This window comes from Oncorhynchus tshawytscha, linkage group LG21, assembly GCF_018296145.1.
Source record: "Oncorhynchus tshawytscha isolate Ot180627B linkage group LG21, Otsh_v2.0, whole genome shotgun sequence".
NCBI classification, from domain to species: domain Eukaryota; kingdom Metazoa; phylum Chordata; class Actinopteri; order Salmoniformes; family Salmonidae; genus Oncorhynchus; species Oncorhynchus tshawytscha.
In genome coordinates this window covers 33500933-33571917 of record NC_056449.1, presented here as the reverse complement: position 1 = coordinate 33571917, position 70985 = coordinate 33500933, and the positions used below count along the sequence as shown (strand labels likewise).

Sequence of the window (70985 nt, the reverse complement as noted above, 5' to 3'; positions counted from 1 at the left end):
GAGTGGTTTTTCAACCACTCCTCAAATGTCTTGTTAACAAATGATAGTTGTGGCAAGTCGGCTAGCACATCTACTTTGTGCATGACACAAGTCATTTTTCCAACAATTGTTTACAGATTATTTCACTTATAATTCACTGTATCACAATTCCAGTGGGTCAGAAGTTTACATACACTAAGTTGACTGTGCCCTTAAACACCTTGGAAAATTCAAAAAAAAAAAAATGTCACGGCTTTAGAAGCTTCTGATAGGGTAATTGACATAATTTGAGTCAATTGGACGTGTACCTGTGGATGTATTTCAAGGCCAACCTTCAAGCTCAGTGCCTCTTTGCTTGACATCATGGGAAAATCAAAAGAAATCAGCCAAGACCTCAGAAAAAAAATTGTAGACCCCCTCAAGTCTGGTTCATCCTTGGGAGTAATTTCCAGATGCCTGAAGGTACCATGTTAATGTGTACAAACAATAGTACGCAAGTATAAACACTATGGGCCTGACTTCCAACTTAAACTGTAGTAATTGGAATGCTACCAGCAGCAGACCCTTGATATGGGGATAGCCTAATAAACAAACCTGAATCCAGGCTTCATTTGTTTTCACCATCTCTTTAATAAGATCACATTCAGTCATCAAATATTTGGTGCAGTGATTCACCTTACTGAAGTCACACACAATCAGAATATAAGCACATACAGTTGAAAGTCGGAAGTTTACATAAACAAAGTTTAAATGTATTTGGCTAAGTTGTATCACAATTCCTGACATTTTATCCTCGTAGAAATTCCATCTTAAGTCAGTTAGGATCACCACTTTATTTTAAGAATGTGAAATGTCAGAATAATAGTAGAGATAATTATTTATTTCAGCTTTTATTTCTTTCATCACATTCCCAGTGGGTCAGAAGTTTACATACACTCAATTAGTATTTGATAGCATTGCCTTTAAATTGTTTAACTTGGGTCAAACATTTCATGTAGTCTTCCACAAGCTTACCAGAAAAAACGAGGTGAATTTTGGCCCATTCCTCCTGACAGAGCTGGTGTAACTGAGTCAGGTTTGTAGGCCTCCTTGCTCGCACATGCTCTTTCAGTTCTGCCCACACATTTTCTATGGGATTGAGGTCAGGGCTTTGTGATGGTGTTAGGAGAATTATGTTCTCAATGTTCATAAACTGAACTTCAATTAAACTACTCGGTCTGCTACAAAGAATTTGTAAGATTCTTGTTGAAACGAAAGACAGAGGCCAGTCTACAATAGTCAAACGTTTATTTACGAGAGCTCTACCAATCATATCATGTACATTGGTTTATATACCTCCCATTTCGTCATAAATGTCCCTCCTCCTCTCAGACAATGACAATATAGTTTACAAGTCTTCTCCTACACATACAATGCTTATCACATCCTGCAACATGTTACACAATCTACTGCAAGCCCAACGGTTTCTCCCCTCTCCGGGTGGGGAGACCTCCTTCCCGTTATCAGTTTCACAGTTGTCACAAGCTGTCTGCCACAGTTCCTTGTCTGTTCCTCTTTCTTACAGACAAACATTCTTCATCATTATACAGAGGCAGGGTAGAATTCTGTTAGATATAGTCCTATCATTACATTAAATGTATACATCATTTAGTCATTATATATAAAATTCATAACAGATGGCCACTCCAATGCCTTGACTTTGTTGTCCTTAAGCCATTTTACCACAACTTTGGAAGTATGCTTTGGGTCATTGTCCATTTGGAAGACCCATTTGCAACCAAGCTTTAACTTCCTGACTGATGTCTTAAGATGTTGCTTCAATGTATCCACATCATTTCCTTCCTCATGATGCCATCTATTTTGTGAAGCACACCCACAACATGATGCTGCCACCCCCGTGCTTTACGGTTGGGATGGTGTTCTTCGGCTAGCTTTTCTCCAAAAAGTACGATCTTGTCCCCATGTGCAGTTGCAAACCGTAGTCTGGCTTTTTTATGGCAGTTTTGGACCAGTGGCTTCCTCCTTGCTGAGCAGCCTTTCAGGTTATGTCAATATAGGACTTGTTTACTGTGGATATAGATAATTTTGTACCCGTTTCCTCCAGCATCTCCACAAGGTCCTTTGCTGTTGTTCTGGGATTGATTTGCACTTTTCGTACCAAAGTACGTTCATCTCTGAGACAGAACGCATCTCCTTCCTGAGCGGTATGACGGCTGCGTGGTCCCATGTTGTTTATATTTGCAAACTATTGTTTGTACAAATGAACGTGTACCTTCAGCCGTTTGGAAATTGCCCCCAAGGATGAACCAGACTCGTGGAGGTCTACAATTCTTTTTCTGAGGTCTTGGCTGATTTCTTTTGATTTTCCCAAGATGTCAAGCAAATAGGTACTGAGTTTGAAGGTAGGTCTTGATATACATCCACAGGTACACCTCCAATTGACTCAAATTATGTCAATTAACCTATCAGAAGCTTCTAAAGCCATGACATTTTCTGGAATTTTACAAACTTCTGACCCGGTGGAATTGTGATACAGTGAATTATAAGTGAAATAATCTGTCTGTAAAAATGACTTGTGTCATGGACAAAGTAGATGTTCTAACCAACTTGACAAAACAACAGTTTGTTAACAAGAAATGTGTGGAGTGGTTGACAAATGAGTTTTAATGACTCCAACCTAAGTGTATGTAAACCAGTTTTAATGACTTCAACCTAAGTGTATGTAAACTTACAACTTCAACTGTACATGAAACTTTAAAGTCAGACAGATACGTTTCCAGAGTTTATTATACAAATGTTATTGAAAGAAATTAAAATAGCAGAGACTTTTCTAGGAAGCTCCATCCTGCAGAGCTAAAAACCAACAGCTTCTAGACGGCAACCTCGAAGAGCAAAACCTGCCTCCTCTGCACCCACTGAAAGAACGATTCCCAATAGTCTTGTTTAGGTGAACAGGTGAGGGATGAGGTTGGAGTTATGTACCCATTCTCAAATTCCCAGACAGAGCTAGGGATGCAGATCATGAAGATCATGGAGGAGGCATTTATAAGTTAAAATCTTCAAGAATCAGTGGGCTATTTACCATTATGTCCAAAAATTAGAAGTACCAATCCTAGATTGCCCCTTTAAAAATACTTATGAATCACCCAGATGAACATCAGTGGCACTGTCAACTATAACTCATTCACACATTATGAGTCTCATCTTTCCACCGAATCAAAAAGAAAAACAAAATAAGAAAATACCTGAAGTCAGTCAGCATCCAACTGTCTCTCGCCCTCTTTTTGTAACAGAAGTATTGTAACAGCATTATTATGAACAACTGTTGGCATTAGGTGAGTTCACCCACTCACAATAAATAATCAACACTGACCTCTTTTGTACCTGATAGACATGTCCCATATGGCACCCTATTCCGCATGCAGTGCACTACTTTTGACCAGGGCCCATAGGGCACAAGTCAAAAGAAGTTCACTATGTAGGAAAAAGGTTCCATTTGGGATGCAAACACTGTTTACGGGTGAGAGAGGGACTCAAAATGAACATATCATTATTAATAATCATTCATCCTAATTATTATGTGGTTAGTTAGCAATAGCAGCAGAGCGATGCTAATATAATGGGGGTGTTTCTCCCGGTTGGGGTCAATTCAATTTAAACCTCAATTCAGAAAGTAAACCTAATTCCAAATCCAATTCCACATTTTCCTGATTGAAAAGAATTGGAATGTCAGTATTAGAGGTCGACCGATAAATCGGAGACGATTTGAAGTTTTCATAACAATCGGAAATCGGTATTTTTGGGCGGCGTTTTTTTTTTTTTACACCTTTATTTAATCTTTATTTAACTAGGCAAGTCCGTTAAGAACATATTCTTATTTTCAATGACGGCCTAGGAGGCAGAACGACAGATTTTTAACCTTGTCAGCTCGGGCGATACAATCTTGCAACCTTACAGTTAACTAGTCCAATGCTCTAACACCTGATTACACTGCAGTCCACGAAGAGCCTGCCTGTTAGCGAATGCAGTAAGCTAAGGTAAGTTGCTAGCTAGCATTAAACTTATCTTATAAAAAAAAACAATCAATCAATGATTGTCATTGCTCCAATGTGTACTTAACCATAAACATCAATGCCTTTCTTAAAATCAATACACAAGTATATATTTTTAAACCTGCATATTTAGCTAAAAGAAATCCAGGTTAGCAGGCAACATTAACCAGGTGAAATTGTGTCATTTCTCTAGCGTTCATTGCACGCAGTCAGGGTATATGCAACAGTTTGGTCCGCATGGCTCTTTGCGAACTAAATTGCCAGAATTTTACGTAATTATGACATAACATTGAAGGTTGTGCAATGTAACAGGAATATTTAGACTCATGGATGCCACCCGTTAGATAAAATACGGAATGGAATAAACGTTTTGTTTTCTAGGTGATAGTTTCCGGATTAGTCAAAGGTATATGGTTTAGAGAGAGATAGTCGACGCGTTATAATTCCTGTAATAACTTGCGGCTGAACTTGAAAGGGGTTCCTTCGTTATTTTACCGTTCATGTCTTCCATAGAGAATGTCTTGATCTACTTCAAATAAGGTCTGTGTTTCGTGCAGACTTAAACCGCCTCTGTGTTTTGATACCCCTGTAAATCACACTAGGATAAGGTAACGTTTGTCAACATATTTTCAGAAATCCACCCTACAATTTTTTTTTATCTTCGCTTAAATTTAGCCAATATTGATCAGTTACCTTGTCCTATACATATCTACACAGTTATAAAATTGGCACGGTGGTGTGAGCCTACATGAAACAGACCTTATTTAAGTGAACCTGAAAATATCCCATGGATTAAATGAAGGAACCGCTTTTCAGATGTTGCTAGGTGTCATGGGAATTATGACTCGCACTTTGGTTGTCAATTCTTACCATGTCCATTATTAAAATAGGATTTCCTGCATATAGAAATTACAGCTTCTGTTTTCAACATTCATCACAGCTAACTTAAACTCTATTTTTATTCAAACAGTTGAGAGTATTTGTCTCCTAAGCAGACTCTTCATTATCATTGTCACGTCAGAGCTGTGTGTGTGTGTATTTATGTATCAAGTTCAAATAAAAGTGTTCATTCAGTATTGTTGCAATTGTCATTATTACAAAAATGTGTGTGTATGATATATAGATACATAAAACATTTTTTTCCCCCTAATAAAATCGTCCGATTATCAGCCTTTTTTGTCCTCCAATAATCGGTATCGGCATTGAAAAATCATAATCGGTCGACCTCTAGTCAGTGTACTTCTTGAATTGACTGGAATTGAAATGGAATCGAGCCCAACACTGGTGTTTGTATAGGACATTCCCTCTCTTCCTCTTTCTGGTGTAACAGAACACTAGGGCTGGATTCTATTCAGCGATGAGAAACATTCCAGAATACTGGGCATAGAACTGAAGAGCCTACTCTGCTTTCCTTAGTCTACCTGAAAGACAATCATATCTGTTCCCCAAAGTCCCTATTCTGCATGAGATATGGCCATGTCTGTTCTGAATGTTCTGTTGTCCCCTACTGAACAGTGCCCCAGATGACTCAATGTGTGTGTGTGTGATGTTACAAGGGAACGTGGCTGAAGAGGTAGGAGACAGATTCTCCGTTGTGGGTCCTGCGGATGGCCTCAGCCAGGATCATAGAGATGTCAATCACCTAGAGGAGAAACAGATGGTGAATAACACATAATAAACTACGTTTAGGAAACATCCGTAAACATGTCAGACTATTTACCGTTGATGAACAGAAAGTGTGCTCTCTCATTTATAGAGTGAACTATTTGAATTATCTTAGCACAAACTTTTTAGGTGATATGATTATTCAAACTATTTGCCGTTGTCTTAGTTGTTAAACATCACAGTAGCAACAATTGAATTTCAGCTTAAATCACCGCAACATTATTGGACAATATGACAGTCTACTTATGTTAAGGTGAATGACCCTGATATAACCTCTGACCCCTGACCTGTATCTTAGGACAGTAATATAACATTTGACCCCTAACCTGTATCTAAGGACAGTGCTGTGACCCCTGACCTGTATCTTAGGACAGTAATATAACATTTGACCCCTAACCTGTATCTAAGGACAGTGCTGTGACCCATGACCTGTATCTTAGGACAGTAATATACCACCTGACCTGGATCTAAGGACAGTGCTGTGACCTCTGACCTGTATCTTAGGACAGGTCTTCATCTTCTCCTCCTGAGGGATAGTGTTGGTGACGACCACGGCCTCGAAGCAGGCGTTGTTGATGCGGGAGATGGCCGGGCCAGAGAAGATACCGTGGGTCAGGATGGCATACACCTTGGTAGCACCAGCTGAGATCAGCCTGAGGGTGGAGGGACAGTATCTCCTTAAGAAACTGTAGGACTATAGCGCCTTCCAACATTTACCTGTTTGAATACACTGATTTTTGCTACAAGGACTCTCATTTGGATGAAGGAGAAGTGAAATAGTGGTTGGTATTTCCACAGCTCTGTAATAAGAATGTCTTGACATCAAATCAGAGATCCATTTGAATGTACAGGATCATAATCCATGTTTGTTTTTGTGTGGTTAAGATTCAGCCCAGACACCCATTGCCTGGGCATAGATACGTGTCAAGGTTAGTAGAGGTCATAAGTTGAGACTTTACTTACTTGTCGGCCGCGTGACAGATAGTACCACAGGTGTCTGCCATGTCATCCACCAAGATGGCCACCCGGTCCGTGACGTCCCCGACCAGCACCATGCGATCCACCTCATTGGCCTTCTTTCTCTCTTTGTGGATCAGAGCAAAGTCCACATTGAGCCTGTCCGCTATGGAAGTCACTCTGTCACACAGAACACAGTGTTAAGAGGAAGCCAAGTCAGAGGCACAACAGATGGTCCACTGTAATCATATGACGATGTGTCAGTGTGAAGGAGCAGTTACACACGAACGTGTGAATCTAAAGTTAATTTCACCACAGATAAGGCAGAGTTAAAGAAAGATGTGGCTGCAAGGTAAAACCCGTAAAAGAGAGGTGATGTTCTTGAAGCAGTAGTCTAGCATGCACACAGTGGTTCCCATATTTACCAAGCACACCCCCTCTCCATCTTTCTCTGATTGGCCAAAAGAAGACATTTGATTAAAAGCCCCCAGACCAAAAGCTTTTTGACCACTCTGTCCTGCCTCACCTCTTCGCTCCCCCTGCGTCTGGAGAGACGATAGTGCAGGTCTTCCACTCTGCGATGTTCTCCTTGATCCACTTCAGTACAGCAGGCTCAGCATACAGGTTATCCACTGGGATGTCGAAGAAACCCTGGAGATACCAGACACACACAGACAGGAGTCAGAGGCTGCCATCTAGCGGTTTCACATCCCAGGAACCATCTCACCATTGTGCCCCTGAGCCAGTCACTTAACCCCTATAGAACTCCATGTGTTTGCTGATTGTGTCGTCTGTTGGATTGGAGGGAGCAAAAAAAGAATTTACATCACTATAGTCTGGCTGTTTGGTTTCTCTACTGCCAGACCCCAGTGTCCTACCTCCTCATGTCCTCTACTGCCAGACCCCAGTGTCCTCCCTCCTCATGTCCTCTACTGCCAGACCCCAGTGTCCTCCCTCCTAATGTCCTCTACTGCCAGACCCCAGTGTCCTCCCTCCTAATGTCCTCTACTGCCAGACCCCAGTGTCCTCCCTCCTCATGTCCTCTACTGCCAGACCCCAGTGTCCTCCCTCCTCATGTCCTCTACTGCCAGACCCCAGTGTCCTCCCTCCTCATGTCCTCTACTGCCAGACCCCAGTGTCCTCCCTCCTCATGTCCTCTACTGCCAGACCCCAGTGTCCTCCCTCCTCATGTCCTCTACTGCCAGACCCCAGTGTCCTCCCTCCTCATGTCCTCTACTGCCAGACCCCAGTGTCCTCCCTCCTCATGTCCTCTACTGCCAGACCCCAGTGTCCTCCCTCCTCATGTCCTCTACTGCCAGACCCCAGTGTCCTCCCTCCTCATGTCCTCTACTGCCAGACCCCAGTGTCCTCCCTCCTCATGTCCTCTACTGCCAGACCCCAGTGTCCTCCCTCCTCATGTCCTCTACTGCCAGACCCCAGTGTCCTCCCTCCTCATGTCCTCTACTGCCAGACCCCAGTGTCCTCCCTCCTCATGTCCTCTACTGCCAGACCCCAGTGTCCTCCCTCCTCATGTCCTCTACTGCCAGACCCCAGTGTCCTCCCTCCTCATGTCCTCTACTGCCAGACCCCAGTGTCCTCCCTCCTCATGTCCTCTACTGCCAGACCCCAGTGTCCTCCCTCCTCATGTCCTCTACTGCCAGACCCCAGTGTCCTCCCTCCTCATGTCCTCTACTGCCAGACCCCAGTGTCCTCCCTCCTCATGTCCTCTACTGCCAGACCCCAGTGTCCTCCCTCCTCATGTCCTCTACTGCCAGACAACAGTGTCCTCCCTCCTCATGTCCTCTACTGCCAGACCCCAGTGTCCTCCCTCCTCATGTCCTCTACTGCCAGACCCCAGTGTCCTCCCTCCTCATGTCCTCTACTGCCAGACCCCAGTGTCCTCCCTCCTCATGTCCTCTACTGCCAGACCCCAGTGTCCTCCCTCCTCATGTCCTCTACTGCCAGACCCCAGTGTCCTCCCTCCTCATGTCCTCTACTGCCAGACCCCAGTGTCCTCCCTCCTCATGTCCTCTACTGCCAGACCCCAGTGTCCTCCCTCCTCATGTCCTCTACTGCCAGACCCCAGTGTCCTCCCTCCTCATGTCCTCTACTGCCAGACCCCAGTGTCCTCCCTCCTCATGTCCTCTACTGCCAGACCCCAGTGTCCTCCCTCCTCATGTCCTCTACTGCCAGACCCCAGTGTCCTCCTCCTCATGTCCTCTACTGCCAGACCCCAGTGTCCTCCCTCCTCATGTCCTCTACTGCCAGACCCCAGTGTCCTCCCTCCTCATGTCCTCTACTGCCAGACCCCAGTGTCCTCCCTCCTTTACTGCCAGACCCCAGTGTCCTCCCTCCTCCTGACTATATGTCGACCGATTAATTAGGGCCGATTTCAAGTTTTAATAACAATCTGAAATCTGTATTTTTGGATGCCGATTTAGCCGATTGTTTTATTTTAATAACCCTTTATTTAATCTTTAACGAGGCAAGTCAATTAAGAACACATTCTTATTTTCCATGACGGCCTGGGAACAGTGGGTTAACTGCTTGGTTAGGGGCAGAACGACAGATTTTTACCTTGTCAGCTCAGGGATTCAATCTTGCAACCTTACGGTTAACTAGTCCAACGCTCTAACCACCTGCCCTACGAGGAGCCTGCCTGTTACGCGAATGCAGTAAGAAGCCAAGGTAAGTTGCTAGCTAGCATGAAACAAGCATTGAGCTGTTTATGACTTCAAGCCTATCAACTCCCGAGATTAGGCTGGTGTAACCGATGTGAAATGGCTAGCTAGTTAGCGGGGTGCGCGCTAATAGCGTTTCAAACATCACTCGCTCTGAGATTTGGAGTGGTTGCTTTTGTGGAGCGATGGGTAACGCTGCTTCGAGGGTGGCTGTTGTCGATGTGTTCCTGGTTCGAGCCCAGGGAGGAGTGAGGAGAGGGATGGAAGCTATACTGTTACACTGGCAAAACTAAAGTGCCTATAAGAACATCCAATAGTCAAAAGGTATATGAAATTGATGTATTATATTAAGTTAAAATAAGTGTTCATTCAGTATTGTTGTAATTGTCCCCCCTCATGTCCTCTACTGCCAGACCCCAGGGTCCTCCCTCCTCCCGACCTCTACTGCCAGACCCCAGTGTCCCCCCTCCTCAAGTCCTCTACTGCCAGACCCCAGTGTCCTCCCTCCTCATGTCCTCTACTGCCAGACCCCAGTGTCCTCCTCCTCATCTACTGCCAGACCCCAGTGTCCTCCCTCCTCATGTCCTCTACTGCCAGACCCCAGTGTCCTACCTCCTCCCGTCCTCTACTGCCAGACCCCAGTGTCCTACCTCCTCATGTCCTCTACTGCCAGACCCCAGTGTCCTATGTCTCTACTGCCAGACCCCAGTGTCCTCCCTCCTCATGTCCTCTACTGCCAGACCCCAGTGTCCTCCCTCCTCCCGCCAGACCCCAGTGTCCTCTCCTCACTGCCAGACCCCAGTGTCCTCCCTCCTCATGTCCTCTACTGCCAGACCCCAGTGTCCTCCCTCCTCCCGTCCTCTACTGCCAGACCCCAGTGTCCTCCCTCCTCATGTCCTCTACTGCCAGACCCCAGTGTCCTCCCTCCTCATGTCCTCTACTGCCAGACCCCAGTGTCCTCCCTCCTCATGTCCTCTACTGCCAGACCCCAGTGTCCTCCCTCCTCCCAGACCCCAGTGTCTACTCTGCCAGACCCCAGCCAGTCCTCCCTCCCTCCTCCTAACCTCTACTGCCAGACCCCAGTGTCCTCCCTCCTCCCAGACCCCAGTGTCCTCCCTCCTCTACTGCCAGACCTCCTTCCTCTACTGCCAGACCCCAGTGTCCTCCCTCCTCCCGAACTCTACTGCCAGACCCCAGTGTCCTCCCTCCTCCCGACCTCTACTGCCAGACCCCAGTGTCCTCCCTCCTCCCGACCTCTACTGCCAGACCCCAGTGTCCTCCCTCCTCCCGACCTCTACTGCCAGACCCCAGTGTCCTCCCTCCTCCCGACCTCTACTGCCAGACCCCAGGGTCCTCCTCCTCCCGACCTCTACTGCCCAGACCCCAGTGTCCTCCCTCCTCCCGACCTCTACTGCCAGACCCCAGTGTCCTCCCTCCTCTACTGCCAGACCCCAGTGTCCTCCCTCCTCCTAACCTGGATCTGTGAGGCGTGGAGGTCCATAGTGATGATGTGATCAGCCCCAGACACAGACAGCATGTTAGCCACCAGCTTGGCTGAGATGGGCGCTCGACTCTGCAAGGAAACACACACACACCTCATTTGTTCTACTCACATCACATGATATGAGTGGAGTCTTCCATCTTACAAATTGGTCCGTATTACATTTCCTTCCCAAAGCCACAAGGGGCAGCTGATAGGCTATTCTAAACCACAGTTACGTGTACAACTCAAAGTCAATATCAAACTACTCAGCTCCTTCAAGAAGCCCAAGAAAAGTGATACTGTACAAAAAGTTAATAACAGTATACTTTTGGCAGATACATAGTACATGCAATACATTATATTGGGAGGACTAGGACATGCACTGATATAAACCATGGAAGGAATGGAGGCAGGCAGGTGACGGTAACAATACAAACAGAAGACACAATGACTGTTCACTGCTCACTGCTCACTGCTCACTGTTCACTGCTCACTGTTCACTGCTCACTGCTCACTGTTCACTGCTCACTGCTCACTGTTCACTGCTCACTGTTCACTGTTCACTGCTCACTGCTCACTGTTCACTGCTCACTGCTCACTGTTCACTGCTCACTGCTCACTGTTCACTGCTCACTGCTCACTGTTCAACTTAAATCAGTGGAGAAATCAAAACAAAACCCAGGCATGCTCTCAGTCCCATCCATCTGCTGTGACTGCCTGCTGGAGTCCGTCCACACAGTCAGAGACAGCAACATGAGTGGTAAGATCACACTGGACGTTGATGGGGGTGTAATGGCAGGGTTGGGGTCAATTCAATTTCAATTCAGGAAGTACATTGAAATTCCAATGCTTTTGAATTAAAAACATTTGGAATTTGGTTTAATTTCTGAATTGACTGTAATTGAACCCAACTCTGGTGATGCGGTATAATGGTCGGCGGTGTGACAGTAGAGTAACTAGATGTCTGTCCCTCACCCCCACCTTGTCCTTCTTGTCCTGCCGTGCGTAGGGGAAGCAGGGGATGACGGCTGTGACCCGGGAGGCCGAGGCGATTTTACACGCATTGATCATAATCAGCAGCTCCATCAGATTATCATTGATCTCCCCACAGCCGCTCTGTACGATGTAGACATCCTCTCCACGGACACTCTCCCCGATCTCAACACTGTTATGGCCCAGGGGAGGATGGGGTAAACAACACTCTCTGCTAACACAGCACTAATGGTGAGGGATATTCATCATGAGACATTGAAAACACAGCCTACAGGTGTTTAGGGCTAGGGGACTTATAAGTGCAGTGACAAGATAATATTTCACAGTAGGCTAAATGCAGTGATAATTACTGTATGAGCAAAGAACAGCACAGAATGAGAAGTATACAGCTTGATGCATCCGTGTTACACAAGAAGTTACAATAAACAATTGTTTCACTTTTGCTAGCCTGTAGGGGTTGTCAGCTCTCCCAATATTCAGAAATGAGTTGAAATGTATGGGGAAGTGAAGTTCGCCCAATACGCAACAAACTGAGCGCCAAAATAAACTCCAGTTATGCGTGACTTAAACTACAAGTTCCAAGCACCTTTGCGAGGCAGCATCAAAAGCAGCACGCTAAACATAACGTTTCTTTAACATATTTCTCGAACATAAGATTTAAACAGATTAGCTTTCTATACATTAAAAGTTTACACTGACCATGTTTCTTGATTGCTGAATTTCTTGGTGACAACCTTGCCGAGTTCCATCCCAAGACGGTCAGCAATTTTGTGAGACAGTTCCCGATGCGAGCTACCGCTGAATATCTTAATGTTCGGCATTTTTGTATGTTCCAGGGCTTCGTTCTACGGAAGCTAGCTACAATGCTAGTAGCTGCAAATAAGTGATACACGATCTATTAGTTCTAGTGAACTGTTGGAAATCGATCGCTAGTCGATAGATATCATCAAGCTTGATGCGTTGCCTACCTTCCCACCATCGTTCCCTTCTTCACGCATGCGCCTTTTCCTGGTCGTCTTCTTCTTCTTCTTTGGGGTTAAACGGAGGTTGGCATCCAATATATTGCATTACCGCCCCCAACTGGGCTATAATATAGATCCATTAAACTTTGTGATACAAAATGGGAAAAGGAACAACAAACGAAACCTTCCAACTAACCCTTCACTGTTTAAAAATCCACTACCCCATTCCACTACTTTGACCCTATCTGCTCCTGTACCCAGCCAGCCAGCCCAGCCAGCCCGCCCAGCCAGCCGCACCATGCCAATGGCATGCCAACCACCAATCAAAACACCCTGTAACTCTTCTGAAGTCAAATCTCGTACACCCAAACACTTCTCTGCAGCTGCCACCACAACATCTATGTTCTGTGATTTACATTCTATTTCTGCAGTTTGGTTGTCATTCATTGTAATGAATGCTAAGAAGTCAACCTTACTGAAACATATATCACTGGTTGGCCTCTTGTCCCTGGTGGCATCAACAATACACCGCCCACTTCACATGACGATGACATCCTTCATACCTATATACATATACTGAACAAAAATATTAATGCAACATGTAAAGTTGTTGGTTGATTGCTTGTTATGCTAGCTACAAATTGCAACGTGATATGCGAATGCGACTAGTGTAGCTATCCCTTGGTCATGACCGAGTCCCATTATACACATAAGAGTCTTTGGATGAAGGTGTCCTCTGAATGGGGGAGTTTTGCCCCGACACCCGGTCTGGCCCCGACACCCGGTCTGGCCCCGACACTCGGTCTGGCCCTGACACCAGGTCTGAACATTAACACGCAACATTGGCAATACTGTTTTAGAAGCATAAGGACCTTTTCTTTCAAATCAGGGAGAAATAAAACAAATAATAAACTAAAGGTTAAATTGATACACTTTTATAGGTTTAGTTTTCCCAAACGGCCATATCTACATGTTACAGCAACAGAGGGACCACCTGCGCTAAGTAGCTATCTAGCATCCCACTGAACACCTGTGAGTTTGAAGGCCGCCAGAAATGTGTTGTCACGGAAAAATACTGTCGGCTGCAACTGTGATAAGGCCTGGTTGAAACAGTAGACAGCAGTGGTGGTAGGTGATGTTTAAGATGAGGGAGGACAGTCTTTTTTATTGAGCATGGCTTCATTTCTATTAAAGCCTTTTGGATGACTGTCATTCATATCCCATTCACCCAGCTCAATTTAACATCAATAGATTTAGACTACTACATGATACTCAAATTTCCCTATACCCATCATGAGATTGCTACAACCTAGCCTGTAAATTAAAGTTTACAACGTAAGTGCACAGGTCGAGAGAAGGTGACAGACAGTGACACATTTAATATCGCCTTGCACTCTCTTGCCTGCATCTAGCTGATCTAGGGTGTAATCATTAGTCCAAAAGTTGCAAACGAGAGCTTCTATTCGACAAATTCAAGTATGTTTATCCATTTTTTTTATTTGTTACATTTGCTTCCGTTTAAGAAAGGTTTTTCAACAGAATCAGCAGAATGAATACATCCCTGGTCACACACAAACACAGTAGACTTTCATAGCAGACACATACACACAGCATGATCATTTTTCTCATTGTAGAATTCCTTCTCGCATCCACGCACTCTCCTCCTCTCACCATTTCCCTTCGCTTGTGGACTTCAACACATCAGCTGTCTGTGACCAGGTGAAAAAACCTTTCCAAGCCAAACCTTCATATCATAAACACTAACTGCTACACCCAGCCTACATCGTTAAAAGTACTAGCTAAACGTCATAGCTAGTCAACATAGCTACTAGAACTAACACGTTAGTAAACCCTCTACAATCAAGCAATTGTGAACAGCAAGCAGTTTAGTAGTTACACCGGCAGGCCCCTGTGGCAATAAATGTATAAAACCTAAATCTTACCTCAACTTGGAAGAGTTCCAGTGTTGCATATCCGTAGCCAGCTAGGTAACATAGCATCCCTCTGTTTGAGCCTGGCGTCTGAGTAGGCTAGCCAGCTGCAATCGCTAGCAAATTGAAAGTGAAAAAAATCTCTCTCTATATATATATATATATATATAGCTAGCCCTCTCTCACGCTCTCATGCTTTAAATAAATAAATACATTTGTACAAAACTGTTCAACTATCATCTTTCTCTCTGTTTTTGAGTCAACTGCTCACCAAAGTAATGCACTGCAGTGCTAGCTAGCTGTATTTTATTATCTGATCCTTTGATTAGGTGGACAACATGTCAGTTCAGTAACATATTAGGTCCTTTGACCTTGAGGAGTAACCGCATGCTCCTTAAGAGTACTTAGCTAGTTGTAGCTAGTGCAAAGCACCAGTAGGAATGTTTCAACAACCTTTACTTGGCAATACTTTCTTTGTTCTCAATTCGGATGAAACTTGTCTTATAAACGTCTGTGTGCAGTTGCAGGTGGTACTCCAAAAATCTGAGAAGATGCAAGAAGCATTTTTCACACGATATAAAAAGTGTATTTAATATATATATATATATTTTTTTTTTGAAGTACCACCTGCAACTGCACACAGACGTTTATAAGAGACAATATATTCCCGAATCCAGAACGAAGAAAGTATCGCCAAGTAAAGTTTTGTCGAAAATATCCTGATTATTGCTGAACAGCAGCCTATGCAGAGGAGTTTAATGTTTACATGGTTAATATTATGCCATGTTCTCTGCAGTAATGTGTTGGCAACAAGAGTGAAATTTGTGTTGACATAAAATAGTCTTCAAGGTTTTGAAGTGATGTGCTTAAATGACCAATTAACATTCTCTCTGATTGCTGACTGACAATAGAGGCCGCAGTAATCTAGGCCAGAAGTTTGGAGAAGGACAACGTGGATTTGTAGAAGGATAGGCTACTTCTGCCCAATGCTCAGTAAGGAGGAGGACAGGCTACTTCTGCCCAACGCTCAGTAAGGAGAAGGATAGGCTACTTCTGCCCAATGCTCAGTAAGGAGAAGGATAGGCTACTTCTGCCCAATGCTCAGTAAGGAGAAGGATAGGCTACTTCTGCCCAACGCTCAGTAAGGAGAAGGATAGGCTACTTCTGCCCAACGCTCAGTAAGGAGAAGGATAGGCTACTTCTGCCCAACGCTCAGTAAGGAGAAGGATAGGCTACTTCTGCCCAACGCTCAGTAAGGAGAAGGATAGGCTACTTCTGCCCAACGCTCAGTAAGGAGAAGGATAGGCTACTTCTGCCCAATGCTCAGTAAGGAGAGGGATAGGCTACTTCTGCCCAATGCTCAGTAAGGAGAAGGATAGGCTACTTCTGCCCAACGCTCAGTAAGGAGAAGGATAGGCTACTTCTGCCCAATGCTCAGTAAGGAGCAGGATAGGCTACTTCTGCCCAATGCTCAGTAAGGAGAAGGATAGGCTACTTCTGCCCAACGCTCAGTAAGGAGAAGGATAGGCTACTTCTGCCCAACGCTCAGTAAGGAGAAGGATAGGCTACTTCTGCCCAATGCTCAGTAAGGAGAAGGATAGGCTAATTCTGCCCAACGCTCAATAAGGAGAAGGATAGGCTACTTCTGCCCAATGCTCAGTAAGGAGAAGGATAGGCTACTTCTGCCCAACGCTCAGTAAGGAGAAGGATAGGCTACTTCTGCCCAATGCTCAGTAAGGAGAAGGATAGGCTACTTCTGCCCAACGCTCAGTAAGGAGAAGGATAGGCTACTTCTGCCCAACGCTCAGTAAGGAGAAGGATAGGCTACTTCTGCCCAACGCTCAGTAAGGAGAAGGATAGGCTACTTCTGCCCAACGCTCAGTAAGGAGAAGGATAGGCTACTTCTGCCCAATGCTCAGTAAGGAGAAGGATAGGCTACTTCTGCCCAACGCTCAGTAAGGAGAAGGATAGGCTACTTCTGCCCAATGCTCAGTAAGGAGAAGGATAGGCTACTTCTGCCCAACGCTCAGTAAGGAGAAGGATAGGCTACTTCTGCCCAATGCTCAGTAAGGAGAAGGATAGGCTACTTCTGCCCAATGCTCAGTAAGGAGAAGGATAGGCTACTTCTGCCCAATGCTCAGTAAGGAGAAGGATAGGCTACTTCTGCCCAATGCTCAGTAAGGAGAAGGATAGGCTACTTCTGCCCAACGCTCAGTAAGGAGAAGGATAGGCTACTTCTGCCCAACGCTCAGTAAGGAGAAGGATAGGCTACTTCTGCCCAACGCTCAGTAAGGAGAAGGATAGGCTACTTCTGCCCAATGCTCAGTAAGGAGAAGGATAGGCTACTTCTGCCCAATGCTCAGTAAGGAGAAGGATAGGCTACTTCTGCCCAATGCTCAGTAAGGAGAAGGATAGGCTACTTCTGCCCAATGCTCAGTAAGGAGAAGGATAGGCTACTTCTGCCCAACGCTCAGTAAGGAGAAGGATAGGCTACTTCTGCCCAACGCTCAGTAAGGAGAAGGACATCTCAAGGAGGTCTATTTATATTCATTTTGAAGTGAATGTCAGATGAGGCCCAAATAACTTGAGTGTAACAAACAAACATTTCAATCTACACCAAATGTAAATGTGCATTTCTAAACCGAGGATTATAATTTTATTGCTCTTAAAACATGAGAAACGTTGTACAGACAGAAGAACACAGTGAAGACAAGATTATTGACAAATAAATAAAAGTAAATAAATAAGTGCCAACAAACACAATGGAATAGGCCATGGAACATAGGTCCATTATGTTATGGAACAGAGACATATTCACAGTTTGGCAACAATGCAACTCAACAATGACAACCACACAAAATATTTCTATTTTAACATTAGGTCAAAAACAAAATGTTTGAAAACATTTCCAGGTGGTCATGATGAGAGAATGCCGTTTGATACTGTAAATATTTAGTTTTTATAAAAATAAACATGTCCCATGCTTTATACTCATTATATAGTCTTAAAATATACGTTTTTGCTATTAGTTTTCTATGGAACATAACTACTATAAATTATACGGTACAGACATGTTTTCTATTTTTTTTTTACAAAACAGTGAAGAATTTGGAACCAATCTTCACATTGTCAGTTAGTGGGATAATTTAAAAGTGTTTTCCTGGCTCACAAATATTCCAACCGTTTTACAATATTTACATCTCAAGTGTAGAATAATACAACTCTGAGTAAAGAATGTCCATTGCAAAACATTACTGCAGTAAGTAGCCTCCTCATATTTTTGTGGATGTATATTCTTTCTTTCTCACTTCAATAAAACTAGTAGTAACACTGAATCTGCCACCACCATTGGTAACGGGACCGTTTCTACTTCCTGTATCTTCAAGAAGAAATGTAGAATTGGGGAAACATGCGAGACAGTAGTGCAGTGAAAGAAAACACATGGTATGAACAGTACCTTAATGTCAGAGTCTGAATAGTTTCAGTTTCGGTTGAGGTTAGCAATAGGCTGTTTGATCTCCGTGGTTTGACAACAGGATGAGACAGGAAGCCGTTTTCAGACAGAAAACACAGGTGTCAGTTTTATTAAAATACATAGAAAACTACTTTGTGTGTGTGATTTATATATATCTCCTGTATTGTGTGATTTATATATATCTCCTGTATTGTGTGATTTATATATATATCTCCTGTATTGCACAATGGACAACAGCACATAGAGAGCAAAAAGTATAAACCCATTGAATTGTTTGTGACACAAAATCCTGTAAAATGATTATAGAGAATAATATAGCAACTTGAATCTCTTATAAGTTGAAATAGTTTATAAAACTGAAGGTGTATGATGTGACGTTTGTTTTCTAGCTCAATGTTCAGTAGGCTGAATGTAAACAAAACATGAACTTAGATCATGTGTGAGCAGGAGCAAATGCTGAAGGTTGTGCAAAAGTCTAAGGCTAAGTTTGCTAAAGTGGATCTCCCATCTACCTCATCTCGTTTACAAGAGGCGAGGTGCAGATTTCATGTGGACTGTGATCATTGTGTGTGAGAGTGTGTGTACTGTGTGTGTGTGTGTGTGTGTGTCTCAAACCAAGACAGCAATGTGAGGTTTACTACAATTTATACAGTAGAGCGGGGCTGCCTTCCTTCATGAAGAACATTGATCCTACCCAGCTGATTGGTTAGCCGCTAGTGAGTTAGCGTTTCTGCTACATCTGCCCCAACCTGTGGTGTTATTCTACAGGTGAGTAAATGGGCCCCATGTCTGTTTTATAGCAACCCAATTCAAATGTGTGGATTTTACAATCTCGCAGAGGTACCATTTTCAACATTGTGAATGTGATGTATGTGATATTGTTGAGGTGCATGTCATGATACTTTCCAGATGACCAACATAACTCATTCTGTGACAACAGTTAGAAATGTAACAAACAAACACGTCAACTACTTACCCAGGCTTTGGACTACCTAATTCACAGAATTCGCTACTTTGACATTCTCTGTGGTATTTTTGTCCAGAGCACATTAAAATGTCTTAAGATTTATTACAGGTGTATTCCTCTTTATATTTGTTATACTCAAATTCATTTTAGATATTATTTTCATTATATTTATTCTCCACAAAATGGTATACTTTGCTAAAAAGATACAACTCAAATATACATCGAAAAGAATGAGAAGGATCTTTGAAATGTGAGAGTTGACATGGAGGAGTGGTTAGCCCTGTTTTTGACCCAGCGTTTCAGAGGTGTAGGTGCAGGCACCTTTTGTACAGCGGTGCCCAAGCGTTTGTCTTTTATGCTAGAACACTACAGGGCCACTCTGCAACTGCCACAGCCCCTGGAAACGCATCATGGAGCAGTTTCATTGTGATGGATGGATCATTGCATGTCCTGTAAACAATAAATAACTAATGGACGTTGAGAGTGTGGTCCCAGCCACCCACACTCCCAACTGTCATAAATAATTATTCACTAACTTCCCCCAACTTTGTCTCTACTGGGCGGGCAGGGTTTTCATTGGGCGAGAGAGGGAGCCCATGTTAGTGGTGGTTGTAGTAACTAGGGGACTCACGCTCTTGTTAGGCAGACTACTGGAGTGACCCATAGCATCCTCGGCTGCACGCAACAACAAAGTGTAATTGATAGCAACCTCTTCAACCTTCCGCAGCAGCTGCAGCCTTTGGGCCTCTGAACGCACCCCTCTAACCAGCTTGATGAAGGTCTGAGTCAGTTCGCAGAGGACCAGGAAGCTGGCCGTAACAACACTCAGCATGCGCGTGGGGCTCTTCTCAACGCTCGCCACCCGTCTGCACGCCGCCCTGAACTCCTTGAAGCGCACCGCCAGCTCCTGCTTGTACTCGGCGATCCGGGACGGCTGGAGGCGTGATTCGTTATCCACCTGGGGAACGTTAGCGCACTGTCGCAGGATGGCTAGCAGCTCATTAGCATCCAGCTGGGCGTTGAGGAAACCGTCCGGCAGGCTGAACGTTTGCCCTTGCAGGGACTGGACCCTCGCCAGGCTACCCTCCAGAGTCCCACAGGCCCGGAGGTCAATCTCCTGTGTCTGCGGTTCTTCTTCTTCTTCCTCTTCCTCTATTTCTTCCTCCTCCCCGCTGCAGCCCTCAGCGTGGAGAACCTGGAGGGTTTTGCTGATGACGGGCAAGGTCTGAGAGTCCAGCTGCATCCCAGGCAGGACCTGGAGGGGGATGGAGTAGGAAAGCTCTTCTTTCTCACTGCTCTCGTCCGCCTCCTCACATTTCCTGTAGCAGAAACAGAAGGAGCAGCACTTCTCCCTGTCGTCACTGTCCTCGCTAGGCAGCCCCAGCAGCATCTCAGTCGGTGCCCCCTCTTTGCTCTCCCGCAGCAGCTCTTCTCCCTGGACGAAGAACACTCCTTTCTTCCCCTTCGCCGCTGCAGCAGCCGTGTGAGTTTGAGTTTGATTGTGAACAGGCTCCACGGGCGTTGGAAGCCTCAGTCCTGTGGCCCTCACTCGCTCCATCTCCTTCTCCAGGCTCTTGGCTTTGGGTTTGACCTCGGCGTACAGTGGCGTGCCTTCAGCGTTGTCCACCTCCCCGATGCTATACCGCCTCTGGAGCTTCTTGTACTGCGGAGCGCCCATGCAGTCTGGTGTGCGAGAAGTGCAGGTGGGCAAGCAGGAAGCCTGCTCCCCCCTGGGTTCCCGTGACTCCAGACTGGTCGAGCGGATTCGGGTGGTTTTGATCTCTAAGGTCTGAGGTCTCCTCGGACCTCCCTGGGAGTGAGGGGTTTTGGAGGTCTCTGGAGGGGTCTTGGAGAGGGATCTCTCTCTGCCTCTATGCTGCTGTGGCTCCGCAGTTGAGCCGACCGGTGTATCAGGCAGTCGGATGCCTCTGCACATTCTCTTGCAGTCACAGCTGCGGCGTTGCTCTCGGGAGATGCCAGGGGCTTTTAGCACAGGACTTGTACGGAGCTGGCAAGCACAGGGGGTGCCTGAGGGGACTGGCGAGGACCCCTGGGGTAGGTACTCTCCCCCGGATGACTTGGGCTTCAGAAGTTCTTCCAGGAACTCTAACTCGTACTGCCGGACCTTCTGGAGCTGGGCTCTGCGCTCGTCAGTCTCCCGCCGAATCCGAGCTGGGAACGTGGCTGATAGGAGGTTCTTGATACTGAGGAAGGGGGCGCTACGCTGGGCCTTCCCTTTACCACCACCCTGCTTCTTGCTGTCGGCAGATGGAAAAGTGGAGACCTTGTCCACAGAGCAGGTAGGGTGTGTGGAGTCTCCCAGGAGAGATAATGTCTTCGAGGGGCATTTCTGTGGCTCAGCTTGAGCTTTACCCTGGGACCTCTCTGCCTTGGCCTCTGCTGCTTCCTTCCTCTCAGCTTTCACAGGTATGTGTGGGGACTGGGAGTACTTTGTTGGAACCTGGGGGCTGGGCTTGACCAAGACGGGGTCTGCTCCTGCTCCTCCTGCTGCTCTCGCTGCGATCTCTTTGCTGCTAGCCAGTTGGAGGCCTTTGGCCCGAAGACGCTCATCGTCTGTTGGGGAAGAGGAATGGAACACCACCACCTTCTGGGATTGTGGATCCTTCGGTCTTAGCTGTGGCCCGGGTTCTCTCACTGGGCACGTGCAGAATAGGTCATCAACTGGCAGGAGGTCTTTAGAGCTTGAAGGCTTGATGGTCTCGCTAGAGGCAGTCTCGGCATCTTGGCACATGTTTGTGGGGCAAATCTTGGCGGAGGCAGTTCTGTCTACAGCCAAGAGAATAGGTAAGGCTTTGTTGGTAGGGTCCGGACTCAGAGGCGCAGACTTTTTCCCCTTGATCCCTGCAGAGAGATTGGGGCTTAGTTTTCCCACAGTAGAACAGGGTGACCTTTGATCCTTGCCGACCTTGGGTGCCTGCCCTGGATCGGACACTTTCAGCTCCTCAGGTGACTGTGCAGGACGGTCTTGGGTGCACGCTTTGGTAGGCTCTGATTTTGCCTTCTTACCTTCACTCGGTTCACTCTGCGATGGGTCTTGGGTAACATTACTCCCCTGCTTCACTGAGCTGAGACCTGGACTGGCAGTCTCCTTAGCAGGGTTGAGCTTTAGGGGAACAATCTTACTGAGGGTCACTGGCTTCGAGGGGCAGCTGCCGCGGATCTGACCCATGGAGAATGCACCACCCTCTATAGTCTGGGTGGTGCAGCCTGGTATGGCCAAGGGGAAGTCCCTGCGACTGAAGATACGCTCCTTGTTGATATGGTGGGCCAGCAGGTAGGCCTGGTTCTGGTGCTGCTTCATGGCCGACACCATCTCTGAGACGTCTGTCAGCTCGGAGGAGTTGGTCTCGTGCCCTGAGTCCAACGATGACTCAGGCGTAATGGCCGCCAACACGATCAACCCTACGGAAAGAAGGAAACACAAGACACTATCAGGGTCACGAGGAAGACATGAAATATCACAGACAGGTGGAAAGCAGTCATTGATTGTGCAAAGATGGCACATCAAATATACTGTTTCTAAGTACTAACTCATCAAAATCCCTTGATGTTTCTTTTAAAGCTCTGCTAACCGTCTGTGAGTAAAACCTTGTTTTGCATCAAATTGAATTTTAATCAAGACTGAGGGAACACTTGTGTTTCTCTCACTATCAAAATATACAGCACAAGAGGCTTTGTTCAGTGTCAAGCAGTGTTCTGTAAAACAACACGTCAAAACTTAGTCTTTTGTCTCTGTTTTGGGATGCTAAAGCTTTGAACTTGAATTATGCTGTCAAGCCAGGCTCAATTCATCGGGGCGTGGACTCTACCAGGTGGTTGAAAGTGTTCCACAGGGATGTTGACTCCAATGTTTCCCACAGTTGTTCACACAGGAAACTGTTGAGTGTGAAAAACCCAGCAACATTGCAATTTTCGACAGATAATAGGTGTGCTTAGCACCTATTACCATACCCTGTTCAAAGGCACTTAAATATTTTGTCTTCCCCATTCATCCTCTGAATAACACACATACAAAGTCCATGCCTCAATTGTCTCAAGGCATAAAAATCCTTCTTTAACCTGTCTCCTCCCCTTCATCTACACTGAAGTGTACAAAACATTAGGAACACCTGTTCTTTCCATGACATAGACTGACCAGGTGAACGCTATGATCCCTTATTGATGTCACTTGTTAAATCCACTCAAATCATTGTAGATGAAGGGGAGGAGACAATTGAGATATTTTTTAAATATATTTTTCATTTAACCTTTATTTAACTAGGCAAGTCAGTTAAGAACAAATTCTTATTTACAATGACGGCCTACACACATGGATAGACATGGATAGTGTATGTGCATCATTCAGAGGGTGAACAAAAGATTCAAGTGCCTTTGATCAGGATATGGTAGTAGGTGCCAGATGCACCGGTTTGAGTGTGTCAAGAACTACAAAGTTGCTGGATTTTTCATGCTTAACAGTTTCCCGTGTGTATCAAGAATGGTCCATCACCCAAAGGACATCCAGCCAACTTGACACAACGTTGGGAAACATTGGAGTCAACATGGGCCAGCATCACTGTGGAACACTTTCTACACCTTGTAGAGTTCATTCCTCGGCGAACTGAGGCTGTTCTGAGGGGAAACGGGGGTGCAACTCAATATTAGGATTGTGTTCCTAATATTCTGTACACCAAGTGTATAAAAACATTTCAAAGTGCCCTTAGTAGTCACTGAGCCCTAAAATTAACAATTAGCACTAAAAATAGCCCTTGTAGCATGACTCGGCATGTTGACCTGTGGTCTGAGCTGGCTGTTGGGGGTGATGGGGGAAATCCTCTGATGCAGCTAGGGCCTCCAGTGCCTGCAGAGTGGACACCAGAGCATCATCCAGCTCCTGGGCATGGTCCCGTACTGTCCTGGTGGCCACATTGTCTATCAATGTCACCGGGACATCCTCTGGAGCCGGTACCACTTCCTTGGCAGAGCTGCAGCCTGCAGTTGCCCCAGTTGTAGTGCTTGGACTGGGGATGGAGTTTGGGTTTGGTTGAGACTTCCGTCCTCTCTTGGAGTCGTCTTCATCCGAGCTGTTGTCCCTGAAGCCAGGCGGAGGGTCAGCAATGGCTGGCGGAGGAGGCTGCAGCTTTCTTCCTACTTCCTCCACCTCTTCTTCCTCTTCGTTCCCCGGCGGAGGCAGGGCCATGAGGTCTACTGCACCACCATCACGGGAGGCACAGGCGCTGGAGCAGTGCTTCGACGAGTTGCTGCTGCTTCCACCGTTTAAGGCCACACCCTCTGCCCTCAACCTGGCCTTGCAGGAGTCACAGAAGAACCGTGTAGTTCGCTGGACCTGCCCCATGGTTTGGGCTCTGCTCCTGAAGACCACTGAGCTCTCCTGGACGGGGCTCTCTGGCCTCTCGCCGATCGTCTCCGTGCTCCGGGGGATTGGGTCAGACTTGGCACTGGGCCGCTCTGGTACCGCTTGGGAAATTAAGTTCTCATTGATGTCGAGCTCGGGTTCTGCCTGCATTTGGAGCTCCTGCAGCTGTTGTGGCTCCCGGAGATGGACGTGGCATAGACCCAGGTGTTGGGACTCTGCGGGCAGTGGGGCGGTCGCTGTCTTCTGAGACTGGGAACCTGGGTCCCTCGTATGGGATCTTTCCCTCTCGTCCCCTCGTCGGTCTCCACTGGGCACCGCTGTGACGCCAGAGCGTGGGTGGGCATGGTGGGAACCTCTGTAATCTGAGGACAGAATTGTCAGAGCAATTGAAAGGCTGAGAGGTGAGGAATCGCATGAGAGGATGGAGTGGGTCCTTATGGGAAAATAGAGGAGAAGGCTGGTGGATGTTTTTCAGTGATGGATGCTGGAGACTGGAGTTGGAGGTTTGAGGTAAGTCTGGTGGGATGTTATGGGACGTAGCGGCCTTCCTCTCATGCAGGCACACCACCACAGCAGATGGAAACAGAGCTGTTTGAATATTGTTTGAATATTACATGTATACTTGATTACAGAGACCTCAGGATGGAGATGGGAGGAGCGACAGCAGAGGTGATCGGTAGCTGTTGATATGGTTTAGGTCCCGGATGCACAGATGCATTATGGAGAAGCAGGTGTCAGTCCAGTTGGATTGAGCAGAGTTGGTTGCAGTATAATGGTTTACATGCAATGCCTCACACTTCCAGACACACACAAAAACCTGTAAATGAAATCCTTGAGATGCAAACTGATATGGAGTCAATGGGGGCATTGGATGCTGAGTTTGAATGCTGAGTTTGAATGCTGAGTTTGAATGCTGAGTTTGAATGCTGAGTTTGAATGCTGAGTTTGAATGCTGAGTTTGAATGCTGAGTTTGAATGCTGAGTTTGAATGCTGAGCTTGAATGCTGAGTTTGAATTTGTATGCTGAGTTTGAATGCTGAGTTTGAATGCTGAGTTTGAATGCTGAGTTTGAATGCTGAGTTTGAATGCTGAGTTTGTATGTTGAGTTTTATTGTTACAAAATGTAGGCAAAGCAAACAGTATGGAAATGATTTTAACCTTAAATGAAAAATACTTTCAGTTTTATCTAAAGCTAATAATAATGGATTCTCTGTAACACTTCCCGAAAAACTAGACCTACAGAAACACCATGTGTACAAAAGTATGTGGACACCCCCTTCAAATTAGTGGATTCAGCTATTTTAGCCACACCCGTTGCTGACAGGTGTATAACATTGAGCACACAGCCATGCAATCTCCATAGACAAATGTTGGCAGTAGAATAGTCTTACTGAAGAGCTCAGTGACATTCAATGTGGCACCGTCATAGGATGTCACCTTTACAACAAGTCCGTTCATCAAATTTCATCCCTGCTAGAGCTGCCCCGGTCAACTGTAAGTGCTGTTATTGTGAAGTGGAAACATCTAGGAGCAACCACAGTTCAGCCGCGAAGTGGTATGCCACACAAGCTCACAGAACGGGACCGCCGAAAGCTGAAGCAATGCCAAGCATCGTCTGGAGTGGTGTAAAGCTCGTCACCATTGGACTCTGGAGCAGTGGAAGCGTGTTTTCTGGCGGTCCAACCAACTCATCTGTGTTTGGCGGTGCCAGGAGAACGCTACCTGCCCCAATGCATAGTGCCAACTGTAAAGTTTGGTGGAGGAGGAATAATGGTCTGGGGCTGTTTATCATGGTTCGGGCTAGGCAATGAAGGGAAATCTTAAAGATACAGCATACAATGACATTCTAGACGATTATGTGCTTCCCACTTTGATTCAACAGTGTGGGAAAGGCCCTTTCCTGTTTCAGCATGACAATGTCCTCACTAATGCTCTTGGGGCTGAATGGATGCAAGTCCCCGCAGCAATGTTCCAACATCTAGTTGAAATCCTTCCCAGAAGAGTGGAGGCTGTTATAGCAGCAAAGGGGGGGGGACCAACTTCATATTAATGCCCTTGATTTTGGAATGAGATGTTCGACGATCAGGTGTCCACATACTTTTGGTCATGTAGTATACATTTCTTAAACATCAACAGATATTGTGAATATGCAGTTTCATTGCAAGTCCTAATAAATCAAGGAGGTGACTACTAACATACCTGCCTTGATCATATAAGACTGACCAGGTGTCCGGTAGTAGATGGCTCGTTTGGGGTCCACAAACAGCTTGTAGTACCCGGAGATGAGACAGGCGAAGTTACTGGCATCAGGCCACTCCATCAACAGGACCAGAGGCTGCAGGGGTGGATCATTAAGACTTAGATTCCTTTATTGTCAATTGTACACAAGGTCCAACAGAAATGTGTCTTCTCCTTTATCCAATAATGTAGATAGATTGGCTTTATCCCAGCCCCTCCGAAACACACACACACACACACACATTCATACACAGAGGTTGGAAAGGTTGGAGCAGGGATGGAGAGAAGCATTTGACTGTATATTTCATATAATGGCCATACCGGTACTTCAACTTGGTTTATGTTGCAGGTTTGATTTAATTTAATTTCATTTGAAAGGAATTCTTCTGTGCAGTGAAAATCTATGCTAGGTAGCATGGGCTACAAGTATGATGCAAGGATTTCTGGCAAAACAAACACATCTCATTCTATTGAGTTCCACTCTGAGCCTCATAATGTCCTTCTAGATCTATAGTTGTACATGTGTTCAATCTGTCATATACCTTGGCCTCATGTATGGCCACCTCTACGCGGGCAACGCCCTGGTTCTCCCGGTGCAGCTGTATCTTAGCAACGCGACTGAACTCTGTCAGAACCGTGGTCAGGTTGTTCTTTAGGTCGATCACATGTCCGATGCCGTGCCGTGGACCCACCAGCAGCGTAGTGGCCGACTGCTTCTCATCCTGTGGATCAATCAGTCAGTAAATCAATCAATCAAACATAAACATGAGCTGTACGTTGACAAAAGAGAAATTCATCATAAAAGAGTGGGACTCATATATGATGTGGGAATACAAAATTGGAAAGTTCATAAGGGAATGGAATGGTAGGCCGTCATTGTAAATAAGAATTTGTTCATAACTGACTTGCCTAGTTAAATAAAGGTGAAATAAATAAATAAATGTTGCCATTACTAGTCCGACGGTGTGGAACAGCAAGCCTCCAAAGGGAGGAAGATCGTTGAGCACACGCATGTACTGCAGCTTTCCCTGGAGAGGAGGGACCTGTCAGTAGACACAACACAACACTCAAGGGCCCAATCTCAATAGTCTCTAGTGGCTTCCTCTACTCGTCTCCTCGATCTGCACTAACGTTAAAGAACTGGACAGGTGAAATTAAAATCCTAGCTGGCATCCTTCATTATTGCTTTCACTTATCTTGTGATTTCAGATCAGTGGAGATGAAGGAGAGGAGACGAGGAGGAGAAGCCACTTAATATGGTTGAGATTCACCCAAGGACGACAAGACGGATGTGGTCGCCCTGTTGCTAGCTTCTACTAGTGAGATTCACCCAAGGATGACCATTGGATTTTATACTGCAATACTATACATGTCCTCTTGGGGGCACTGTTTAGCCATGTATTGGGGCACAAGCACACTTTAAATATGTATGGAACTCCACAGCCAGTCAAATCCAAAGATAAACTGCTTAACGGAGAGTGCAAGCCCTCAGATGAAAGGTAGGCTATACAATGAATCTGAATAACTTAGTGTTATAGCTATGCTATATCTAGGGAATATTTACTGAAAGGAAGGTCATTGTGTGACAGAGAGGACAGATCACCTTATTGCCGGAGGGAGGCGGATGCTGATAGGTTTTGAGCAGCTGTGACAGGGTCTTACACACATTCTTCTCCTTGATGGTGGGAAGCAGAGTGAGGGGTAGGAAGGGTTCCAGACCCCACTCCTTTCTGGGGAGGGAGAGAGAGAGAGAGAGAGGTGGGAATAGAGAGGAGGGGGGAGAGTAGAGAGCAAGGGGAGAGAGGAAGAAAGAGAGAGAGAGAGAGAGAGAGAGAGAGAGAGAGAGAAGAGAGAGACAGAGAGAGATGGTATACTCAGTCAGATGCTGACAGCTGTGGGACTATGTCTATATCTTATGGAGAGACCCCCAGGGAAGACTCGTGGGCTACGTCCCAAATGGCACCCTATTCCTTTATAGCCCTGTGGGCCCTGGTCAAAAGTAGTGCACAACATAGGGAATAGAATGCCAGTTGGAACGCAACCCAACGACTGCTCCTATTCTCTGTCACACTGCAGGATTGACAAGGCTACCCTCAGAGTCAACCTCAGACAGGAGGGAGAACACTGGCTCTTCTCTGTCTGTGTGACTGAATGACTTGACTTGCAACGACTGTTATTTCATTGTATTCACTTGCATATGATGTTTTTGTTGAACGCACTGATTGTACGTCGGTCTGGATAGTATCTGCTAAGTTAGTCTGTCAGAGTGAATTAGTTATCAGAATGATCTACACTCAACAAAAATCTAAACACATGCAACAATTTAAAAGATTTTACTAAGTTACAGTTCATATAAGGAAATCAGTCAATTTTTCATTCATTAGACCCTAATATATGGATTTCAAATGACTGGGAATACAGATATGCATCTGTTTGTCACAGATGCAAAAAAAGGTAGGGGCGTGGATCAGAAAACCAACCAGTATCTGGTGTGACTACCACCTGCCTCATGCAGCGTGACACATCTCCTTCACATAGAGTTGATCAGGCTGTTGATTGTGGCCTGTGGAATGTTGTCCCACTCCTCTTCAATGGCTGTGTGAAGTTGCTGGATATTGGCAGGAACTGTCGTATACGTCAATCCAAAGCATCCGAACATGTTCAATGGTTGTTATGTCTGGTGAGTATGCAGGTCATGGAAAAACTGGGACATTTTCAGTTTCCAGGAATTGTGCATAGATCCTTGTGACATGGGGTCGTGCATTATCATGCTGAAACATGAGGTGATGCTGGTGGATGACCGGCACAATTACCATTGATAAAATACAATTGTGTTCATTGTCCGTAGCTTATGCTTGCCCATACCATAACTCCACCACCACCATAGGACACTCACAGGGTTGACATCACCAAACCGCTCGGCCACACAACGCCATACACTCTGTCTGCCATCTGCCATCTGGCCAGTACAGTTAAAACCGGGATTCATCTGTGAAGAGCACACTTCTCCAGTATTTCAGTGGCCATCGAACGTGAGAATTTACCCACTGAAGTTGGTTACGATGCCGAACTGCAGTCAGGTCTAGAGGTGAGGATGACGAGCATCCAGATGAGCTTCCCTGAGACGGTTTCTAAAAGTTTGTGCAGAAATTCTTTGGTTGTGCAAACCCACAGTTTCATCAGCTGACCGGGTGGCTGGTCTCAGACGATCCCACAGGTGAAGAAGCTGGATGTGGAGGTCCTGGGCTGGCGTGGTTACACGTGGACTGACTGTGGTTGTGAGGCCGATTGGACGTACTGCCAAATTCTCTACAACAACTTTTGGAGGCAGCTCATGGTAGAGAAATGTGCACCTGTGAAATGATCATGCTGTTTAATCAGCTTCTTGATATGCCACACCTGTCAGGTGGATGGATTATCTTGGCAAAAGGAGAAATGCTCAGTAACATGGCTGTGAATAACTTTGTGCACAAAATTTGAGAGAAATACGTTTTTTGTACGAATGGAAAATGTCTGGGATCTTTAATTTCAGCTCATGAAACATGGGACCAACACTTTACATGTTGAATTTATATTTTTGTTCAGCGTAGTTATCTGGTAGCGTCTGTCAGAGTGATCTAGTTGTCTGGTAATGTCTGTCACTCAGAGTGATCTAGTTATCTGGTAATGTCTGTCAGAGGGATCTAGATAGTTTGTATGTCTGTCAGTCAGAGTGATCTAGTTATCTGGTAAGTTGGGGATATGACTAAATGTGTGGCCTGAGGGAATTGTCATTTCTTGGTGTCAGAGTAACTTGAGCTCGTGGTTTGAGTGGTTTCTGTTTTTAATATTAGATGTATTCATTATGGATCATTTTGATATACTTTTAGAAGCTCAGCTGGATACCACACTTCTGCACATTAGAGCTAAGACATTTTTTATGAAATATAATGGAATACAGAGACACACATTTCGGTCTTTGAGAGATGAGTCATGCAGCTGAGGGATCCATTTTGTCATAAGACACACACACGCACGCACGCACGCACGCACGCACGCACGCACGCACACACACACACACACACACACACACACACACACACACACACACACACACACACACACACACACACACACACACACACACACACACACACACACACACACACACACACACACACACACTTACTCCACATTCTTGAGGGAGATCTTCTGATTGGGTCTGGCCGATGACACTGTGATGTAGATATGAAGCGCCGCCAGCCGCAGTGTGACATCAGACTTCCAGTCCATGCCGAAGCGCTCTTTGATGACATCATTGCGACTCTGTGGTGGGGAGGGGGTAATGTCATGTTATTCTGGTTATACAGTTTTAGGCACAGCGATAACAGAGATGGATGTCCTTGTCAGGAACCTCTTCCAGCAATTTCATGCAAAGGGGTGAGACACAGAGATATTGAAGATGCACTGGTTACTACATTTATTTGTGTTGGATGTAATGTGAAACTGGTTTTGGTATGTCTATATACCATCTTGGTATGGCAGAATCTCTAGCGTGGTAGAGTTACTATAACAACATTCTAGAATGAGATGGAGAAGGACATAAATCTGGAACTACTCATTTGTGCCAGAAGTTCTAATCCTTTTGTTAGCTCAGTGGGCTGAGGGGCTCCGCTGCAGAAAGAACCCCTTGACGATACAAACAGAACCATGAGCTCTGTATCCATGGTATCCCCACCTACAAGTACCTGAAGGCTATATCACTAGCTGTAGAGGTATCTGAAGGCTATATACCCACCTGTAGAGGTATCTGAAGGCTATATCCCTAGCTGTAGAGGTACCCGCAGGCTATATCTCTAGCTGTAGAGGTACCTGAAGGCTATATCCCTAGCTGTAGAGGTACCTGCAGGCTATATTCCTTTAGGGGTACCTGAAGGATATATCCCTAGCTGTAGAGGTACCTGAAGGCTATATCCCTAGCTGTAGAGGTACCTGAAGGCTATATCCCTAGCTGTAGAGGTACCTGAAGGCTATATCCCTAGCTCTAGAGGTACCTGCAGGCTGTATCCATACCTGTATGTAGAGGTACCTGCAGGCTATATCCATACCTGTATGTAGAGGTACTCGAAGGCTGTATCCATACCTGTTTGTAGATGTACCTGCAGGCTGTATCCATACCTGTATGTAGAGGTACCTGCTGGCTATGTCCATACCTGTATGTAGAGGTACTCGAAGGCTGTATCCATACCTGTATGTAGAGGTACCTGCAGGCTGTATACATACCTGTATGTAGAGGTACCTGCAGGCTATATCCATACCTGTATGTAGAGGTACCTGCAGGCTGTATCCATACCTGTATGTAGAGGTACCTGCAGGCTGTATCCATACCTGTATGTAGAGGTACCTGCAGGCTGTATACATACCTGTATGTAGAGGTACTCGAAGGCTGTATCCATACCTGTATGTAGAGGTACCTGCAGGCTGTATCCATACCTGTATGTAGAGGTACTCGAAGGCTGTATCCATACCTGTATGTAGAGGTACCTGCAGGCTGTATACATACCTGTATGTAGAGGTACTCAAAGGCTGCAGGGTCCCTCCTCAGCAGGTCTGCCGGGTCCTTGGGGAAGAAACAGATGCGGAAGAGACACTTCATCCCCTGGAAATACGTCCTGTGCACCACCTGAGGAGAGAGAGGGAGACGGCATGAATAACACCTATATCATAACAGCTTCCCTCCCAACATAGTCGACAAACACAGCTAGTCATTGGAAGGTGAGAGCCTGACAGTGTCTCCTGACAGTGAGAGTGTAATGTAATATATATATTCTATAGGATTTTATTTTTATGAGTGTAAACATGAGTACTGGTCAAACTGCAATGGTCTGAAGGGCTTTGTCCTTGGTAGTGATTCTAATTTGAATGTGGTGATACCATTCAATCTAGCCGGGTTGAGCCGGACTCACCATTGAGCACAGAATTCGGTCTGGTTTAACCAGGCTATATTACACCCACACTGCTCTTAGAATGACTGTAACACAGTAATCAGGAGGAATACAATAACTGTTGGCTCCCTTACATGTGAGAGCGGCTGGTTCTCCTGCAGCAGGTGTAGCCTCTGGTTCTGGTCCAGCCCACCTGACTCCAGCACCAGGGCAAAGTGCTCGATGTAACGCAGGGACAGGCGGTCCTGCAGGGACGAGATCACATCCTAGAGAGAGAGAAAGAAAGAGAGATGTATTTGCAGTTCATGGATACCATTTATCTCTTGCAGGATTTATAAAATACTTAACTGTCCTCCTGTGTTATGTGAATCTGTGCTATGTTGATTATTCTGCCACCAATACACCAAATGATCCTGTTATTTTCTCCATTGAGGGCTTCAGAGGTCATTCCCTATCTGCACTATGATGACCTGCCAGAGGAAAATACCACCGTGCCATTTGGGACTATATACTTTAGGGAATAGGGTTCTATTTAGGACTATATACTTTAGGTAATAGGGTTCTATTTAGGACTATATACTTTAGGTAATAGGGTTCTATTTAGGACTATATACTTTAGGTAATAGGGTTCTATTTAGGACTATATACTTTAGGTAATAGGGTTCTATTTAGGACTATATACTTTAGGTAATAGGGTTCTATTTAGAACTATATACTTTAGGTAATAGGGTTCTATTTAGGACTATATACTTTAGGTAATAGGGTTCTATTTGGGACTATATACTTTAGGTAATAGGGTTCTATTTAGGACTATATACTTTAGGTAACAGGGGGCCATTTGGGACTGTATACTTTTAGTAATAGGGTTCTATTTGGGACTATATAGTTTAGGTAATGGGGGGCCATTTGGTACTATATACTTTAGGCAATAGGAGACCATTTGGGACTGTATAGTTTAGCTAATAGGGGGCCATTTGGTACTATATACTTTAGGCAATAGGAGACCATTTGGGACTGTATAGTTTAGGTAATAGGGGGCCATTTGGTACTATATACTTTAGGCAATAGGAGACCATTTGGGACTGTATAGTTTAGGTAATAGGGGGCCATTTGGTACTATATACTTTAGGCAATAGGAGACCATTTGGGACTGTATAGTTTAGGTAATAGGGGGCCATTTGGTACTATATACTTTAGGCAATAGGAGACCATTTGGGACTGTATAGTTTAGGTAATAGGGGCCATTTGGTACTATATACTTTAGGCAATAGGAGACCATTTGGGACTGTATAGTTTAGGTAATAGGGGGCCATTTGGTACTATATACTTTAGGCAATAGGAGACCATTTGGGACTGTATAGTTTAGGTAATAGGGGGCCATTTGGTACTATATACTTTAGGCAATAGGAGACCATTTGGGACTGTATAGTTTAGGTAATAGGGGGCCATTTGGTACTATATACTTTAGGCAATAGGAGACCATTTGGGACTGTATAGTTTAGGTAATAGGAGACCATTTGGGACTGTATAGTTTAGGTAATAGGAGACCATTTGGGACTGTATAGTTTAGGTAATAGGGATAAATTTGGGACTGAGCCACAGTGTATTCTTTGCTCTGTTCCTTGTGGCTTCATGAGCAATGTCATGAGTGTTGTTAGTCTATGAACAATGTGTGTGTGTGTGAGTGTGTATGTGAGTGTGTGCGTGCGTGTGTGTGTGTGCGTGTGTGTGTGTGCGTGTGTGTGTGTGTGTGTGTGTGTATGTGAGTGTGTGTGTGTGTATGTGTGTGTGTGTGTGTGTGTATGTGTGTGTGTGTGTGTGTGTGTGTGTGTGTGTGTGTGTGTGTGTGTGTGTGTGTGTGTGTGTGTGTGTGTGTGTGTGTGTGTGTGTGTGTGTGTGTGTGTGTGTGTGTGTGTGTGTGTGTGTGTGTGTGTGTGTGTGTGTGTGTGTGTATGTGCAGCCAGTGACCTATTGTAACAGTTAGTTTGAGTACTGTAGTCTCCTAAATGGAAGGGTTGATGGTGGATGAATGTCCTAGCAGCAGAGATGGAGATGCATTCACCTTGAATCACAGTGGTGCAGAAACAAACTGACTGTCTGCTAAAACAAAACAAGGATAAGCTGTATGGGCAATAGTGACCAAGGATTACAATGACAACAATCTGATGCAACACAAAGTGGATGGGGAAATAAATAGTCATTTCAGTCAAGTCATTGTCACTATATGGCGTAAATCGTACAATTGAATCGAAATGTACACGTTATTCACTGAAGAGATCTGGTGTGGCGTCCTATGGTGCAACTGATTGATTTGCATTTTACATTTGAATGTGATTCCATTTAATTAGGCCACAGTAGAACTATTTTACCCCTCTCTTTCTCGCTCCCTCACGTTCTTTCTCTCTCCATTTATGTCCCTCCCTCCCTCCCTCCCTCCCTCCCTCCCTCCCTCCCTCCCTCCCTCCCTCCCTCCCTCCCTCCCTCCCTCCCTCCCTCCCTCCCTCCCTCCCTCCCTCCCTCCCTCCCTCCCTCCCTCCCCCCTCCCTCCCTCCCTCCCTCCCTCCCTCCCTTTATATCTCTCCCTCACTTTCTCTGTCCTTTGTCTCCTCTCTGTCCTTTCTCTTTCTCTCTCTCTCTCTCTCTCTCTCTCTCTCTCTCTCTCTCCATCCATTTTCCATCACGCTCTCCCTCAATGAACTGGAAAATACATTTCTGAAATCTAATATTGTGCCTTAATGGTTAGAGATATCAGAGTCGTCTCAGAGCCTGACAGTGAGAGCCTGACAGTGTCTCCTGACAGTGAGAGTCTGGCAGTGTCTCCTGACAGTGAGAGCCTGACAGTGAGAGCCTGACAGTGAGAGCCTGACAGTGAGAGCCTGACAGCGAGAGCCTGACAGTGAGAACCTGACAGCGAGAGCCTGACAGTGAGAGCCTGACAGTGAGAGCCTGACAGTGAGAGCCTGACAGTGAGAGCCTGACAGTGAGAACCTGACAGTGTCTCCTGACAGTGAGAGCCTGACAGTGAGAGCCTGACAGTGAGAGCCTGACAGCGAGAGCCTGACAGTGAGAACCTGACAGCGAGAGCCTGACAGTGAGAGCCTGACAGTGAGCCTGGCAGTGAGAGCCTGACAGTGAGAGTCTGACAGTGAGAGCCTGACAGTGTCTCTGACAGTGTGAACCTGACAGTGTCTCTGACAGTGAGAGCCTGACAGCGAGAGCCTGACAGTGAGAGCCTGACAGTGAGAACCTGACAGCGAGAGCCTGACAGTGTCTCCTGACAGTGAGAGCCTGACAGTGAGAGCCTGACAGTGAGAGTCTGACAGTGAGAACCTGACAGTGTCTCCTGACAGTGAGAACCTGACAGTGAGAGCCTGACAGTGTCTCCTGACAGTGAGAGCCTGACAGTGAGAGTCTGACAGTGAGAACCTGAGTGTCTCCTGACAGTGAGAACCTGACAGCGAGAGCCTGACAGTGAGAGCCTGACAGTGAGAGCCTGACAGCCTGACAGTGACTCCTGAAGTGAGAACCTGACAGTGTCTCTTGACAGTAGAGCCTGACAGTGAGAGCCTGACAGTGAGAGCCTGACAGTGAGAACCTGACAGCGAGAGCCTGACAGTGACTCCTGAAGTGAGAACCTGACAGTGTCTCTTGACAGTGAGAGCCTGACCCTGACAGTGAGAGCCTGACAGTGAGAACCTGACAGTGTCTCCTGACAGTGAGAGCCTGACAGTGAGAGCCTAACATTGAGAGCCTGACAGTGAGAGCCTGACAGTGTCTCCTGACAGTGTGAACCTGACAGTGTCTCCTGCCAGTGAGAGCCTGCCAGTGAGAGCCTGACAGTGAGAGCCTGACAGTGTCTCCTGCCAGTGTGAACCTGACAGTGTCTCCTGACAGTGAGAGCCTGACAGTGAGAGCCTGACAGTGAGAGCCTGACAGTGAGAACCTGACAGCGAGAGCCTGACAGTGTCTCCTGACAGTGAGAGCCTGACAGTGAGAGCCTGACAGTGAGAGCCTGACAGTGAGAGCCTGACAGTGAGAGTCTGACAGTGAGAACCTGACAGTGTCTCCTGACAGTGAGAGCCTGGCAGTGAGAGCCTGACAGTGAGAGCCTGACAGTGAGAGCCTGACAATGAGAGCCTGACAGTGAGAGCCTGACAGTGAGAGCCTGACAGTGTCTCCTGACAGTGAGAGCCTGACAGTGTCTCCTGACAGTGAGAGCCTGACAGTGTCTCCTGACAGTGAGAGCCTGACAGTGTCTCCTGAGAGTGAAAGCCTGACAGTGTCTCCTGACAGTGTCTCCTGAAGTGAGAACCTGACAGTGTCTCCTGACAGTGAGAGCCTGACAGTGAGAGCCTGACAGTGTCTCCTGAAGTGAGTACCTGACAGTGTATCCTGACAGTGAGAGCCTGACAGTGAGAGCCTGACAGTGAGAACCTGACAGTGTCTCCTGACAGTGAGAGCCTGACAGTGAGAGCCTGACAGTGAGAGCCTGACAGTGTCTCCTGACAGTGAGATCCTGACAGTGTCTCCTGACAGTGAGAGCCTGACAGTGAGAGTCTGGCAGTGTCTCCTGACAGTGGGAGCCTGACAGTGAGAATCTGACAGTGTCTCCTGACAGTGAGAGCCTGACAGTGAGAGCCTGACAGTGAGAGCCTGCCAGTGAGAGCCTGACAGTGAGAGCCTGACAGTGTCTCCTGACAGTGAGAACCTGACAGTGTCTCCTGACAGTGAGAGCCTGACAGTGAGAGCCTGACAGTGAGAGCCTGACAGTGAGAGCCTGCCAGTGAGAGCCTGCCAGTGAGAGCCTGACAGTGAGAGCCTGACAGTGTCTCCTGACAATGAGAGCCTGACAGTGTCTCCTGACAATGAGAGCCTGACAGTGAGAGCCTGACAGTGAGAGCCTGACAGTGAGAACCTGACAGTGTCTCCTGACAGTGAGAGCCTGACAGTGAGAGCCTGACAGTGTCTCCTGACTGACTGCTGGATGTCATTACAATATTACATCTTGTGTACCAAATGGCACCCTATTCCCTTTTTAGTGCTTACTTTTGACTAGCGCTTGGGTCAAAAGTAGTGCCTAGAATAGGGTGCCATTTGAGCCTGACATTATAAAATACTGTGAATTGAAGGAAGTGGGCTTCTCAGAACGAGGCCTGTTCTTCATATACTGTGGAGGGAGTCTTACCATCATTGATGTCATTAGGTATTTGTATTTTTGGGGGAAGTGAGAGCCTGACAGTGTCTCCTGACAGTGTGAACCTGACAGTGTCTCCTGCCAGTGAGAGCCTGCCAGTGAGAGCCTGACAGTGAGCCTGACAGTGTCTCCTGCCAGTGTGAACCTGACAGTGTCTCCTGACAGTGAGAGCCTGACAGTGAGAGCCTGACAGTGAGAGCCTGACAGTGAGAACCTGACAGCGAGAGCCTGACAGTGTCTCCTGACAGTGAGAGCCTGACAGTGAGAGCCTGACAGTGAGAGCCTGACAGTGAGAGCCTGACAGTGAGAGTCTGACAGTGAGAACCTGACAGTGTCTCCTGACAGTGAGAGCCTGGCAGTGAGAGCCTGACAGTGAGAGCCTGACAGTGAGAGCCTGACAATGAGAGCCTGACAGTGAGAGCCTGACAGTGAGAGCCTGACAGTGTCTCCTGACAGTGAGAGCCTGACAGTGTCTCCTGACAGTGAGAGCCTGACAGTGTCTCCTGACAGTGAGAGCCTGACAGTGTCTCCTGAGAGTGAAAGCCTGACAGTGTCTCCTGACAGTGTCTCCTGAAGTGAGAACCTGACAGTGTCTCCTGACAGTGAGAGCCTGACAGTGAGAGCCTGACAGTGTCTCCTGAAGTGAGTACCTGACAGTGTCTCCTGACAGTGAGAGCCTGACAGTGAGAGCCTGACAGTGAGAACCTGACAGTGTCTCCTGACAGTGAGAGCCTGACAGTGAGAGCCTGACAGTGTCTCCTGACAGTGAGATCCTGACAGTGTCTCCTGACAGTGAGAGCCTGACAGTGAGAGCCTGACAGTGAGAGCCTGACAGCGAGAGCCTGACAGTGAGAACCTGACAGTGAGAGCCTGACAGTGAGAGCCTGACAGTGAGAGCCTGGCAGTGAGAGCCTGACAGTGAGAGTCTGACAGTGAGAGACTGACAGTGTCTCCTGACAGTGTGAACCTGACAGTGTCTCCTGACAGTGAGAGCCTGACAGTGAGAGCCTGACAGTGAGAGCCTGACAGTGAGAACCTGACAGCGAGAGCCTGACAGTGTCTCCTGACAGTGAGAGCCTGACAGTGAGAGCCTGACAGTGAGAGTCTGACAGTGAGAACCTGACAGTGTCTCCTGACAGTGAGAGCCTGACAGTGAGAGCCTGACAGTGAGAGCCTGACAGTGAGAACCTGACAGCGAGAGCCTGACAGTGTCTCCTGACAGTGAGAGCCTGACAGTGAGAGCCTGACAGTGAGAGTCTGACAGTGAGAACCTGACAGTGTCTCCTGACAGTGAGAACCTGACAGTGAGAGCCTGACAGTGTCTCCTGACAGTGAGAGCCTGACAGTGAGAGTCTGACAGTGAGAACCTGACAGTGTCTCCTGACAGTGAGAACCTGACAGCGAGAGCCTGACAGTGAGAGCCTGACAGTGAGAGCCTGACAGTGAGAACCTGACAGCGAGAGCCTGACAGTGACTCCTGAAGTGAGAACCTGACAGTGTCTCTTGACAGTGAGAGCCTGACAGTGAGAGCCTGACAGTGAGAGCCTGACAGTGAGAACCTGACAGCGAGAGCCTGACAGTGACTCCTGAAGTGAGAACCTGACAGTGTCTCTTGACAGTGAGAGCCTGACAGTGAGAGCCTGACAGTGAGAGCCTGACAGTGAGAACCTGACAGTGTCTCCTGACAGTGAGAGCCTGACAGTGAGAGCCTAACATTGAGAGCCTGACAGTGAGAGCCTGACAGTGTCTCCTGACAGTGTGAACCTGACAGTGTCTCCTGCCAGTGAGAGCCTGCCAGTGAGAGCCTGACAGTGAGAGCCTGACAGTGTCTCCTGCCAGTGTGAACCTGACAGTGTCTCCTGACAGTGAGAGCCTGACAGTGAGAGCCTGACAGTGAGAGCCTGACAGTGAGAACCTGACAGCGAGAGCCTGACAGTGTCTCCTGACAGTGAGAGCCTGACAGTGAGAGCCTGACAGTGAGAGCCTGACAGTGAGAGCCTGACAGTGAGAGCCTGACAGTGTCTCCTGACAGTGAGAACCTGACAGTGTCTCCTGACAGTGAGAGCCTGACAGTGAGAGCCTGACAGTGAGAGCCTGACAGTGAGAGCCTGCCAGTGAGAGCCTGCCAGTGAGAGCCTGCCAGTGAGAATCTGACAGTGTCTCCTGACAGTGAGAGCCTGACAGTGAGAACCTGACAGTGAGAGCCTGACAGTGAGCCTGCCAGTGAGAGCCTGACAGTGAGAGCCTGACAGTGAGAGCCTGCCAGTGAGAGCCTGCCAGTGAGAGCCTGACAGTGAGAGCCTGACAGTGTCTCCTGACAATGAGAACCTGACAGTGTCTCCTGACAATGAGAGCCTGACAGTGAGAGCCTGACAGTGAGAGCCTGACAGTGAGAACCTGACAGTGTCTCCTGACAGTGAGAGCCTGACAGTGAGAGCCTGACAGTGTCTCCTGACTGACTGCTGGATGTCATTACAATATTACATCTTGTGTACCAAATGGCACCCTATTCCCTTTTTAGTGCTTACTTTTGACTAGCGCTTGGGTCAAAAGTAGTGCACTACATAGGGAATAGGGTGCCATTTGAGACCTGACATTATAAAATACTGTGAATTGAAGGAAGTGGGCTTCTCAGAACGAGGCCTGTTCTTCATATACTGTGGAGGGAGTCTTACCATCATTGATGTCATTAGGTATTTGTATTTTTGGGGGAAGTGAGAGCCTGACAGTGTCTCCTGACAGTGTGAACCTGACAGTGTCTCCTGCCAGTGAGAGCCTGCCAGTGAGAGCCTGACAGTGAGAGCCTGACAGTGTCTCCTGCCAGTGTGAACCTGACAGTGTCTCCTGACAGTGAGAGCCTGACAGTGAGAGCCTGACAGTGAGAGCCTGACAGTGAGAACCTGACAGCGAGAGCCTGACAGTGTCTCCTGACAGTGAGAGCCTGACAGTGAGAGCCTGACAGTGAGAGCCTGACAGTGAGAGCCTGACAGTGAGAGTCTGACAGTGAGAACCTGACAGTGTCTCCTGACAGTGAGAGCCTGACAGTGAGAGCCTGACAGTGAGAGCCTGACAATGAGAGCCTGACAGTGAGAGCCTGACAGTGAGAGCCTGACAGTGTCTCCTGACAGTGAGAGCCTGACAGTGTCTCCTGACAGTGAGAGCCTGACAGTGTCTCCTGACAGTGAGAGCCTGACAGTGTCTCCTGAGAGTGAAAGCCTGACAGTGTCTCCTGACAGTGTCTCCTGAAGTGAGAACCTGACAGTGTCTCCTGACAGTGAGAGCCTGACAGTGAGAGCCTGACAGTGTCTCCTGAAGTGAGTACCTGACAGTGTCTCCTGACAGTGAGAGCCTGACAGTGAGAGCCTGACAGTGAGAACCTGACAGTGTCTCCTGACAGTGAGAGCCTGACAGTGAGAGCCTGACAGTGTCTCCTGACAGTGAGATCCTGACAGTGTCTCCTGACAGTGAGAGCCTGACAGTGAGAGCCTGACAGTGAGAGTCTGGCAGTGTCTCCTGACAGTGGGAGCCTGACAGTGAGAATCTGACAGTGTCTCCTGACAGTGAGAGCCTGACAGTGAGAGCCTGACAGTGTCTCCTGACAGTGAGAGCCTGACAGTGAGAGCCTGACAGTGAGAGCCTGACAGTGAGAGCCTGACAGTGTCTCCTGACAGTGAGAACCTGACAGTGTCTCCTGACAGTGAGAGCCTGACAGTGAGAGCCTGACAGTGAGAGCCTGACAGTGAGAGCCTGCCAGTGAGAGCCTGCCAGTGAGAGCCTGCCAGTGAGAATCTGACAGTGTCTCCTGACAGTGAGAGCCTGACAGTGAGAACCTGACAGTGAGAGCCTGACAGTGAGAGCCTGCCAGTGAGAGCCTGACAGTGAGAGCCTGACAGTGAGAGCCTGCCAGTGAGAGCCTGCCAGTGAGAGCCTGACAGTGAGAGCCTGACAGTGTCTCCTGACAATGAGAACCTGACAGTGTCTCCTGACAATGAGAGCCTGACAGTGAGAGCCTGACAGTGAGAGCCTGACAGTGAGAACCTGACAGTGTCTCCTGACAGTGAGAGCCTGACAGTGAGAGCCTGACAGTGTCTCCTGACTGACTGCTGGATGTCATTACAATATTACATCTTGTGTACCAAATGGCACCCTATTCCCTTTTTAGTGCTTACTTTTGACTAGCGCTTGGGTCAAAAGTAGTGCACTACATAGGGAATAGGGTGCCATTTGAGACGTAACACAGACATTATAAAATACTGTGAATTGAAGGAAGTGGGCTTCTCAGAACGAGGCCTGTTCTTCATATACTGTGGAGGGAGTCTTACCATCATTGATGTCATTAGGTATTTGTATTTTTGGGGGGAAGTGATGGTTACACCCACTGGGCACAGATGCCAGTTCAACATCTAGTTTTGATTTACAATTGGTTTAGTTGTCAACTAACGTGAAATCAACCAAATAATTCCCCCTGTCATTGGATTTAGGTTAAAAGTTGGATTCCCTTACGTTGATGACATTTTGAATATCCAATCAGTTTTCCATGTTGATTCACCAGCATTTTGTTTATGATGTGGAAACAATGTTGATTCAGTGGGTAGTCAATATGTTTGCATTTCATGTGCAGTTTAAAACTTCTTATGGCTGCAGGGGCAGTATTGAGTAGCTTGGATGAAAGGTGCCCAGAGGTGCCCAGATTAAACTGTCTGCTCCTCAGTTCCAGTTGCTAATATGTGCATATTATCATTAGTATTGGATAGAAAACACTGAATGATGTCTGTGAGTATAACAGAACTCTTATGGCAGGCAAAAACCTGAGAAGAAATCCAAACAGGAAGTGGGAAATCTGAGGTTGGTCGATTTTCAACCCAGCCCCTATTGAAAACACAGTGGGATATGGATCAAGTTGCACTTCCTAGGGCTTCCACTAGATGTCAACCGTCTTTAGAAACTTGAATGAGACTTCTACTGTGTTGTGGAGCCGGATGGGAGCTGTTTGAGTCAGTGGTCTGGCAGAGAGCCAGGTCCTGGTCACGCGCATTTCACATGAGAGCTACCTGCGTTCCATTGCTTCTTTACAGACATAGGAATTCTCCAGTTGGAACGTTATTGAAGATTCTTGATAACAACATCCTAAAGATTGATTCTATACTTAGTTTGACAAGTTTCTTCGACCTGAAATATAACCTTTTTAAGTTTTCGTCCGACGTTCGGCTGGACCTGCACGAGCGTTTGGATTTGTGTACTAAACGCGCTAACAAAAGTAGCTACTTTGACATAAATAATGGACATTATCGAACAAATCAAGTATTTATTGTGGAACTAGGATTCCTGGGAGTGCATTCTGATGAAGATCGTCAAAGGGAAGGGAATATTTATAATGTGATTTCTGATTTCTGTTGACTACAACATGGCGGATAATTGTTTTTTTCTGAGTTCCGTCTCAGATTATTGCATGGTTTGCTTTTTCCGTAAAGACTTTTTGAAATCTGACACAGCGGTTGCATTAAGAAGAGGTATATCTATATTTCCATGTCTAACAATTGTATTTATCGACATTTATAATGAGTATTTCTGTAAAATGATGTGGCTCTCTGCAATATCACTGGATGTTTTTGGAACTAGTGAACGTAACGCGCCAATGTATACTGAGATTTTTTTATATAAATATGCACTTTATCAAACAAAACATACATGTATTGTGTACCATGAAGTCCTATGAGTGTCATCTGATGAAGATCATCAAAGGTTAGTGATTCATTTTATCTCTATTTGTGCTTTTTGTAACTCCTCTCTTTGGCTGGAAAAATGGCTGAATTTTTCTGTGAGTTTGTTGTGACCTAACATAATCGTTTGTGGTGCTTTCGCTGTAAAGCCTATTTGAAATCGGACACTGTGGTGGGATTAAATAGGCATAAAAATATATTTTTTTAAATACCCAGATTTTTGGACAAATATTTGACAGTTGTATCTTAATAAAGCATAATTGAGAAATAAATAATTGAAGTTGGAACATTTGTGACATTTTAGGATTACCCAAGCCTTCTTTAAGACGCTAAGCAACATTTGGTGATATATGAAGCTTTACTGCTCATTCTGTAATATGAGTAGTATTTTACAATCTATTGTTGAAAATAATATACTCTTCGGGCGTATCAAAGTTACAGACTGGGATCTCTGGTAATTTTAGAGTAGCAGAGAATATTTTATACAGAAACATTAGCATAGTAGGCAATGTAACCAATCAAAACCCTCCTATTACTTGTGTCATTGCACATCCTGCAAATCGCCAGCAGAGGGCGACCATTTTGAATCCATTTTCACATTCACTCTCTTGGTAATGCTTACAAATTGGATCATACACTGTATACGTACCCTGACAGTGGTGCGGCTGTCAAACGTAAAGGACTTGATCTGACCATTCTCCAGGAACACCTTCAGCACATTTGGTATGAGTAGCAAAGAGTCGTCCTTTAGCATTGTCTGTGAGAGAGAGACAGAGAGAGAGAGAGACAGAGAGGGTGGGCAGAAAGGGAGAGATGAAGAGAGGCAGAGAGAGAAAGAGAGGGAGAGAAAGAGAGGGAGAGAAAGAGAGGGAGAGAAAGAGAGAGAGTGAAAGAAAGAGAGGGAGAGAGAGAAAGAGAGAGAGATGGAGTGAAAGAGAGAGAGGTAGGAAGAGAAAGAGAGAAACTGTAAAACCTGAGTGCCTCTTATAGCAGTAAGAGAGAGGCAATATGAGGTATCTGAGAAAAAAACTTAAAAGGTCAAAATCGCACATCAACATGGTACAGTACATCTAATAAACCCCAGAGTAGAGGATCAGGGCTATAATTGAATGGTGTTGGAAGTCTGTAACTGTGGAAAGTGCAGATAGAAGTACCTTCCATCTAAAAGCAGTTAAAGAAGGAACCAGACTGGAGCTTCCAGAGTGCAATGGGGGCGCAATACCTTATTTGAACCGGGGCAGCCTGAATCTCTGCTTTAGAAACCCTGCCTGGATATATTGTGCTGTGATCAAAGAGAAGCTGATTACATTTCCTCAATACATCCATTTAATATGTATGTGCCGGTGTTGCGAGTACAATTGGTAGCTAGCTGGCTGAATAGACTATAAAGTGCAGTGGTTACGTAGGCCAGGGAACTGCAGGAGGCCTGATGACTCAAGGTTATTATGCTTTTATCAGCCACTCATCAGAAAAGTTTCCTCTGCTGGAGTTGAATTCAGTCCAGGTAGGGAGATGGGGCGTGACAGGTATTCACTCTTTCCGGAGGTACTGTGACTAGGAGGGTGAATGAGGTAAGTGGAGAGAGTTGGTGACTCAAAGCCCCAGTCACACACCCACATCATCCACTGCTGGTCTGAAAACCACTTAGAGAACAGAGAGAGAGGAGGATGGGGAAGATGTACAGTATAGCCCCTCACAGTTACAGTATAGCCCCTCACAGCTATAGTATAGCCCCTCACAGTTACAGTGTAGCCCCTCACAGCTATAGTATAGCCCCTCACAGTTACAGTGTAGCCCCTCACAGCTATAGTATAGCCCCTCACAGCTACAGTATAGCCCCTCACAGCTACAGTATAGCCCCTCACAGCTACAGTATAGCCCCTCAACAGTATACAGTTACAGTATAGCCCCTCACAGCTACAATATAGCCCCTCACAGTTCTGTATAGCCTCTCACATTTATAGTATAGCCTCTCACATTTATAGTATAGCCCCTCACAATTATCGTATAGCCCCTCACAGTTACAGTATAGCCTCTCACAGTTATAGTATAGCCCCTCACAGTTACAGTATAGCCCCTCACAGCTATAGAATAGCCCCCTCACAGTTACAGTATAGCCCCTCACAGCTACAGTATTGCCGCTCACTGCTACAATCGTTTCGGGAAAGTATTCAGACCCCTAGGTTTTCAGGATTTCATCAAGAATCTCTCTGTACTTTGCTCCGTTCATCTTTCCCTCGATTCTGATTAGTCTCACAGTCCCTGCTGCTGAAAAACATCCCCACAGCTTGATACTGCCGCCACCATGCTTCACCGTAGGGATGGTGCCGCCACCATGCTTCACCGTAGGGTTGGTGCCACCACCATGCTTCTCCGTAGGGTTGGTGCCAGGTTTCCTCCAGACGTCACGTGTGGCATTCAGGACAAAGAGTTCCATCTTGGTTTCATCAGACCAGAGAATCTTGTTTCTCATGGTCTAAGAGTCCTTTAGGTGCTTTTTGGCAAACTCCAAGCGGGCTGTCATGTGTGTTTTGCTGAGGAGTGGCTTCCGTCTGGCCACTCTACCATAAAGGCCTGATTGGTGGAGTGCTGCAGAGATGGTTGTCCTTCTGAAAGGTTTTCCCATCTCCAGAGAAGAACTCTAGAGCTGTGTCGGAGTGACCATCGGGTTCTTGGTCACCTCCTTGACCAAGACCCTTCTCCCCCGACTGCTCAGTTTGGCCAGCAAGCCAGCTCTAGAAAGAGTCTTGGTGGTTCCAAACTTCTTCCATTTAAGAACGATGGAGGCCACTGTGTTCTTGGGGACCTTCAATGCTGCAAACATTTTTTGGTACCCTTCCCCAGATCTGTGCCTTGACACAATCCTGTCTCGGAGCTCTACGGACAATTCCTTCAACTTCATGGCTTGGTTCTTGCTCTGACATACATGTCAACTGTGTGCCTTTCCAAATCATGTCCAATCAATTGAATTTAGCACTGATGGATTCCAATCAAGTTGTAGAAACATCTCAAGGATGATCAATGGAAACAGGATGCACCTGAGCTCAATTTCGAGTCTTCTAGCAAAGGGTCTGAATACTTATGTAAATAAGGTATTTCTGTTTTTTTATATATAAAATTGCAAACATTTCTAAAAACCTGTTTTCGTTTTGTCATTTTGGGGTATTTTGTGTAGATTGGCGAGCATTATTATTTTTTAATCCATTTTAGAATTAGTTTATAACGTAATTATAACGTAATTATAACGTAATTAGCTTATAACGTAATTATAACGTAATTAGCTTATAACGTAATTATAACGTAACAAAATGTGAAAAAGAGAAGGCTTCTGAATGCTTTCCAAATGCAGTGTAGGTAGCTTAGTGGTGAAGAGCTTTGGGCCAGTAACCAAAAAGTTACAAATCTGCCAATGTGCCCTTGAGCAAGGCACTTAATCAATAATTTATTCTCTAAGTCACTCTGGATAAGAGCATCTGTTGAATGACAAAAATGTAATAATATTGAACAATTATATGATGAGAGGTAATGAAATGAATCCTTCAGTAAATGTGAGCATCATTTAGAATAGACTGACGTCACTACAGATGTATCCACTACAGATGTATCCCACTACAGATGTATCCCACTACAGATGTATCAACTACAGATGTATCCCACTACAGATGTATCCACTACAGATGTATCAACTACAGATGTATCAACTACAGATGTACCCACTACAGATGTATCAACTACAGATGTATCCACTACAGATGTATCCCACTACAGATGTATCAGATGTATCCCACTATCCCACTACAGATGTATCAACTGTATCAGATGTATCAACTACAGATGTATCAACTACAGATGTATCCACTACAGATGTATCAACTACAGATGTATCCACTACAGATGTATCCACTACAGATGTATCAACTACAGATGTATCAACTACAGATGTATCAACTACAGATGTATCAACTACAGATGTATCCACTACAGATGTATCCACTACAGATGTATCAACTACAGATGTATCCACTACAGATGTATCAACTACAGATGTACCCACTACAGATGTATCAACTACAGATGTATCCACTACAGATGTATCCACATAAGATGTCAGCCAGGCTACACTCTTACAAAAAAATATACTATCTAGAACCTAAAAGGGTTCTTCGGCTGTCCCTGTAGGATAACTTTTTTAGATCCAGGTGGAACCATTTTTGGTTCAAGGGAGAACTCTTTTGGTTCCTGGTAGAACCCTTTTGGGTTCCATGTGAAACTCTTTCCACGGAGGGTTGTACATGGAACCCAAAAGGCTTCTCCTATGGGGACAGCCGAAGAACCCTTTTGGAACCCTTTTTTCTAAGAGTGTAGTTTAGAATTCCTCCTAGTCCACCGTGGCTTCTCTCTAAAACCTGAGGGAAATGATGGTGGCAGAAGTAAAGGTTGAATTTAGCATAACAGGCTGTGTTGTGTGACCCGAGTATGGAGCAGAGCAGTGCAAGCAGGGTCTGTCTCCCAAATGGCACCCTGTCTCCTAAATGGCACCCTATTCCCTATATAGTGCCCCTGGCTCTCCTCAGAAGTATATACGGGCTCTGTTTTAGACGCAGCCATAGAGAAATGGAGCATTATGAGAGCCACAAGGGCTCCTTCCCAAATGGCACCCTATTCCCTACATAGAGCCCTATTGGCTCCTGTCAAAAGTGGTGCACTATGTAGGGAATAGGGTGCCATTTGGGATGCATCCATAGTAGATGTAGCCCTCATCTCTCTCTCCCTCTACGAAGATAAACTCCACATGCTCAGGTTAGGTGGTCTGCACTGATATGTAAGTCCAAACCAATCAATCCCCATTCCCAGCCTGATCCCAGGAGACGGATAGACATGATTAAACACTCTGCAGAAGGGGGATTGTTCCATCTTTACCAATCATACACCCAGGGGAGGAGGAGCATATCTCTCTCCCTGTATCAGGCCTCCACCCAGGGGAGGAGGAGCATATCTCTCTCCCTGTATCAGGCCTCCACCCAGGGGAGGAGGAGCATATCTCTCTCCCTGTATCAGGCCTCCACCCAGGGAAGAGGGGCATCTCTCTCCCCTGTATCAGGCCTCCACCCAGGGGAGGAGGAGCATATCTCTCTCCCTGTATCAGGCCTCCACCCAGGGGAGGAGGAGCATATCTCTCTCCCTGTATCAGGCCTCCACCCAGGGGAGGAGGAGCATATCTCTCTCCCTGTATCAGGACTCCACCCAGGGGAGGAGGGGCATCTCTCTCTCCCTGTATCAGGCCTCCACCCAGGGGAGGAGGAGCATATCTCTCTCCCTGTATCAGGACTCCACCCAGGGGAGGAGGGGCATCTCTCTCTCCCTGTATCAGGACTCCACCCAGGGGAGGAGGGGCATCTCTCTCTCCCTGTATCAGGACTCCACCCAGGGGAGGAGGGGCATCTCTCTCTCCCTGTATCAGGCCTCCACCCAGGGGAGGAGGGGCATCTCTCTCCCTGTATCAGGCCTCCACCCAGGGGAGGAGGAGCATATCTCTCTCCCTGTATCAGGCCTATCTCTCTCCCTGTATCAGGCCTCCACCCAGGGGAGGAGGAGCATATCTCTCTCCCTGTATCAGGCCTCCACCCAGGGGAGGAGGGACATCTCTCTCTCCCTGTATCAGGACTCCACCCAGGGGAGGAGGAGCATCTCTCTCTCCCTGTATCAGGCCTCCGCCCAGGGGAGGAGGAGCATATCTCTCTCCCTGTATCAGGCCTCCACCCAGGGGAGGTGGAGCATCTCTCTCTCCCTGTATCAGGCCTCCACCCAGGGGAGGAGGAGCATCTCTCTCTCCCTGTATCAGGCCTCCACCAAGTGGAGGAGGACCATCTCTCTCTCTATATATCTGTATAGGAGGGGTCTACATGCAGTCTAATCTAGGCTATAGGTGAGATCTATGGTATTATCATGTGTGTTATTGATACCTCTTAGCCCCCAGGCTGCTGTGTGTGGGTGTGTGGGTGTGTGGGTGTGTGTACGTCATGCATGAGGGGATGCTTACTTTCCTGGTAATGAAAGGCCACGAGCCAGTAACTCTCCCGTTAGCTCCCCGCAAACTCATGTGTTAGAGGCTCCCCAGTTAACTCTCGTGTTAGAGGCTCCCCAGTTATCTCTCCTGTTAGAGGCTCCCCAGTTATCTCTCCTGTTAGAGGCTCCCCAGTTATCTCTTGTGTTAGAGGCTCCCCAGTTATATCTTGTGTTAGAGGCTCCCCAGTTATCTCTCCTGTTAGAGGCTGACTAGTTATCTCTCCACCCCCCTGTGTGTGTTCCCTACAGGTTGTTGCTTTAGTTTAGGGAAACGTGTCCAGACTGGCAGGGAAATGTAAACTTGTGTACTCATTGATTCCACTCTTACGACTTGTTAGCAACACACACCAGGGCTGCATCCCAAATGTCATCCTATTCTCTATTTAGTCATCTTATGCCCTTTTGACCAGGGCCCACAGGGCTCTGCACTATATAAAGAATGCTATTTGGGATGCATAGAGATGATGTTGAAACCAAGCAGCTGAAGTCTAACTTGTTATTCATAAATTGCACAACAAGCTGTCAATAGGAACAGTGAGAGATAAGCTTGTTGGCTTCACTGTAGAGCCAACTTCTCTGGGCTTTGAGAAGAGAACTCAGCTTGCGTCCAAAATGGCACTATATTCCCTATATAGTGCACTACTTTTGACCAGGGCACATAGGGCTCTGGTCAGAAGTAGTGTACTACGTAGGGAATAGGGTGCCATTCGGGACACTTATTCAGAGCTCAGAGACAGTAGGGAGAGGGCTTTCACAGCCAAGCAGGGACTTTACATGTCTGCTCTCAGCCAGCCTCACACTGTAACGCTGCTGCAGCTCAATTCGAAAGGTGTCCAATGTTTAACAAACATCTTAGAAACAGTTTAGAGGCGCAACCTGTGCTCTATCAGAGAGAGAGGACATCGATCTGGAGGAGAACAATTTATAATCAAAAGCTGCACTGTGTTGGACCCAAGGCTGTTTTGTATGGTGCAGGTAGTCAGCTACCCAAAGAGGAAGAGGATGTTCAACCATGTTTAATCAGCCGGGAGACAAGCCCAGACCCAAGGTAAAGAGAGAACAAATGAAAGAGAATGTTTTAGAGAGAAGTGGAGAAAGAATTAATAGTGAGAGAAATTGGTTTAGAGAAAAATAGAAAGAGTATTAACGATTTAGAAAGCAAGAACAACATAGAAGAAGACATAAATGGAGAGAGAGATGGAAAGAAGAGTGCAGGTGTGAGAGAAGGATCACCAGCAGAGTGGTACTTACTGAGTCTGGGTCACTGAAGGATCACCAGCAGAGTGGTACTTACTGAGTCTGGGTCACTGAAGGATCACCAGCAGAGTGGTACTTACTGAGTCTGGGTCACTGAAGGATCACCAGCAGAGTGGTACTTACTGAGTCTGGGGCACTGAAGGATCATCAGCGGAGTGGTACTTACTGAGTCTGGGGCACTGAAGGATCACCAGCAGAGTGGTACTTACTGAGTCTGGGTCACTGAAGGATCACCAGCAGAGTGGTACTTACTGAGTCTGGGTCACTGAAGGATCACCAGCAGAGTGGTACTTACTGAGTCTGGGTCACTGAAGGATCACCAGCAGAGTGGTACTTACTGAGTCTGGGTCACTGAAGGATCACCAGCAGAGTGGTACTTACTGAGTCTGGGTCACTGAAGGATCACCAGCAGAGTGGTACTTACTGAGTCTGGGGCACTGAAGGATCATCAGCGGAGTGGTACTTACTGAGTCTGGGTCACTGAAGGATCACCAGCGGAATGGTACTTACTGAGTCTGGGTCACTGAAGGATCACCAGCGGAATGGTACTTAATGAGTCTGGGTCACTGAAGGATCACCAGTGGAGTGGTACTTACTGAGTCTGGGTCACTGAAGGATCACCAGCAGAGTGGTACTTACTGAGTCTGGGTCACTGAAGGATCACCAGTGGAGTGGTACTTACTGAGTCTGGGTCATTGAAGGATCACCAGTGGAGTGGTACTTACTGAGCCTGGGTCACTGAAGGATCACCAGCAGAGTGGTACTTAATGAGTCTGGGTCACTGAAGGATCAGCGGAATGGTACTTACTGAGTCTGGGTCACTGAAGGATCAGCGAATGGTACTTACTGAGGCTGGGTCACTGAAGGATCACCAGCAGAGTGGTACTTACTGAGTCTGGGTCACTGAAGGATCACCAGCAGAGTGGTACTTACTGAGTCTGGGTCACTGAAGAATCACCAGCGGAGTGGTACTTACTGAGTCTGGGTCACTGAAGGATCACCAGCAGAGTGGTACTTACTGAGCCTGGGTCACTGAAGGATCACCAGCAGAGTGGTACTTAATGAGTCTGGGTCACTGAAGGATCAGCGGACTGGTACTTACTGAGTCTGGGTCACTGAAGGATCAGCGAATGGTACTTACTGAGGCTGGTTCACTGAAGGATCACCAGCAGAGTGGTACTTACTGAGTCTGGGTCACTGAAGGATCACCAGCAGAGTGGTACTTACTGAGTCTGGGTCACTGAAGAATCACCAGCAGAGTGGTACTTACTGAGTCTGGGTCACTGAAGGATCACCAGCAGAGTGGTACTTACTGAGTCTGGGTCACTGAAGGATCACCAGCGGAGTGGTACTTAATGAGTCTGGGTCACTGAAGGATCAGCGGAATGGTACTTACTGAGTCTGGGTCACTGAAGGATCAGCGAATGGTACTTACTGAGGCTGGGTCACTGAAGGATCACCAGCAGAGTGGTACTTACTGAGTCTGGGTCACTGAAGGACACTTGTTCTGAAAAGCGCACTTTGGGCGGGTTGGTTCTCAGATGGGCCTTCTTAGCTGCACTTATAAAGGCTGACTTAGGTGACTAGAAGAGAGGAAAGATGAAGACATGTAGGGTTTATTAACGGCATTAACAATTCATATTAAGCAAATTAGAAAAGTTTTTATTACATTTTTTGCTTTGAAACCATATTGTCAAGTTTGGCAAAAACTTGATTTAGTTAGATGGTTAAATAATTTACATGAAAGTTTAATTACATGCCTGGCTGAATATGAGTCTGTCATTACGAAGGCAACAAAAAGACTACTACGTGTTTGTGTATCATTTAACCTTTATTTAACTAGGCAAGTCAGTTAAGATCAAATTCTTATTTACAATGACAGCCTAGGAACAGTGAGTTAACTGCCTTGTTCAGAACGACAGAATTTTGTCAGCTCAGGGATTCAATCTAGCAACCTTTCTATTACTGGCCCAAAGCTCTAACCACTAGGCTACCTGCCGCCCCAACAGTGCTTTTGAAACAGACTGTTGATACGAGAAATCCTAGTAGTACAGTTGCCATGCAGCCTATAGAGGTGATTGTGTTCAGTAGCACTGCACTGGGAAGGGTTATGGTTCTATGTGGAACCTTAATGACTCAAAGAACCCTTTGAGCCCAATGGTTATTTTAAGTTAAAAAAAGGGTTTATTCTTTTTTTTGTGATAATTAAAGGTTATGAAGTGATGTAAAGTACTTGAGTAAAAATACTTCATTTTATTTATTTATTTTATTTCACCTTTATTTAACCAGGTAGGCTAGTTGAGAACAAGTTCTCATTTGCAACTGCGACCTGGCCAAGATAAAGCGTATCAATTCGACACATTCAACAACACAGAGTTACACATGGAGTAAACAAAACATACAGTCAATAATACTGCAGAACAAAAGAAAACAATAAGTCTATATACAGTGAGTGCAAATGAGGTAAGTTAAGGAAATAAATAGGCCATGGTGGCGAAGTAATTACAATATAGCAATTAAACACTGGAATGGTAGATTGGGGAGTCGGCCCGAGAATTGAACCCTGTGGCACACCCATAGAGACTGTCAGAGGACCGGACAACAGTCCCTCCGATTTGACACACTGAACTCTATCAGAGAAGTAGTTGGTAAACCAGGCGAGGCAATCATTTGAGAAACCAAGGCTGTCGAGTCTGCCAATAAGAATGCTGTGATTGACAGAGTTGAAAGCTTTGGCCAGGTCGATGAATACGGCTGCACAGTAAATGTCTCTTATCGATGGCGGTTATGATGTCGTTTAGAACCTTGAGCGTGGCTGAGGTGCAGCCATGACCAGCTCTGAAACCAGATTGCATAGCGGAGAAGGTATGGTGGGATTCGAAATGGTCAGTAATCTGTTTGTTAACTTGGCTTTTGAAGGCCTTAGAAAGACAGGGTAGGATAGATATAGGTCTGTAGCAGTTTGGGTCTAGAGTGTCACCCCCTTTGAAGAGGGGGATGACCGCGGCAGCTTTCCAATCTTTGGGAATCTCAGACGATACGAAAGAGAGGTTGAACAGGCTAGTAATAGGGGGTGCAACAATTTCAGCAGATATTTTTTAGAAAGAGAGGGTCCAGATTGTCTAGCCAGGCTGATTTGTAGGGGTCCAGATTTTGCAGCTATTTCAGAACATCAGCTATCTGGATTTGGGTAAAGGAGAAATGGTGGGGGCTTGGGCGGGTTGCTGTGGAGGGTACCGGGCAGTTGACCAGGGTAGCGGTAGCCAAGTAGAAAGCATGGCCAGCCGTAGAGAAATGCTTATTGAAATTCTCAATTATAGTGGATTTATCGGTGGTCCTATTTAAAGTCCTACTAAAGTCGTATTTTTGTGTATCTGTACGTTACTGTACTATGTATATTTTTGGCAACTTTAACTTCTATTCCACTACATTCCTAAAGAAAATGATGTACTTTTTACTCCATACATTTTCCCGGACACCCAAAAGTACTAGTTACATGTTGAATGTTTAGCAGGACAGGACAATGGTCCAATTCACACACTCATCAAGAGGACATCCCTGGTCATACCTACTGCCTCTGATCTGACCGACTCAATAAACACAAATTCTTCGCTTGTAAATTATGTCAGAGTGTTGGAGTGTGCCCCTGGCTATCTGTAAATGATGTCAGAGTGTTGGAGTGTGTCCCTGGTTATCTGTAAATGATGTCAGAGTGTTGGAGTGTGCCCCTGGCTATCTGTAAATGATGTCAGAGTGTTGGAGTCGGCCCCTGGTTATCTGTAAATGATGTCAGAGTGTTGACGTGTGCCCCTAGCTATCTGTAAATGATGTCAGAGTGTTGGAGTGGGCCCCTAGCTATCTGTAAATGATGTCAGAGTGTTGGAGTGGGCCCCTAGCTATCTGTAAATGATGTCAGAGTGTTGTAGTGTGCCCCTGGCTATCTGTAAATGATGTCAGAGTGTTGAAGTGGGCCCCTGGCTATCTGTAAATGATGTCAGAGTGTTGAAGTGGGCCCCTGGCTATCTGTAAATGATGTCAGAGTGTTGAAGTCGGCCCCTGGCTATCTGTAAATGATGTCAGAGTGTTGAAGTGGGCCCCTGGCTATCTGTAAATGATGTCAGAGTGTTGGAGTGTGCCCCTGGCTATCTGTAAATGATGTCAGAGTGTTGGAGTGTGCCCCTGGCTATCTGTAAATGATGTCAGTGTTGGAGTGTGCCCCTGGCTATCTGTAAATGATGTCAGAGTGTCTGAGTGTGCCCCTGGCTATCTGTAAATGATGTCAGAGTGTGTTTTACTTTTGATAAATATGTTCTAGCAATTACATTTAGTTTTGATACTTAAGTATATATATACTGGGTGACTTTCACTTTTACTTGAGTCATTTTCTATTAAGGTATCTTTACTTTTACTCAATTTTGACTTTTGTTACTTTTCCACCACTGAATGTACGGGACGCGGCTCATTAGATTATTTTTGGGCGTTGTTTGTTCACAGCTCTTTTTGTGCAACTGTGAGTGAGTGTGTCATTCCATTTGATCAAATCTGTTGTTTTACACTATTACATGTTATGTAGGACTATGACCAGAGATGGTGTCTTGTGAAAGACTCACGGCCTTGTGTCAATTGCGAACGGTTGACTAAGTCAAGTTTCTTTTCAGGGAACCCCAGCTGTTCAACTTGTCGATAAACACAACAATAAAACCTATGGAATTTTAACAATATAATATAGTGATGAAACCAGATATTATGATATGTAGGGCTCTTTCCATGACATAGCCATAGACTGACCAGGTGAAAGATATGATCCCTTATTGATGTCAATTGTTAAATACACTTCAATCATTGTAGATGAGGAGAGGAGACAGGTTGAAAAATAATTTTTTAAGCCTTTAGACAATTGAGACATTTATTGTGTGTGTGCCGTTCAGAGGGTGAATGGGCAAGACAAAATAGTTAAGGGCCTTTGAACGGGGTATGGTAGGAGATGCCAGGCGCACCGGTTTGAGTGTGTCAAGAACTGTAACCATTGGGGTCAGCATTGGCCAGCATCCCTGTGGAACACTTTCAACACCATGTAGAGTCCATACCCAGAGGGCAAAAGGGGGTGTATCTCAATATTAAGGTGTTCTTAATGTTTTGTACACTCAGTGTAGCTCCGTTCTCCATAAAGGATCTATAAAGAACGATAAAAAAAGGTTTTTATATAAGGGTTTTTGGTGCTATATGCAGTATAACCTTTTTTAAGGGTTCTTTATAGCACCATACAGGTTCCATTTAGAACCGTAAAAAAAGTCCATATAGCACCAAAACGGTTCAGCCAAATAACCCTTATTTGGTACTATATAGAACCATTTGTATTTAGTGTGTGTGAAGAGTACTTACTGACAATCACGACACACAGTAAAAATAGTGAGAGAGAGAGAGAGAGAATGAGAGAGAAATAGAATGAGGGAGAGCGAGAATGAGAGAGAGAATGAGAGAGAGAGAATGATGGAGAGATAATGAGGGAGAGGTAGAATGTTGGAGAGATAGGAAAGAGAGAGAATGAGAGAGAATGATGGAGAGAGAGAATGAGGGAGAGATCTGTATGTGTTGTTGCTTTGTGTGTGAGAGGGAGACATGGAGGGATACAGAGATACAGATAGAGTTTGAGAACTTCAAGGAGAAAAGGCGTGAGAGAGTAACGGTGAGAGAGAACTGTGTATTGTTACCTGGTGAGGCTGCAGCACGGTGAGAACTATGGAGTCTTTGCAGCATCTAAAGAGAGGACAGAAAAGAGGAGAGGAGTGTGGAGTGGATTAGGTAACACCAGGGCTGTGGCATTGGAAGAAACTGTCCTGTTCTTGTTTCTATGGAACACATGAGGCTTAGAGACAGACTATTTCTCCATGAATTTAGCCTTCAAACACACAGAACGATCCCCGCTGTACTGCTGCTGCATTTACTGCAAATATTCTGCTCTTATGTGTTGTGTGAGTTCACACATTGAAAGAACTCAGGAAAACATTCCCACCAAAGTTTGTCCTGTCCTAGACTCACATAAAGTGTAGGCTATAGACGAATAACAATCTAGAGACACATTGCGTTGGACTCGACTCATTCCTTATCTCCCCCCACCTCCCACCCCTTACCTTCCTAACCAAACCCACCGCCCTCCTCCCTCCCCCTCCCCTGTGGTGATATAAAGGATGTTACCTTACAAGGTCTATGACTCTCTCCCGGGAAGCCTCGCTCACCACCTCCTCATTGATGGCCAGGATCTGGTCTCCAGGGAGAAGCTTGCCGATGGACGGGCCGTCTGGGACAGCACACATACACACACAGGCAGAGGAACGCTTAGTCTATGAGTAATGGACACACAGACAAAGACATCAAACTGACAACACTCATATATCATCTCTCTCTCTCTCTCTATCTCTTGCTCTACCGCTCTATCGCTCTGTCTCTCTCACTCACACTCACACTCACACACACACACACACACACACACACACACACACACACACACACACACACACACACACACACACACACACACACACACACACACACACACACACACACACACACACACACACACACACACACACACACACACACACACAGTTCCCTACCTACCTGCAGAGACGGAGCGTACAATGACTGGTCTCTGGCTGCCTGCTATGAATCCGAAGCCTTGGCTGGGGTGGCGCTGAATGCAGACCTGTCGAGCTGAAGCTGGGCCAGGAGTCAGGCTACCACTGTCCATACCATCCTGGCTCTCTTCTAACATCGCAGGGCTGCACCGGGAACACACACACACAAACACACACACACACACACACACACACACACACACACACACACACACACACACACACACACACACACACACACACACACACACACACACACACACACACACACACACACACACTCAGAGTATGTAGAAATGTGTTGTGACCCTACGTAGGGAGGGAGTGTAGTGTACCTGTCACATGTGTTTGTGTGTCCATCCTGGACCTTGGCCATCCCCTGAGAGGAGGGAGGAGCATGGGACGAGGTCCCACAGAAAGGAGCTCAGTCTGATTCTCAATCATTCACCTGAGAGAGGAGGATGGACAGAGAGGGGGGGTGAAGGGAGGAGGGATGGAGGGGGTAGGGCATTATATAAGTGATGGAGTGGAAGGGGGAGAAGGAGGGAATAACATTAGAGATTGACAGGAACAATCACATGACTGAAGCAAATTCCAACAGAGCCTATAAGACTTGCCGCAGAGTAAAAAACTCAATTGTTATAGGCCAGGGGTATTCAACTCTTACCCTACGAGGTCTGGAATAGGCCAGGGGTATTCAACTCTTACCCTACGAGGTCTGGAATAGGCCAGGGGTATTCAACTCTTACCCTACGAGGTCTGGAATAGGCCAGGGGTATTCAACTCTTACCCTACGAGGTCTGGAATAGACCAGGGGTATTCAACTCTTACCCTACGAGGTCTGGAATAGGCCAGGGGTATTCAACTCTTACCCTACGAGGTCTGGAATAGGCCAGGGGTATTCAACTCTTACCCTACGAGGTCTGGAATAGATCAGGGGTATTCAACTCTTACCCTACGAGGTCTGGAATAGACCAGGGGTATTCAACTCTTACCCTACGAGGTCTGGAATAGGCCAGGGGTATTCAACTCTTACCCTACGTGGTCTGGAATAGGCCAGGGGTATTCAGCTCTTACCCTACGAGGTCTGGAATAGACCTGGGGTATTCGGCTCTTACCCTACGAGGTCTGGAATAGGCCAGGGGTATTCAACTCTTACCCTACGAGGTCTGGAATAGGCCATGGGTATTCAGCTCTTACCCTACGAGGTCTGGAATAGACCAGGTGTATTCAACTCTTACCCTACGGGGTCCGGTATAGACCAGGTGTATTCAACTCTTACCCTACGACGTCCGGTATAGACCAGGTGTATTCAACTCTTACCCTATGAGGTCCAGAGCCTGCTGGTTTTCTGTTCTACCTGATCATTTATTGCATCCACCTGGTGTCCCAGGTCTAAATCAGTCCCTGATTAGAGGGGAATCATCCACCTGGTGTCCCATGTCTAAATCAGTCCCTGAATAGAGGGGAATCATCCACCTGGTGTCCCATGTCTAAATCAGTCCCTGAATAGAGGGGAATCATCCACCTGGTGTCCCAGGTCTAAATCAGTCCCTGAATAGAGGGGAATCATCCACCTGGTGTCCCATGTCTAAATCAGTCCCTGAATAGAGGGGAATCATCCACCTGGTGTCCCAGGCGTAAATCAGTCCCTGAATGGTCTAAATCAGTCCCTGATTAGAGGGGAATCATCCACATGGTGTCCCAGGTCTAAATCAGTCCTTGAATAGAGTGGAATCATCCACCTGTTGTCCCAGGTCTAAATCAGTCCCTGATTAGAGAGGAATCATCCACCTGGTGTCCCAGGTCTAAATCAGTCCCTGAATAGAGGGGAATCATCTACCTGGTGTCCCAGGTCTAAATCAGTCCCTGAATAGAGGGGAATCATCCACCTGGTGTCCCAGGTCTAAATCAGTCCCTGAATAGAGGGGAATCATCCACCTGGTGTCCCAGGTCTAAATCAGTCCCTGAATAGAGTGGAATCATCAACCTGGTGTCCCGGGTCTAAATCAGTCCCTGAATAGAGAGGAATCATCCACCTGGTGTCCCAGGTCTAAATCAGTCCCTGAATAGAGAGGAATCATCCACCTGGTGTCCCAGGTCTAAATCAGTCCCTGAATAGAGGGGAATCATCCACCTGGTGTCCCAGGTCTAAATCAGTCCCTGAATAGAGGGGAATCATCCACCTGGTGTCCCAGGTCTAAATCAGTCCCTGATTAGAGGGGAATCATCCACCTGGTGTCCCAGGTCTAAATCAGTCCCTGATTAGAGGGGAATCATCCACCTGGTGTCCCAGGTCTAAATCAGTCCCTGAATAGAGGGGAATCATCCACCTGGTGTCCCAGGTCTAAATCAGTCCCTGAATAGAGGGGAATCATCCACCTGGTGTCCCAGGTCTAAATCAGTCCCTGATTAGAGGGGAACTATGAAACAACACAGTGGAAGTGGCTTGGAGGTCCAGAGTTCAGTTTGAGGGGTATAATCTAGGCTATTTGTTGTTATGAAACCACCATCCATTTTATTTCAAGCAAGCTACATTTGTGGTCTAGCCACAAAACAGCATGGCTTCTACACAAGGGCAAAAAATACTATTTTGAAGTTGAAAGAAGCGATATCACTGAACACACTCTTCATCTGGGTCCCAAATGACACCCTATTCCCCTAGGGTTGTAATCAAAAGTAGTTCACTACATAGAGATAGGGTGCCATTTGAGATGCGACCTTTCTCCACATCTCCAACACACTCAATAGATTGCGTTCTACACTGAACAAAAATAGTAACACAACATGCAACAATTGAACAATTTCAAAGATTTTACTGAGGTACAGTTCATATAAGGAAATCAGTCAATTGAAATAAATTCATTAGGCCTATGGATTTCACATGACTGGGAATCCATATATATTTCACCTTTATTTAACCAGGTAGGCCAGTTGAGAACAAGTTCTCATTTACAACTGCGACCTGGCCAAGATAAAGCAAAGCAGTGTGAGCAGACAACACAGAGTTACACATGGACAAACAAACGTACAGTCAATAACACAATAGGAAAACATCTATATTCAGTCAATGAGAGCATACAGGTCGCAGTGGTGGGTAGTAAATGGGGCTTTGGTGACAAAACGGATGACACTGTGATAGACTGCATCCAATTTGCTGAGTAGAGTGTTGGAGGCTATTTTGTAAATGACATCGCCAAAGTCAAGGATCTGTAGGATAGTCAGTTTTACGAGGGTATGTTTGGTAGCATGAGTTAAGGAGGCTTTGTTGCAAAATAGGAAGCCGATTCTAGATTCAAATGGTGGTCACAGATACCTTAAAAAAAGTAGGGGCATGGATCAGAAAACCAGTCAGTATGTGGTGTGACCTCCATTTGCCTCATGCAGCGCGACACATCTCCTTTGCATAGAGTTGATCAGGCTGTTGATTGTGGCCTGTGGATGTTGTCCCACTCCTCTTCAATGGCTGTGCGAAGTTGCTTGATATTGGTGGGAACTGGAACACGCTGTCGTACACATTGTTCCAGAGCATCCCAAACATGCTCAATGGGTGATCTGTCTGGTGAGTATGCAGAATAGTGTACATATCCTTGTGACAGGGGGCCGTGTATTATCATGCTGAAACATGATGTGATGGCGACGGAGGAATGGTACAACAATGGGCCTCAGGATCTCGTCACGGTATCTCTGTTCATTCAAATTGCCATAGATAAAATGCAATTGTGTTCATTGTCCGTAGTTTATACATGCCCATACCATAACCTCACCGCCACCATGGGGCACTCTGTTCACAAGTTCAGGCCAGTTGGACGTATTGCCAAATTCTCTAAAACAATGTTGGAGGCGGCTTATGGTAGAGAAATGATCTTGGCAAAGGAGAAATGCTCAGTAACAGGGATGTAAACAAATTTGGTCAAAGAGATACGCTTTTTTGTGCGTATGGAACATTTCTGGTATCTTTTATTTCAGCTCATGAAATATGGGAACAACACATTACGTGTTGTGTTTATATTTTTGTTCAGTGTAGTTTCTTCCAAATCTTCTGACTCCAGATAAAGAATGTACACAGGATTGAACAGAAGAAGAGAGAGTGTGAAAGAGGATTGGAGGATGTAAACAGAGAGAGGAAGTGTTTACATGCACTGCAGGCCTTTTTTAAAATACATCTGTCAGAAAGCAAAGCACTTCAAATCTGTGTAAGGCAGAACAACTGAATGAACCTAGCTTTTAATGGCTCTAGTGATGAAGAGGCAGCTGAGGTCAACAACAACAACAACAACAACAACACATTCTCATTTCCAGATGCCTGCGTGGGAGTTAGAGTTAGAGGGAGGGACAGAGAGGATACACATAGATGAAGAGAGATCGAAAGAAACGGTGATATACCATTGTTTTATCTCCTTTTAGTGAGCTGCATATTCTGACAGTGTCTGCCTACAGATGAGACGCTGAATGGATTCTGAATGGGACAGATTGCATCTGGAGGACAAGCATCAGACACAGAGAGATAAAGAGATAAAAGAGAGAGAGAGATAAAAGAGAGAGAAAGAGAGAGAGAAAGAAAGAGAAAAGAGAGAGAAAGAGAGAGAGAGATACAGGAGAGAGAGAGATAAAATAGAGAGAAAGCGAGAGAAAGAAAGAGATAAAAGAGAGAGATAGAGAGAGAGAGAGATACAGGAGATAGAGATAAAAGAGAGAGAAAGAGAGAGAAAGAGAGAGATAAAAGAGAGAGATAGAGAGAGAGAGAGATACAGGAGAGAGAGATAAAAGAGAGAGAAAGAGAGAGAAAGAAAGAAAGAGATATAGAGAGAGATACAGGAAAGAGAGAGAAACAGGAGAGAGAGAGAAACAGGAGAGAGAGAGAAACAGGAGAGAGAGAGAAACAGGAGAGAGAGAGAAAGAGAGAGAGAAAGAAAGAGAAAAGAGAGAGAAAGAGAGAGAGAGAGCTACAGGAGAGAGAGAGATAAAATAGAGAGAAAGCGAGAGAAAGAAAGAGATAAAAGAGAGAGATAGAGAGAGAGAGAGATACAGGAGAGAGAGATAAAATAGAGAGAAAGCGAGAGAAAGAAAGAGATAAAAGAGAGAGATAGAGAGAGAGAGAGATACAGGAGAGAGAGATAAAAGAGAGAGAAAGAGAGAGAAAGAAAGAGATAGAGAGAGAGAGATACAGGAGAGAGAGAGAAACAGGAGAGAGAGAGAAACAGGCGAGAGAGAGAAACAGGAGAGAGAGAGAAAGAGAAAAGAGAGAGAAAGAGAGAGAAAGAAAGAGATAGAGAGCGAGATACAGGAGAGAGAGAGAAACAGGAGAGAGAGAGAAACAGGAGAGAGAGAGAAAGAGAAAAGAGAGAGAAAGAGAGAGAAAGAAAGAGATAGAGAGAGAGATAAAGGAGAGAGAGAGAGAAAGAGAAAAGAGAGAGAAAGAGAGAGAAAGAAAGAGATAGAGAGAGAGATACAGGAGAGAGAGAGAAACAGGCGAGAGAGAGAAACAGGAGAGAGAGAGAAACAGGCGAGAGAGAGAAACAGGAGAGAGAGAGAAACAGGAGAGAGAGAGAAACAGGAGAGAGAGAGAAAGAGAAAAGAGAGAGAAAGAGAGAGAAAGAAAGAGATAGAGAGAGAGAAACAGGAGAGAGAGAGAAACAGGAGAGAGAGAGAAACAGGAGAGAGAGAGAGAACAGGAGAGAGAGAGAAACAGGAGAGAGAGAGAAACAGGAGAGAGAGAGAAACAGGAGAGAGAGAGAAACAGGAGAGAGAGAGAAACAGGAGAGAGAAACAGGAGAGAGAGATAAAAGAGAGAGAAAGAGAGAGAAAGAAAGAGATAGAGAGAGAGAAACAGGAGAGAGAGAGAAACAGGAGAGAGAGAGAAACAGGCGAGAGAGAGAAACAGGAGAGAGAGAGAAACAGGAGAGAGAGAAACAGGAGAGAGAGAGAAACAGGAGAGAGAGAGAAAGAGAAAAGAGAGAGAAAGAGAAAAGAGAGAGAAAGAGAGAGAAAGAAAGAGATAGAGAGAGAGATACAGGAGAGAGAGAGAAACAGGAGAGAGAGAGAGAGATTCAGGAGAGAGAGAGAGAACAGAGAGTGAAAGAGAGAGAGAACAGACAGAGAGAGAGAGAGAGAGAGAGAGAGAGAGAGAGAGAAAAGTGAGTGAAACAGAGAGAGAAAGAAAGAGAAAACAGGGAGAGTGAAAGAGAGAGAGAAAGAGAGAGCGAGAGAGATGGAAAGTGAGAGAGATGGAAAGTGAGAGAGGGAGACAGATAAGGAAAAGCTAAATGTTATTCAGATACCGATGATCCATTTTACCCACAGTGTCGGGTCTGTGGAGAGGCATAGATAAATACAGGGATGACAAGCCATCAACACATGAGGTGATTCAGTGGAGTCAATGGTTGATATTTATGGTCTGTCACATTTGTTTTTCCTGATAACGACAGAAGGGCATTGGAGGAAAATGTCACCTCTCCAATCACAGTGCAGCGTTAATGATCCCTGACTAATCTATGACAGGCGATCAATTGACGATTTATATCCATTTCAAAAATCGCTCGTCAAGGGATAGACTCATTTTAGCAGTATGCTAACAATTAACTAAAAGGATTATAAAGTGTGTCCCACATGACACCCTTTCCCCTTTATAGTGCACAACCTTTATAGGGGATATGGTTACATTTGGGAGGAAGACATCGCATGATATCAACCTAGCTAGCACATTTGGTTTCTTGGAAATTGTGGGAACATAAGTTTTTGGTTTCACATTGGTTGTGGGAGTGAAGCATACGTTACGTGACCGGGAAAACAGAACAGAAGTGAAAGCCTGTACTGGGAATGTACATTTTTTAGGTTGCAGGGAGGTTCTGACAATGTTTCTGGGAGGTTTTATTAACGTTCTGAGAATGTAAGTTCTCGGTTATTTGTAGTTTTTTTATTAACTTCCTGAAAAGTTACACTGAATGTTTCAAAGACATTGTTATGTTATTCTGGCTGAACTCAGAGCATAGATAGATCACATAGAGATTCATTTTCTCTGCCCTGATCATGTTATTCAGGCTGAACTCAGAGCATAGATAGATCACATAGAGATTCATTTTCTCTGCCCTGATCATGTTATTCTGGCTGAACTCAGAGCATAGATAGATGACATAGAGATTCCTTTCCTCTGCCCTGATCATGTTATTCAGGCTGAACTCAGAGCATAGATAGATCACATAGAGATTCATTTTCTCTGCCCTGATCATGTTATTCTGGCTGAACTCAGAGCATAGATAGATGACATAGAGATTCATTTTCTCTGCCCTGATCATGTTATTCTGGCTGAACTCAGAGCATAGATAGATCACATAGAGATTCCTTTTCTCTGCCCTGATCATGTTATTCTGGCTGAACTCAGAGCATAGATAGATGACATAGAGATTCATTTTCTCTGCCCTGATCATGTTATTCTGGCTGAACTCAGAGCATAGATAGATGACATAGAGATTCCTTTTCTCTGCCCTGATCATGTTATTCAGGCTGAACTCAGAGCATAGATAGATGACATAGAGATTCCTTTTCTCTGCCCTGATCATGTTATTCAGGCTGAACTCAGAGCATAGATAGATCACATAGAGATTCCTTTTCTCTGCCCTGATCATGTTATTCTGGCTGAACTCAGAGCATAGATAGATGACATAGAGATTCCTTTTCTCTGCCCTGATCATGTTATTCTGGCTGAACTCAGAGCATAGATAGATCACATAGAGATTCCTTTTCTCTGCCCTGATCATGTTATTCTGGCTGAACTCAGAGCATAGATAGATGACATAGAGATTCCTTTTCTCTGCCCTGATCATGTTATTCTGGCTGAACTCAGAGCATAGATAGATGACATAGAGATTCCTTTTCTCTGCCCTGATCATGTTATTCTGGCTGAACTCAGAGCATAGATAGATGACATAGAGATTCATTTTCTCTGCCCTGATCATGTTATTCTGGCTGAACTCAGAGCATAGATAGATGACATAGAGATTCCTTTTCTCTGCCCTGATCATGTTATTCAGGCTGAACTCAGAGCATAGATAGATGACATAGAGATTCCTTTTCTCTGCCCTGATCATGTTATTCTGGCTGAACTCAGAGCATAGATAGATCACATAGAGATTCCTTTCCTCTGCCCTGATCATGCAAACACATTTTGTTGTTGTTGTTGTTGTTGTTGTTGTGACATGGCATCACTGAGATTCAAACCTATAATCTTCTGTTCTTTACTCATGGCATTAGTCCACAAAGTCACCAGGATGGAGCTAGCATGCTATATATTTTTTTCCCATGCAAAGGTGATCATTTTAGTCTATTCAAACAGACCGGATTTCAAAAGAAAAAACACCAATTAAGATCAGGTGTGGCCAATTAGTGGGCACAGCCAACACACCTAAACACACTTAACAAGATAGAGGATATTGAGAAATGTATATGTTTTTAAATAAGCATTATGTTTTTTATAAAACGTTTTCTAAATGTTCTCGAAACAATTTGAGAACACGACTTTAAATTATGCTGGACTACTGAAACGTGTGACTAGCAACTATTTATCCTGTACCATTCCCAAAAGGTTTATGGGAAGGTTGTGGGCAAAATAACCATAGGACAACCATGCTCTCACCAAGCTCTAAGAAACATGGTACTTAAAACATTATGTGGTAGTTGGGAGGGCTTCCCTGTCAGTATACAGACTGCGTCCTCACTGGTTCCCAGCAAACAGTGAACGTTCATACATTAGGTAACCATATATTGTTTGCTGGGAAGTTGTTTTCAGGAACTTGTGAAACTCCTGATGTATAATGTTTGTTGTTTATGGTAATTCAGGCTGAAGTGTGAAGGTATTTAAGTCCTAACTGTTGCTTAGACTCTCTTTGATGCTATGTATCGAGAATCACCAGCTGTTGTTGCAAAACCTACTCATATTCTGTGATTAAGCACTTGTGACTAAGTAGCCTATAGCTGTCACAATGTAATTGTTCTTTCTCTCTACCCCACTCTTTCTTTCTCTCTCGGCACCCTGCCACCTCCCACTCTCCCATCTGCATTATCGCTCTCTCTTTCTCTCCGCCCATTCTCTCTCCCCTCTCTCTTTCTCTCCGCCCATTCTCTCTCCCCTCTCTCTCTGTCTCTCTGCCCATTCTCTCTCCCCTCTCTCTCTTTCTCTCCGCCCATTCTCTCTCCCCTCTCTCTGTCTCTCTGCCCATTCTCTCTCCCCCTCTCTCTCTTTCTCTCTGCCCATTCTCTCTCCCCTCTCTCTCTTCTCTCCGCCCATTCTCTCTCCCCTCTCTCTCTTTCTCTCCGCCCATTCTCTCTCCCCTCTCTCTTCTTCTCTCCGCCCATTCTCTCTCCTCTCTCTCTCCTTCTCTCCACCCATTCTCTCTCCCCTCTCTCTCCCCTCTCTTTGCTTCCTCTCCCCTCTCTCTTCCTCCTCTCTCTCCATTTTTCTCTGCTCCCTCTTCACCGTCGGGAGGGAAGGAAACCCATCCTGTTGCATCATCATGGAGCCTCATAGGGATTGGTTATCCATCAGTGGTCTGTGACGTTTACCATTATGCATGTCAATGGCTCCTCCACCACGCCCTGCCAGGGCTGGGTACCATTATGCTTGTCATATCTACTCAGCACCTCCCCTTCAGCCCATCCCTGGCAGGAGAGAGGGGGCACGATTTGTGTCCTGACCAAGGAGATAGCATAAATATCCCTGCCAGGAGAGAGGGCAGGATTTGTGTCCTGACCAAGGAGATAGCATAAATATCCCTGCTAAGGAGAGAGAGCCCGCACTTATCCTCTCCAGCCACAGACATTACTCACTGGGGCCAGAGCCCGGAGTCCAGTGGCCATTACCCCGGAGCCAAGAGCCAAGAACCCAGAACTTGGAACCTGTAATCTATTCTAGCACCTATAGAACAGGAGCCCAGTAAGTGTCAGACATACAGTAGACAATACATCAGTCCTATATCTATGGTGTAACTTAGGGTTGCAAAGTTCTGATAACTTTCACAAAATTCCCTGCTTTTCCAAAAATCCATGTTAGACGATTCCGGATTCCCTACTTTATTCCCCTCTGATTATGGGAATCTTCTAACTGGGATTTCTGGAAAACCTGGGAATTTTTGGAAAAGTTACTGGAATTTTGCAACAATAAGACAGCCTGCGCACACTGAAGAATCTCTGAGTTCAGCAGGCCAGCTAAATAAGATCTCTGGAGTTCAGCAGGCCAGCTAAATAATATCTCTGGTGTTCAGCAGGCCAACTAAATAAGATCTCTGGTGTTCAGCAGGCCAGCTAAATAAGATCTCTGGTGTTCAGCAGGCCAGCTAAATAAGATCTCTGGAGTTCAGCAGCTAAATAAGATCTCTGGAGTTCAGCAGCTAAATAAGATCTCTGGTGTTCAGCAGACCAGCTAAATAAGATCTCTGGTGTTCAGCAGGCCAGCTAAATAAGATCTCTGGTGTTCAGCAGGCCAGCTAAATAAGATATCTGGTGTTCAGAAGGCCAGCTAAATAAGATCTCTGGTGTTCAGCAGGACAGCTAAATAAGATCTCTGGAGTTCAGCAGCTAAATAAGATCTCTGGTGTTCAGCATGCCAGCTAAATCAGATCTCTGGTGTTCAGCAGGCCAGCTAAATAAGATCTCTGGTGTTCAGCAGGCCAGCTAAAGAAGATCTCTGATGTTCAGCAGGCCAGCTAAAGAAGATCTCTGATGTTCAGCAGGCCAGCTAAAGAAGATCTCTGGAGTTCAGCAGCTAAATAAGATCTCTGGTGTTCAGCATGCCAGCTAAATCAGATCTCTGGTGTTCAGCATGCCAGCTAAATCAGATCTCTGGTGTTCAGCAGGCCAGCTAAATAAGATCTCTGGTGTTCAGCAGGCCAGCTAAATAAGATCTCTGGTGTTCAGCAGGCCAGCTAAAGAAGATCTCTGATGTTCAGCAGGCCAGCTAAAGAAGATCTCTGGAGTTCAATGCGGTTGTGTTCCGAATGAGTGAACCCAATCCTTTCCCTTCACTGTTTGATTGACAAATGAATTGACAAATGGATGTTTAAACACAAGTCACAGCTGGCAGCCACTGAGCTGGAGTCAGCCCATGATTCACTGAGTATAAAGAAACCGTTTTAGGTTATTTTCTGTTCAATACCTCATGCTACAATCACTATGTTCAGTGTTCAATACCTCATGCTACAATCACTATGTTCAGTGTTCATTGACATATGGGACTTCATCCTAGGAGTAAAGGATCGAGGCTAATACTGTGAGGAAAAGATAGGATGTGAGAGGGAGGAAGAAGAGAGAGGGAGAGAGAGTGAAAGACAGAGACAGACAGGCAGGCAGCTGGAGGACACAGAAGCAGATAAACAACAATCCGGTAACAGAGACCGACCTTTAGTGAGCGAGAAGGCCCAGGAATTCTGTCAAGAACCACCTCCCCGAGGGCATCAACAAGCCCGGTTGTTTCCATGGTTACCACAGCGCTAGCTCGACAGTGGGGGAGGATGATTATTATTGTTATTTGGGGCTGCTAATAATTGTCTTGTTACGCACAGTGTGTAATGAAAATGTGTTTCTTGCATATCCCAACTCTCCCTGAGACACCCGCATAGAGTGGGTTCTCAACCAGGGTCACCATTGTACAGTGCCCCTCAAGCAATTAGGGTTACGTGCGTTGCTACAGCAACAGATTTAACACCTTGTCAGCTCCAGGTATTCCAACCAGTGGCCTTTCGGTTACTGGCCCAATGGTCTAAGTTCGAGGATACCTCCCACCACGATAATTGTGGTGATGGTGATAAGGAGTGATGATGGTGATGAGGCGACAGCTAGGTTAGTTTACAGACGACTGGCTTCACTTGGCTGCTTCACAGACAGTCCCCCCTACAGGCAGTGTGGCCAGATGCTCAAACATCCCTGAGCACCAGAGGCACAGACCAAACCAATCCATTCTGCTTTTGTACCCAGGCAGGCTGTGCCCTGTGGTGCTGCCTCAGGGGGTGGCTAACCCTTCTGTGGGGAGACCGGAAGACTGGGAGACGGAGGAGAAATAACCATCTATGACCTTTTACGTTTAATACACTCTGGAATATAACATCTGTACATTTGGCAATGGTACAACTACAGATGGCGGATCTTAATTTGACCCTTTTGTCGCAGGAAGAAAATAATCCTGCAGCAGGAGGATTTGAATATCTGAAGAAGTATTTCGATTCGCTGCCAGGGGGGCGTTTGTATACAATGCAGTACCGTACCTACATTGTACTTTAGACTGCAGGTCCACTGGCATCCAGTTCAAGTAGCCTATGTAGGCTACGTGCAGGCTACAGCACGTCTTGTGTGAATTCTTATGTAGATTATAATAAATTGACGTATTATTAGGGGGGTAGATCTATTTTTTTTTTTTTAGGGAAAATCTTCTTATTTTTTATCAATGCAAGCAATAGGCAGAATCAATGATTGTTGGCCTCTGTGCCTGTGTTTTCCAGCAGTTATATCCGTGGACCCTCGTTCACATTTGCCAGAGTTTGAATCCAGTCCGCTGCCCTTTGACCTTCCCCGTCTTTCCAACACTGTTCTATCTCTTCAAAAACATTGCCAAAGGAGTGGGAGCCCCACTCATTAAAAAAATAATTGGACAAATAAAATGTTGATTGTGACCGCACGTCCAACATAAAACATGATTATAAATAATACAAGGTAGGCTAAATTGGTTCATAGAGCATGCACAGACCTACCAAGCAACAATAGATGCTATGCTAACTGATATATAAAGGAACAATAGATGCTATGCTAACTGATATATAAAGCAACAATAGATGCTATGCTAATTGATATATAAAGCAACAATAGATGCTATGCTAATTGATATATAAAGCAACAATAGATGCTATGCTAATTGATATATAAAGCAACAATAGATGCTATGCTAACTGATATATAAATCAACAATAGATGCTATGCTAACTGATATATGCTAACTGATTCCACCATTGAAAGAGAAAACAAACAAATAAATAGAAAATAAACTCAGTGCTGAGATTTCTGAGGTGGAAATTAAAAACCTCAGAGGACTTGAGCTTTGAATACATTGCAAGTGTGCTGTCTCACTTTTGATTAACGCACTGAATGAGTGAAGGAGTTTCACCATCGGATCTTTCATTGTTAAATTAATTTATATAGCCTAGATGTGTATAGTGGTGCCTGGAGAAGTGGTTATGCTCTAATTTTGCAAAGAAAAATCCCAAAGCACCCTATGTTCAAAATTCAATGAGAAACAGTGACACATAACGCTCTGAATGACCTAAAATGATGAATCACATATAGGCCTTTCACAGTCAGGCTTACCCAATTTGTATTGTGCAAGTAGGTTAATAGTAGGCCTACTATTGAAACAGATCACCTGAGTCATGTTTTCAAAGTCGCACTTTTG

General features: G+C 45.8%; 3 protein-coding genes across 5 annotated transcripts; all 3 read right to left on the bottom strand.

Annotated features, from left to right (window-relative positions):
* Window positions 1-5186: 5186 nt before the first annotated feature.
* prps1b (phosphoribosyl pyrophosphate synthetase 1B) lies at window positions 5187-12857 on the bottom strand. 3 transcript variants are annotated; one of them, XM_042303358.1, is made up of 8 exons: window positions 12779-12857; window positions 12510-12683; window positions 11793-11982; window positions 10809-10907; window positions 7180-7304; window positions 6660-6833; window positions 6190-6349; window positions 5187-5673 (listed from the first exon to the last, which is right to left on the bottom strand). In XM_042303358.1, exons 2-8 carry the CDS (start codon window positions 12629-12631, stop codon window positions 5581-5583), a joined length of 963 nt encoding a protein of 320 aa, XP_042159292.1. In that variant the 5' UTR covers window positions 12632-12683; window positions 12779-12857; the 3' UTR covers window positions 5187-5580. The 3 variants fall into 3 exon arrangements, with proteins under 3 accessions (XP_042159292.1, XP_042159291.1, XP_042159293.1); XM_042303357.1 differs by having other exon boundaries at window positions 12510-12822; XM_042303359.1 differs by having other exon boundaries at window positions 5188-5673; window positions 11799-11982; window positions 12510-12822.
* A 4475-nt stretch (window positions 12858-17332) lies between these two features.
* Window positions 17333-56678, bottom strand: LOC112260784 (FERM and PDZ domain-containing protein 3-like). The gene is made up of 12 exons (XM_042303014.1): window positions 56633-56678; window positions 52400-52504; window positions 44248-44355; window positions 32819-32950; window positions 32303-32422; window positions 30929-31065; window positions 28364-28490; window positions 27714-27803; window positions 27303-27482; window positions 26718-26857; window positions 23940-24916; window positions 17333-22568 (listed from the first exon to the last, which is right to left on the bottom strand). Exons 3-12 carry the CDS (start codon window positions 44350-44352, stop codon window positions 19699-19701), a joined length of 4878 nt encoding a protein of 1625 aa, XP_042158948.1. The 5' UTR covers window positions 44353-44355; window positions 52400-52504; window positions 56633-56678; the 3' UTR covers window positions 17333-19698.
* A 434-nt stretch (window positions 56679-57112) lies between these two features.
* On the bottom strand, window positions 57113-58006 carry LOC121840386 (FERM and PDZ domain-containing protein 4-like). The gene is made up of 3 exons (XM_042303356.1): window positions 57892-58006; window positions 57540-57700; window positions 57113-57219 (listed from the first exon to the last, which is right to left on the bottom strand). The coding sequence occupies exons 1-3, from the start codon at window positions 57930-57932 to the stop codon at window positions 57113-57115; spliced, it is 309 nt and encodes a 102-aa protein (XP_042159290.1). The 5' UTR covers window positions 57933-58006.
* Window positions 58007-70985: the final 12979 nt, after the last annotated feature.

What these genes read in the sequence shown, in the direction of transcription:
- LOC121840386 (XM_042303356.1), bottom strand. Translation starts at nt 57,932, where the DNA reads ATGGCCAAGGTCCAGGATGGACACACAAACACATGTGACAG. An exon ending in CACACAAACACATGTGACAG is followed by an intron (nt 57,701 to 57,891) that starts GTACACTACACT and finishes TTCCCGGTGCAG; the next exon opens with CCCTGCGATGTTAGAAGAGA. An exon ending in TGTACGCTCCGTCTCTGCAG is followed by an intron (nt 57,220 to 57,539) that starts GTAGGTAGGGAA and finishes GTGCTGTCCCAG; the next exon opens with ACGGCCCGTCCATCGGCAAG.
- LOC112260784 (XM_042303014.1), bottom strand. Translation starts at nt 44,352, where the DNA reads ATGCTAAAGGACGACTCTTTGCTACTCATACCAAATGTGCTGAAGGTG. An exon ending in ACAGCCGCACCACTGTCAGG is followed by an intron (nt 32,951 to 44,247) that starts GTACGTATACAG and finishes CTCTCTCTCTAG; the next exon opens with GATGTGATCTCGTCCCTGCA. An exon ending in ATCTCCCTCAAGAATGTGGA is followed by an intron (nt 28,491 to 30,928) that starts GTAAGTGTGTGT and finishes CTCCCTCCCCAG; the next exon opens with AAAGGAGTGGGGTCTGGAAC.
- prps1b (XM_042303358.1), bottom strand. Translation starts at nt 12,631, where the DNA reads ATGCCGAACATTAAGATATTCAGCGGTAGCTCGCATCGGGAACTGTCT. An exon ending in ACAAGAAGGACAAGGTGGGG is followed by an intron (nt 10,908 to 11,792) that starts GTGAGGGACAGA and finishes GTTTCCTTGCAG; the next exon opens with AGTCGAGCGCCCATCTCAGC. An exon ending in GACGCAGGGGGAGCGAAGAG is followed by an intron (nt 6,834 to 7,179) that starts GTGAGGCAGGAC and finishes TCTGTGTGACAG; the next exon opens with AGTGACTTCCATAGCGGACA.